Genomic DNA, 72,089 nt, shown 5'->3' with positions numbered 1-72,089 from the left:
CTAAAGGAGGGGGGAGGTGATTCAAAAGGTGATAGCTGCGGGGGATGATCTGGTGGAGGTGGGGTACAGTTCTTAGGTGGAGGTGGGGTAGGCTTCCCTGAAGAAGTGAGTTTTCAAAGATCGCCTAAAGCAGCGGTTCTCAACCTGGGGGTCGAACGACCATTTCCCAGGGGTCGCCTAAGACCATCGGAAAACACATATTTCCGATGGTCTTAGGAACCGAGACACCGCTCCTCTGACTCAGTCGATGTGTGGGCGGGATGACACGCTGCCCTGTCACCTGGCCACACCTTCGGGATCCCTCAACAACTCCGCCTCCTCGCCGCTGATTGGCCACCGGAACTGTAGCTCAGGAGAGGCACACAGGCGGCCAATCACTGGCGAGGAGGTGGAGCTTGGAGAGGAGGAGCCGAGCGGCAGCGCGCGTAGATCTAAGAAGATCGAGGGAACTGCCGGAGTAAGTGAAGAGGAGAGCGGCCAGAGAAGGAAGACAGCTGACAGGTAAGTGAGAGAGCGAGCCCAGGCTGGAGCAGGGGTCAGCAAGGTAAGTATCATTGGTGTCAGTGGGAGGAATAGTGCCCCATCATTTGTGTGACTAATACCAACAATGGGGCACTATTTCTCCCACTGACACCAATGATGGGGCACTATTTCCTCCCCCCCCCCGCACTGACACCAATGATGGGGCACTATTCCTCCCCCGCACTGACACCAATGATGGGGCACTATTCCTCCCCCCCACTGACACCAACGATGGGGCACTATTCCTCCCCCCCCACTGACACCAACGATGGGGCACTATTCCTCCCCCCACCGACACCAAGAATGGGGCACTATTCCTCCCCCCACCGACACCAACGATGGGGCACTATTCCCCCCCCTGACCCCAAAGATGGGGCACTATTTCCCCCTCCACCACACTGACATCAATGATGGGGCACTATTCCTCCCACTGACACCAATGATGGGGCACTATTGCTCCCACTGACACCAATGATGGGGCACTATTCCCCCCACCGACACCAACGATGGGGCACTATTCCTCTCCCCACCGACACCAACGATGGGGCACTATTCCCCCCCCTGACCCCAAAGATGGGGCACTATTTCCCCCTCCACCACACTGACACCAATGATGGGGCACTATTCCTCCCACTGACACCAATGATGGGGCACTATTCCCCCCACTGACACCAATGATGGGGCACTATTCCCCCCACTGACACCAATGATGGGGCACTATTCCCCCCACTGACACCAATGATGGGGCACTATTCCCCCCACTGACACCAATGATGGGGCACTATTCCCCCCACTGACACCAACGATGGGGCACTATTCCTCCCACTGACACCAACGATGGGGCACTATTCCTCCCACTGACACCAACGATGGGGCACTATTCCTCCCACTGACACCAACGATGGGGCACTATTCCTCCCACTGACACCAACGATGGGGCACTATTCCCCCCACTGACACCAACGATGGGGCACTATTCCCCCACTGACACCAACGATGGGGCACTATTCCCCCCACTGACACCAACGATGGGGCTCTATTCCCCCCACTGACACCAACGTTGGGGCTCTATTCCCCCCACTGACACCAACGATGGGGCACTATTCCCCCCCACTGACACCAACGATGGGGCACTATTCCCCCCACTGACACCAACGATGGGGCACTATTCCCCCCACTGACACCAACGATGGGGCACTATTCCCCCCACTGACACCAACGATGGGGCACTATTCCCCCCACTGACACCAACGATGGGGCACTATTCCCCCCACTGACACCAACGATGGGGCACTATTCCCCCCACTGACACCAACGATGGGGCACTATTCCCCCCACTGACACCAACGATGGGGCACTATTCCCCCCACTGACACCAACGATGGGGCACTATTCCCCCCACTGACACCAACGATGGGGCACTATTCCCCCCACTGACACCAACGATGGGGCACTATTCATCCCACTGACATCAGTGATGGGGCACTACTCCTTCCACTGACACCAATGATGTGGCACTAGTCCTCCCACTGCAAAATTACAGTTATGAAGTAGCAACAAAAATAATTTTATGGTTGGGGGTCACCACAACATGAGGAACTGTATTAAGGGGTCGCGGCATTAGAAAGGTTGAGAACCACTGGCCTAAAGGCAAACAGGGTGGGGGCTGACCGGACATGCTGTGGTTGGCAGTTCTAGAGGATGGGAGAGGCTCTGGAGAAGTCCTGGAGGCGAGCGTGGGAGGAGGTGATGAGGGAGCTAGAGAGGAAGATATCATGGGAGGAGTGGAGTGGGCGATTTGGCCGGTATCTGTGGATGAGGTTGGTGATGTAGCTAGGGGCAGTGTTGTGGATGGCTTTGTAAGCTGTGGTTAGTATTTTGAATTTTATATGTTGGGTTAGTGGAAGCCAGTGAAGGGATTGGCAGAGAGGGGCAGCAGTCGCTGATCGGTTTGTAAGGTGTATGAGCCTAGCAGCAGCATTCATAATAGACTGAAGGGGGGATAGCCTTTGTATGGGTAGACCAGTGAGGAGGGAGTTGCAGTAATCGAGGCGGGATATAACCAAGGCGTGGATAAGTTGTTTTGTGGTGTCATTGGTCAGGAAGGGGCGGATTTTGGAAATGTTCTGGAGGTTGAGGCGGCAGGATTTAGCCAGTGAGTGGATGTGGGGCCCGAAGGAGAGATCAGAGTCTAGGATTTTGCCTAGCACCCTGGCATGAGGGGAAGGACCAATGGTTGTGCTGTTGATCTTTATGGTAAAGTTGTGAGTGGGGGACCCGTGGAGGAGGAAATATTACAAGCTCAGTTTTTGAAAGATTGAGTTTAAGGTGACATCCATACTGATATGTTGCGTAGTAGATTTGTGATACGTAAGGAGATTGAGGGGGTGAGCTGGGGAGTGGAGAGATAGATCTGGGTGTCATCAGCAGAGGTGGTATTGGAAGCCATGGGAGGTTATCAGTTGGCCCAGGGAGGAGGTATAGAGAGAGAAAAGGAGGGGCCCAAGAACAGAACCTTGGGGTACCCCAACAAAAAGAGGAAGAGGAGCGGAGGAGGAGGAGTTGTATGTGACACTGAAAGTGCACTGAGAAAGGTAAGAGGAGAACCAGGAGAGAGCAGAGTCACAGAGGCCGATGGAGTGGAGTTTACTGAGGAGGAGCGGGTGGTCGACTGTGTCAAAGGCAGCGGAAAGGTCAAGGAGTATGAGTATGGAGTAATGGCCGTTGGTTTTAGCAGTTAGTAGGTCATTAGTGAGTTTTAGTAGGGCAGTTTCTGTGGAATGTTGTGGGCGGAAGCCAGACTGTCAGGTATCAAGAAGGTTGTTGTCAGTGAGGTAGCAGTTCATACGGTTGTGAACAAGGCGCCCGAGAAGCTTGGAGGCAAATGGGAGCAGGGAGATGGGTCTTAAGGTATTCAAACAGGTGGGGTCCAGCAAGGGTTTTTTGAGAATGGGGGTAACCAGTGCATGTTTGAGTGTGGAGGGAAAGGTGCCCATGGAGAGTGAGAGGTTGAAGATGTGGGTTAGAGAGTTTAGGATAGAGCAGGAAGGAGGCTGTAACAGTCGTGAGGGGACAGGATCCAGGGGACAGGTGATGAAGTGGGCCTTGGAAAGGTGTTCGGTAACTTCCTTGGTGGTAACAGGGTCGAAGGAGGAGAGTGTTGAGTTTGGTGTTGGGGCTGGTATATTGGTTAGAAGAGGAAGCTTGCCACTGGAGATCTCATCACGAATTGTGTCGATCTTCTGGAAGTGACTGGCAATCTCCTGTGCAGTAAGTAAGTTGGTGGGTGGAGGCGGTGGGGGGGTGGAGTAAGGAATTAATGGTAGAGAAGAGTTGACGAGGATTGGATGAGAGGGTCTTGATGAGAGTGTTATAGTAGGTTTGCTTAGCAGCGTGGTGGCTGGAGTTGTATTTGAGAAGAGTGGATTTGTAGAGGGTAAAGTCTTTTAGAGATTTACTTTTATGCCATGCTCGCTCAAGAGACTCTTGAGACTTCTGGTGTCATCTGTTTGCCAGGGTTGAGACAGGCGAGGCCTGGTTCTGCGTGTAGAAAGAGGAGCAAGAGCGTCCAGGGAGGATGATAGATAGTTGTTGTAGGCAGATGTGGCCAGCTCTGGGCAGGACAGGGGTGCAATTTCATCATAGAGTAGTGGAGTGAAGAAGGTCAGGGCTGAGCTGATGGAGGTTTCTACAGGTAACGGTTTGCTGGTTGGAGGCATGGGAGGTAGGAGGCAGGGAGAGTGTGAAGCTGATAAAGTTGTGATCAGAGAGGAAAAGGGGTGTAAGGTTACAGGGAGTGCATAGGTGGGTGAATACAAGGAATATATATATATATATATATATATATATATATACATACACACACACACATATATATATTGTGACAGGAGGTCAGAAAAAAAAATAAGGGATGTGTCCAGGTTGGGAGGTATATTTGTCCCAGGTTCATGCTCTACACAGACTGTTTCTCCTGCTGTGCTGTGTAGTGAGCTTGTTTGGCTCACTGATTATTTCATTAGCTCAGCTGTAGTGAGTTAAGGGCTCTGGGCTCTATGAAACTCCAAGGCTGCTTAGAGAGAATGCTCCAACCTGGAACCAGTTTGCTGTGCAGGACAGACTGGGGAGCAACCAAACAATATTGTGGTGAGAGAAAATCTGTGTGATTTTGATCTGGGAGATGCTCTGTGTAAATACCCTGTGTCTGAGCAGCGATAGGCTGTCTCCAGATGGGTAGATAGGAACCTGTGTTTGTAGTTAGATGCCCAGTGCGGCAAGGCTTTATTTTCGCTGTTTTGAATATATGCACCATGTGTTCACCAGACTTGTAAATAAACCACCACTTTATTCACCAAGATCCTGCTGTTGTGCTGAGCCTCTTTAACCGTGCTCTGACTCATCCAGGGGGTCAAGCACAACCCGCTATTGGGCTAATCCCTCACAATATATATACACACAGTGGATATAAAAAGTCTACACACCCCTGTTAACATTTCAGGTTTCTGTGATGTACAAAAATGAGACAAAGTTAAATCACTTCAGAACTTTTTCCACCTTTAATGTGACCTATAAACTGTACAACTCAAAAACAAACTGAAATCTTTTAGGGGGGGGGAGACTAAAATACTGTGTTTGTATAAGTGTGCACACCCTCTTATAACTAGGGATGTAGCTGTGTTCAGAATTAAGCGATCACATTCAAATTCATGTTAAATAGGAGTCAGTACACACCTGCCATAATTTAAAGTGCTTCTGATTAACCACAAATAAAGTTCAGCTGTTCTAGTAGGTCTTTCCTGACATTGTCTTAGTCGCATCCTACAGCAAAAGCCATGGTCCGCAGAGAGCTTCCAAAGCATCAGAGGGATTTCATTGTTAAAAGGTATCAGTCAGGAGAAGGTACAAAAGAATTTCCAAGGCATTAGATATACCATAGAACACAGTGAAGACGTTCATCATCAAGTGGAGAAAATATGGCGCAACAGTAACATTACCAAGAACTGGACGTCTCTCCAAAATTGATGAAAAGACAAGAAGAAAAGTGGTCTGAGAGGCTGCCAAGAGGCTTACAGCAACATTAAATGAACAGCAGGAATATCTGGAAAGTACTGGCTGTGTGGTACATGTGGCAACAATCTCCCGTATTCTTCATATGTCTGAGCTATGGGGTAGAGTGGCAAGACAGAAGCCTTTTCTTACGAAGAAAAACATCCAAATTTTGCAAAAACACATCTGTAGTCTCCCAAAAGCATGTGGGAAAATGTGTTCTGGTCTGATGAAACCAAGGTTGGACTTTTTGGCCATAATTCCAAAAGATATGTTTGGCCCAAAAACAACACTGCACATTACCAAAAGAACACCATACCCACAGTGAAGCATGATGGTGGCAGCATCATGCTTTGGGGCTGTTTTTCTTCAGCTGGAACTGGGGCCTTAGTCAAGGTAGTGTGAATTATGAACAGTTCCAAATACCAGTCAATATTGGCGCAAAACCATCAGGCTTCTGCTAGAAATCTGAACATGAAGAGGAACTTCATCTTTTAGCATGACAACGACCCAAAGCATACATCCAAATCAACAAAGGAATGGCTTCACCGGAAGAAGATGAAAGTTTTGGAATGGCCCAGCCAGAGCCCAGACCTGAATCTGATCAAAGATCTGTGGGGTCATCTGAAGAGGGCTGTGCAAAGGAGATGCCCTCGCAATCTGACAGATTTGGAATGTTTTTGTGAGGAAGAGTGGGCAAGTATCGCCAAGTCAAGATGTGCCATGCTGATAGACTCATACCCAAAAAGACTGAGTGCTGTAATAAAATCAAACGGTGCTTCAACAAAGTATTAGTTTAAGGGTGTGCACACTTATGCAACCATATTATTTTTTATTTTTACTTCCCTCCACCTAAAAGATTTCAGTTTGTTGTTCAACTGAGTTGTATAGTTTACAGGTAACATTAACCACTAGCCTACCGGCACTTATACCCACTTCCTGCCCAGGCCAATTTTCAGCTTTTAGCACTGTTGAACTTTGAATGACAATTGCGTGGTCATGCGACACTGTACCCACTTGAAATTTGTATAATTTTTTTCACACTAATAGAGCTTTCTTTTGGTGGTATTTAATTGCTGCTGGGTGTTTTATTTTTTGCACTATAAACAAACAAAGATAACAAATTTGATAATTGCCGGTTATCGGCAGTACTTTCTTCACGCTGTGACAGTGTGATCAGCTGTGTTCGTAGGACACAGCAATCACCAGTGGCGCTGGGTGCGTGCCGCTGGGGGGCGCATTCTGGAATGACGTTCATGGACGTCGTCCTAGAACCAGACAACCGCGCTGTAGCCATCCTTCGGCGCGGTAGGGAACTGGTTAAAGGTGGAAAAAGTTCTGAAATTATTTATCTTTGTCTAATTTTTTTTACATCACAGAAACCTAACATGAGCCAGGAGACTGCTTAAAACATTGGCATGATACAGGAGACTGCTGAAGACCGCAGGCATGTTACTGGAGATTGTTAAAGGCTGATAACATGATACATGAGACTAGTTATGACCATTGGTATGATACAGAAGACTACAGGAGACAACTGAAATAAGAAATATCAATCTGCGCAATTATCATGGTCACATCAGGGAGCAAGCTAGCCCTTGTTATAACGTGATAACTCTCTACCTCAATGTGTACCAACAAAATATGCAGTATATCGCTACCCTCATTAAACTCAATTCACAGAAATAGCTTTCAATAATCAAGTGAAAAATAAGGGAGAAAAAGCTGTAAATATTACTAACAAAACGACACTGAAAACTAAGGCAAAATCATAAATCGAAGAAGTGTATAAGTATGCAAAACACATCTCAAAGTTCACATATAAAGTGTTAGATAACCACAATACTGTGAAAAATGCACAAATGTATGTGCACAACGAAATAATAAAGTCCCAATCCAGGTGAGTCTACAAGGTGTGCATACTCCTTTAAATTACACGCTGTGGAATGCAGTCCGATTACCATGCTTGTATCCCCACAGGGATGAAATACTGCTCAGTCATCCAGATCAAGAGTTGTTTTTAGGTCTTCCAGAGCAAAAAATTCCTCAGCATAATACTCATCACCACATATGCATCCATATGAAAGAGAAAAAAAAACTCTCATAGTTCTCTCTGAAGTATAATTTAGCAATAACAAGGATTACAAAACATTTACAAATAGGGTACTAAAAGCACTTATTAAACTGATCCAATATATTGTATGAGAATTAAACAGATGGCACCCATTGCCCAGCTCGCCACTTTCTCATTGCACTGAATATTAGATGTGGCTTAAAGGGGCATGGTTAGAATTTGAGTTGACTTCCATAGTATGGAATGAGACCTTGTTGAACAGGGAATGTACAGCTTGGTATCTGTGGAGGTACATTGGTGGGCCATGGCCCAAAATTAGACTTTAGGGCACCTGTTTAGGGGTCAGTAGAAAGCAACTTACTCCTGACACCTGAAGTCTCTGTCACTTTCTACTGACCTCTGAACTCTACCTCACTTACTATAGAGTTCAGGGATCAGAAGTTAGTGACACTGAGTCCAGAGGTCAGTAGTGCTGCAAAGTGCAGTAGTAAGTGACCCTCTGCTTCAGCGTATGTTCAAACAGCCCTCTTCTGCATAGATTACCACTGTTCTACCGTGGACTCATCACAGTACTCTCTGCATTACTGGTTCTCTTCCTCCTAACCCCTGGTCCACTAGTTGGAGCCTACTATCCTCAAACCACTTCCCCAATCCCCCCCCCCCCTTCCCAGGCCGGAATTCAGCTCCCCTCTGTCCCCTGGTATAAACTAACACAGACTAGACCAGAACACTGCTGCTGATTCATGTAACAAGTGCAGCTGCAGCTGAGAAATAAAAAGGGGGGGCTAAATGGTGTTTCCCCACACTTCTTGATGAAGCAATGTGTGAGGGCACAGTCACCACCACTCCTCTTGGGATCTGTGTGCCCAGCACATGTTGCACCCATGGAGTATGCTCCACTGCCACAGAGGCATAGGTATGCAGACTAACTTGGGGCTTTAAATGGATGATGTAGAAATCCAGGGATAGAGCTAAAATACGGAAATATCTCACAGCATTTAGGATGGTTTAGGATGAGGGGATGTCAGTCACACGAATGAGTAAGGCATTTACCAGGATTAACAAATTACATCATTAATTTAAAAAAATGGTTCCTCTTTCTCACTATGTATAAGGTACCACCAATGAAATGATGGCATCAGTTTTATCCTTCAATATTACTATGTATCACTACCCTCTTGAGGGCCGCTGAATTTGTTTTGGGTCCTCCCTAAACTCTGCATAGTCAGGCAACACGAATTTTCCACACCTGCACACTTGTAGTCAATAAACAGTCCTTGAGCTGGTTTTTAGTTTTTTTTTATTAAGGGGTTAACAACTTGGATGGGGTCTAGGGTATATGGGATCCCCAAGGAACTGTAGAACTTGAGGACAAACTTCTTAGCAATGTGTACAAAAATGTGGACTAGCAGGAACAAAAGAGTACAGCACTGTCCCTTTTTCATGGTGGTGTACCTCCTCAGACCCTGGATGAATCCTCTTCCTCACCCAGCTGTACTGAGGGTATCCCTAAGCAAGGGGGTTCCAATTGAGCAGTCGCAGATGAAGACTAGTTGGGTATTACATTTGACTGCCCTCTCCCCTTATCCGGCCTAGGGGGTGTAGGAGTACTCACACTGTCTTTGCCTGCTAGTGTGGTGGGTTGGTGGTGGTCTTCAGGCCTTATGCTTGGCTGGCTCCTTCCCTGCTATCAGGCTGTCCTCCCCAGGAGACGTTGAGGCAGTAGAGATCCTCCCGTCCAGCAACCAGCCTTTAGGTAGGCTTCCCGCTCTGAGGCCCCCTTCCAAGCTCTACACTGCAGGCTTCCTCTCAGACTTCACTGCTAGCATGGCTCTCTCATATTTATGGGCTAGTCTACCACACTATCAGGGCCTCATAGCCAGGGATTGGTCAGACTTCCATGAATATGCAGATTGAGGACTCCACCCTTCCGCCTACTGCCTTCTGGAAGCTTCCATGGATCTCCAAAACCAGGTGGAGGCAATAGTCCCAACCTGCTGAGTCATCCAGCCTTACCTCACACTGAAACCACAGTAATTGAGGTTCACACTCTACCAGGAGCCAAAAATAAATTTACTTTACACTAACCCCACCAAGTGAGTGCTACACTCATTTTAGTAGTTAGTTAGACATAATTCATAGCGAATTTACATACCTAAATGCTGTAGGCAGCTGAGATGTTTCCATTAAGATAATAGGCGTGGTAAAGTACCATTACCTGCAGCACTACTCGACAGGAAAGACAACATTACTGCAAGTAACATAAAAAATGCAGTACTTCACCCTTTTTCTGCAGTTTAGCTGAGATCCATTTTTTTTCTCATTCCCAGAGATTCACCCAAATGACCCTTCTGAACATTCTGTACAGTTTGGTTTTGCACAAGCTTCAATGTCTGGAAATAGTGAGATGAGTAAAGTACACATTAAGTTGCAGATCCAGTTGAGCAATTCCTTTATTCTGAATCATGTCCATACATTCCCATGGTCTCTCCTATTTGATGCATTCTATTTTTACATATCTGAAGCTGCTCAGAGAGCATGGTGCGGTTAAACGCACACGGAGCTCTCCTTTTCCACACCGCTTTCTAGTATGAACTGGTCCTTAAAACTCAACCCCAGGAAACCTGAAAATTATCCCTTGCAGTGGGGCTGCAACCACACTAAAAGGCTTTTACTTACCTGATCCTCATTTCCTCTGGCGGATGCTGCTCCTCCAAGCTGTGGCGGTGGACTGTCCCTCGTGTCATCGAGGGACAGGGTATGGGAGGTGTTTTCAGGTCCAGGACAGACACTCTGATTGGGTATTAAAGCCATCAATACTTGGTGGATGTGCTCTTCCGACCAGTTTCGGAGGTTCCGATCACCATAATTAACTCCCATTGGCCATTTTCCTCCTTGTACCAGTAGGCTGCAGTGGCAGGATCCATGTTCGCTCGTTGTCTTTGCTTATTGCGTGCAGAAATGGGCTGCTGGTGATGATGAGTCCTCTGCTTTACCACAACTCTCTTAACTGCTAACTCCTCACTAATAAACATGTGGTTACACAGACTTAAAAGTGATATAAAGGGTGCAATGAGCTATTACCCACTAGCTGGCACTAAGGTTATAGCAACACTAAATTAACCTACAACAGGGTAACTAGAGCCTCTAAACAACCTCAACCAGTACCTTGTGCATAAAACCCCAACAGCAGGCATGTGTACATGTTTCTAATATGGGGGTACCCCTGGAGGTGGTATAAAGTACCTGGTGCCTAGTAGTTAATGTTTACAAGCTTTTGGTGGGGCCCTTCTTTAGGTGGCCCACTGTCAATTAAGAGTGTGGTAGGATGATAGGAGATAGGTTGCTAGGTAGGGCAGTCACTATTCGGAATAACAGTGTGTGGTGAGAATTTAGGATGTGTAGTTAGGCTCAACACTTGCAGTCTCTCTCTCTCTCTCTCTCTCTCTCCCCCCCCCCCAACCCCACAGCAACCGAAAAACACATTCCGCTCTAAGACACAGCCTGCCAGCAACACTAAGTTGGGGGGGGGGGGGAGCAGCTGCAAGAGTGCACAGAGCTAGCTTAACTGGGTACAGTATTATCTACAGATAGCTGTAGGAAACAGATTAATTTACTGTAAACTTATTACTTACTTTTTTATTTTATACACATCTAATGTGAGTTGTCTATACCGCAGGACATTTTCTACATTGCTTCAAAAAGACTGGTACAATAATTGCCTATTCCACCTTGTATCCCTGGTAATATTTTATGTTTTTTCTCAGGTTTATCTGCTTTATATGGAAAGTAGTAATGTTGAAATAAAGTATAAACCTGCTAGGAATTAGACAAAAGATATGAAACAGTACATCAATTCTGCACACTGAATGAAGGTTACGTTTGCTCAGATTTCTTCCTCTTTACAGTAAACAAGGCTACTAATATTGCGCATTGTTTGTACGGAAGAGGATTTGCTTTGACTTCTGGATAGTTCAGCACAAATATGTATGGAAATCCTTTCTCTACTATGCAAATGTAACAAGATGTAACAAATGGTATTCCTTTTACAAAAGCATTAATTTGTTAACTGTATGTAGGCAATACATATAATAAAGCAAACTTCAGATGCTGCTCCTTTTGTTGTTGTTATTATTAATCTTGTTATTTTTGCTTGGTTGGTTGAAGGGAATGTATTGTAGTTTTGCACTTATGGTTTTTCCTTTATTTATTATGGTCAGGACTAAAAAATAAATGCGAAATCTTGCATTTTTAGGTAGGTAAATTAAATGTGACATATAAAAATGGTGTTTCTACTTGTGCAGTCAGCAGGTAGGATTATCTGCCCCTTTTCATATTTTTCTATGTTTTTGTTATTTGTACCTTTCCTGTTTGTTTTTTTTGTTTTTTTTTTTAAGTCATTATTTAGGTTAACTTTTCAGTTTTTTTTACAGTGTTAGTACCTCAAGATAACATATACACACACATAGTGAAGAGTCAGAGTAGTGACCCCTCCCCTTTTCTCTCTCTCCATCCGTACATCTGTGCAGGTTTAGAAACAATGTGCTGAGCTCTGTCTAAAAAAAAAAAAAAAAAAAAAAGTAACGTAGTGCTCTGGGAATCCTTTGTCATGGTATTACCATGTATTAAATGTTTATTTATAGAACAAAGCATATTTATCAGTTTATATATTTTTAGATATTATGTACATTTAATTTATTTTGGTTTTCCTGTAACTTTCAAGTGAGATAACTTTGTATCAGGGAATAAGTGAACCATTTTACTCAGTATGATAGCTGATAGGTTGCATAGAAAATTTATATAAGATATTCTATAATCAGTTTGCAGATTGTGGAGTATTTAACTTCCATAGATGTGACTGTTATCAAGTGTTCATTTTCCTAATTTAGATTGAGCGCTCTTCTACTTGATTTTTCATATCAAGTTTTTTTTGTTTACATGTTTATCTAAAGACACTGAAAATACATGCATTCCATTTAAAGTGGACCATTCAAGTGGTATTAAACCCAAAAGCAAACATTTATTGTATTGTAGTACAGTGTTTCCCCTCCTAGCACAAATTCTCTCAAAAAGGAGTAGTGACAGTAGCAAAGAGGAGGAGAGAGCTGGGAGAAGGTGTGGGCTGTGCTCTCTACCTCCTAACCCTCTCCAGCTCCTCTCCCTCCTATCTGTATACAGCTGTTTAAATGTTGGTAGGTGAGTGCTGCCCTATTACATCATCATAAACATAATATTATTATACAGGATTTATTATATACAACATAAATGAATCTATGCAATAACACCATTAATAGTCCATAAAACTTGTGCAAAAGTGCAGTCTCTTAAAGTGGAGGCCCAGTCAAAAATAAAAAAAATCAAAGGCAGAAGATTCAAAAACTGTAGCTGCTGACTTTTAAAAAACAGTCACTCACCTGTCCCTCGATCCCACAGTGTCCTCACACCAGCCAATCTGTGCCCCCGATGCCAACATCTTCAGTGACAGCTTGCGGGTTCACAGCTGGGTGCCCACTGCACATGCGCAAGTAGCGCTATGCTTTGTGAATGGTCCCTATTCTTCCGGGACCTGTCACGAGTCCCAGAAGACTACAGGGAGGGGAGGACAACGTCCGCTTTGGAGTGGAGGATGAAGCCTTAAAGCGGAGAACTTTTGGGTGGCGCTCCACTTTAATCTGTGCCAGTGTGCTACCTTTCCTAATAAAAGTGCCAATTCAAATGTTCTCCCCGCCAGTGATCTCACACACTCACTGACTACAGTGGACTCTTAAAACTAAGTAAGTCTATTGTGCTTAGTTGAAAGATTTCTGGTTTTGCTGGAGCTTGTAGTTCTTCTCGGTATGGATGTGCTCCTCACATAACAGGATATCCCAATTCAGTGGTCACAGGATATAGCCACTCAAGTATAGAAAGTAAAGGAATTGGGCCACATAGGGTTATCCCACGTCGGTGAGTCACTTCCGGTCCGGCATTTTTTGCATTGGAATAGTTTTATTAATGCGTGTAACCTATACTGTTAGTTTTTCTTTAATAAATGGAATCACACTATGTGGCCCCTATACGTTCAGATGTGTAAGCAATCCTGTGTTAACTCCCCTATACAGAGAGGAGGGAGAGAGCACAACCTGCACCTCCTCCCAGCTCTCTCCTCCTCCCTACTCCTATCTCTACTAAAGTCAGCAACCTGGAAAACTGTGCTGGTCGCCCAACATGTCCTTTGCAACCAATGACGTCATCGGTTGGTATGATGCAGGTGGGCAGCCTGCACAGCTTTCCAGATTGCCAACTTTAGTACAGATAGCAGCAGAGAGGAGGAGAGAGCCGGAAGGAGATGTAGGCTGTGCTCTGTTTGTCCTCTCTGTATAGGGGAAGGATCACTCAGATTGAACTATATAGGGTTGGGAAAGGTTTTTTTTTTTTTTTCCTTTTGCTGTAGCACCCCTGAGGACTCTTCGTGGCACCCCAGTTGAGAAACACTGTTGTAGTTTACTAATTCTCAGAAATTATGGCTATGTTAGTTTTCTCAGGCTTTCTTTCTTCTATTCATCAATGTGTTGCAGGCAGGAAGAAGCATTTTCTCTTCATTAGTGATCAGACTGCAACATTGTAACTTTGCAGCAAGTCACAAGATGAGAAGCTGCAGCAGGGGTGATCTATGTCGGGCATTTGTGAACACAGCCAGGATGTGCATGGGCACCAGGATTTGCATGATTGCGTCATTTCTGAGCTGGCATCTCAGTCCAGGAATAGTTGGTCACCCTGGATGATGCCTGAACAAAGATGGGCCATCCTTCTGGAGAGAAAATTAAGGCTTTATTGGGTGGAGAACTGTGATCTCTGAGAGAGGTCATAAGTATTTGCAAGTGTTAAAGCCGCACATTATTTGGAAATGAAGTATCATTTGTTTGGCCTACTTTATACACTTAACCACACAGAAATGTAATTGCATGCTACTGTGGGATTTATTTTTGACATCACATTTACAGTATTATGAAATTATGTAATTTAAATTGTCCATGTTAAAAGGACAAGTTGAGACCTGTGGCAGTTTATGAGACTGTTAAGCATTGTTTAGGTGGATAGGAGTAGACTACCTATACATGAGATAGATGTCAATCCAGGTGCTGCCACCAACAATAAGAGAAAAAAGAAACAATTCACAGACTATGTACAGTCCATTTCTGGATTACATTCCACTGTGTTCCTGTTATATTCACAGTACACTTTAACCAACCTTGCCATTCAGGAGCCCCATTCACAGTTGTGGTGCCAATATTTAAAAAGAGGTCAAAATCTTTACCAAGTAATTATAGACCTGTTAGTTTAACTTCTGTAGTTGGCAAGATACTTGAGAGTTTAATAAAATACCACATAGATGAGTTCTTGCTGGAAAAAATATTTTAAGCAACAGACAGCATGGATTCATGAAAGACAGAAGTTGTCAAATCTGATTTCTTTTTATGAGGAGGTGAGCAAAACCTTGAACAGAGGGGTAGTGGTGGACATGATATACTTGGATTTTGCAAAAGCGTTTGACACAGTTCCCCACACACAGCTAATGTGTAAGGTAAAGTCTATGGGCTTGAAAAAATCTGTATGTAAATGGATAGAAAACTGGCTAATAGATCATATTCAAAGAGTAGGGGTTAATGATTCATACTCTGAATGGTCTAGGGTTGTCAGTGGTGTACCCCAAGGTTCAGTGTTGGGACCCTTACTTTTTAATATATTTATAAACGATATAGGGTCTGGGATTATAAATACCATTTCAGTCTTTGCAGATGACACCAAACTGTACAGTGGAATAACATTCTTACAGGATGTCTCCAATTTACAAGCCGACCTCAATGCTCTGTGTAATTGGGCAACTATGTGGCAAATGAGGTTTAATGTTGATAAATGTAAGGTTATGCACTTGAGGGCTAAGAATATGCATGCATCATACATATTAGGGGGGTTACAACTGGGGGAATCAATGGTGGAGAAGGATCTGGGAGTTCTGGTAGATCACAAGCTTAATAATGGCATGCAATGCCAAGCTGCAGTTTCTAACATGAGCAAAATCCTCTCTTGTATTAAAAGAGTTATAGACCGCAGAGAGAGATATCATATTACCCCGGTACAAATCATTAGTAAGACCTCATCTGGAATATGCAGTTCAGTTTTGGGCACCAATTCACAAAAAGAACATTGGGGAACTGGAGAAAGTACAGAGAAGGACAACCAAACTGATAAGAGGAATGGAGGAGAACAGCTATGAGGAAAGATTAGAGGAACTGAATTTATTCTCTCTTGAGAAGAGGAGATTAAGGGGGGATATGATCTCCATGTATAATACATAAGGGGGGATATGATCAACATGTATTAATACATCAGTGGTTCATATAGTGAACTTGGTGTAGAGTTATTCACCCTGAGGTCATCACAGAGGACAAGGGGGCACTCTTTACGTCTGGAGGAAAAGAAATATATTCTCCAAACACGGAAAGGTTTCTTCACAGAAACTGTGAAAATGTGGAACAGACTCCTTCAAGAGTTGGTTCTTTCCAGCTCAGTGGTTTGCTTTAAAAAAGTCCTGGATTCTTTCCTAGATACACAGAATATAACTGGATACTAACATTTATAGGTAAAGTTGATCCAGGGAATATCCAATTGCCTCTCGGGGGATCAGGAAGTAATTTTTTTCCCTGCAGGAGCAAATTGGATCATGCTTTGCTGTTTTTTTTGCCTTCCTCTGGATCAACTGTGGGTATAGGATTATAACTTTTTTTTTCTTTAATGGTTGAACTGGATGGACTATTGTTTTTTTTCAGTCAGACTAACTATGTAACTATGTAACTCGTGTGTTGCAGCAATTTGAAATAAAATGCATGTTTATGGCTTAGTATGCATTGCTATTGATTGTTAATAGCACCACAATGAACTGAAGAGTTGTAGCCGGCACATTGCATATGTCGTGAGCTGAGGTGCCCCACGTTCTAAAAAAGGGTAATGTGTTTTTTTATCATTGTGGTACATTGTCAGTCTATTTATAAGGCATGTTAATTAGTAATGTAACTCACCTTACTGCTCCATAATGGAACCCTCAAATATAAATTTCCTCTTCTTAAACCTAAATTAGTGAGAGTGACAAGTAAGTCATAACAATCTCTCAATTCCTGCACTGATTTGCAAACTTTTATGGGTATGAGAAATGGCTGGTGAGCAGTTGATGTCTTGGTATTTGTATGACCTATACCATGCAAATATTTTGTCAGCCCTGCACATAAAGTAACCTGTAAACAAACATGAGCATCACAATAGCTTAGTGGTTAGCAATCCTGCCATGCAGTACTCAGGTCCTCCGTTCCAATCCCAATTAATACACCAATCATGGAGCTTGCATGTTCTTTGTATTGCTCTGCAAAGCAGCTTGTCTACATTAGTAAAATACACAGCACACTGTAAACCCAGATGTTAACCCCTTCCTGCCCAGTGTCATTAGTACAGTGACAGTGCTTTTTATTAGTACTGATCACTGTATTCCTGGCACTGGGATGTCAGTGGCAGTTAGTCAGTTCCCACCTGCCGCAGTCCTGTCATAAGTCGCTGATCCCTACCATTACTAGTAAAGAAAACAAATTCCAGTATATATACCACCATTTGTAGACACTATAAAACTTTCATGCAAACTAATTAATTTACAGATATTGGATTTTATTAGTAGCAAAGACATGCAGCAGAATACATTTTGGCCTGAATTTATGAAGAAATTCTATTTTTAACTTTTTTTACTGGATATGTTTTATAGCAAAAAGTCAAAATTATTGTTGTTTTTTTTCAAAATTGTCAAAACAAAATTTTTTTGTTTATAGTGCAACAAATAAAAACTGCACAGGTGATCAAATACCACCGAAAAAGAGCTCTATTTGTGGGGAAAAAAAAGGACATAAAGTTTATCTAGGTGCAGCGTTGCATGACCGCGCTTAACTTTCATTGTCAGTTAAAATAATGCAGCACAGTATCACAAAAAATGGCCTGGTTGGGAGGGGAAGGGGGTTAAATCCTCTAGAGAGCAAGTGGTTAATAGGTGCCAGAGAATGACTACAAGCTTAAAAATACACCAATGGGCACCAGACAATTTATTATTATTATACGGGATTTATATAGCGTCAAAAGTTTGCGTAGCGTTTTGCAAAATGTAGGTAGACATTACAGTTACAACACAATTTGGTGCAAGAGGAAACAGAGGGCCCTGCTCGTTAGAGCTTACAATTTAGGAGAAAGGGTTAAGTGATACAAAAGGTAATAGCTGTGGGGGGATGAGCTGATGGAGGAAATAAATGGCAGTTTACTGGGTAGAAGCAGGATAGGCTTCTTTAAAGAGAAAGGTTTTCAGGGGTTGTCTAAAGGTGGACAGATTAGGAGATAGCAGGACAGATTGGGGTAGGGAGTTCCGTAGGATTGGAGAAGCTCGGAAAAAGTCCTGGAGGCGAGCATGGGAGGAGGTGACATGGGAACTAGAGAGCAGAAGGTATTGGGAGGATCAAAGAGACAAGTTTGGTTGATATTTTGAGACCAGGCTGGTGATGTAGCTGGGGGCAGAGTTGTGGATGGCTTTGTAAGTTGTTAGTATTTTGAATTTTATTCGTTGGGCGAGTGGAAGCCAGTGGAGGGATTGACAGAGGGGTGTCAGACACTGAATGGTTGGTAAGGTGGATGATGGACTGGAGGGGGATAGCCTATATACAGATAAACAAATGGGGAGGGAGTTACAGTAGTCGACGTGAGAGATAACCATGGAGAGAATTAGGAGCTTTGTGGTATCATTGGTTAAAAAGGGGCGTATTCTGGAGATGTTGCGGAGGTTGAGGCAGCATGATTTGGCTAGGGATTGGATGTGGGCCTGAAAGGGTAATTCAGAATCCAGGGTTACCCCTAGCACCCTGGCATGTAGGGATGGGTTGATAGTGGTGCTGTTGATCCTGACCGAGAAATCAGGGGAAAAGGCACTTTATGAATTATGAGCTCAGTTTTGGAAAGATTGAGTTTTAGGAAATGGTGTGACATCCAGTCTGATATTTGTTAGTATGAGGAGTAGAGAGATAGATTTGTGTGTCATCAGCATATAAAAGGTATTGGAAACCATGGGAAGCTATCAGCTGACCCAAGAAAGTGTAGATCAAGAATAGGAGAGTAGGAGAGGAGGAAGTAGAATTGTAAGTGACAGTGAAGGTGCGGTGAGATAAGTAAGATTCAAACAAACGGAGAACACAATCACAGAGACCAAGTAAATAGAGTTTTGTAAGGAGGAGGGGGTGGTCAACTGTGTCAAAGTCAGCGTAGAGGTCCAAGAGTAAAAGTACGGAATAGTGACCATTGGTTTTAGTGGTTAGTAAGTCGTTTGTGAGTTTTAGGAGAGCAGTTTCTGTGGAGTGTTGTGGGCGAAATCCAGAAAGAAGGGGATCAAGAAGGTTATTCTCAATAAGGTGGCAACTGAGCCAGTTGTAGACTAGACGTTCAAGGAGTTTGGAGGCAAAAGGGAGTAAGGAGATGGGTCTTAGATTGCTAAGACTGGTGGGGTCCAGTGAGGCCTTTTTAAGTATGGGGGTGACTAGCGCATGTTTTAGAGAGTTGGAGAAGATGCCAGTAGAAAGGGAGAGATTGAAGATATGAGTTAAAGAGTGAAAGATAGAGCCAGAGGGTGACCATAGTTGTCAGGAATGGATTCACCACTGGTGGTGGGACTCACCTGTCGTGTGGGCTGCAGTACCAGGGCTGGCCTGCAGGTGCTCTCAGCAACCAGAAGCTCACTCCTGCAGTCAGCCATCACCTGAGGCTGATTGCAGGAGGTGTATTTAAGGAATGGCCAGACCTGCAGTCAGTGCCTTGGTGTATGTTTCCCATGAGCCCCTGTACCTTGTATCCTGTGTTCTTGTGCCTATCTGATTTGTTGCTGACCCTGGCTGATCCTGACCTCTGCCGACTTCTCCTGCTTGATCCCTGGCTCGTTTGACTACTCTCCTGGACATCCCTAATCTGATCTGAACTCCTGTTACCGACCCCGGTGAGTGACCTGACTACTCTTCTGCCTGCTGCCTAGTACCACGCTGACCCGCTGTTACCGACCCAGCCAGCCTGACCACGCTAACTACTCTGCCATCCATCCATCCTGCACGGATCCAGCCATCCCTGCTCACACCTTCTGCCTCTTCACATCAGGCTTTCTACCTGCATATACGTCTGGCGGATCCCTCTACCGCGAGCAGGTGTACTCAGGGGCTGCGACCTGGTTCCTGTCTGCTCCAAGTCCATCCCCACCATCAGGGGCCCTGGTGAATAAGCAGACTGGGACTTAGACTCCGCACCCTGGGGAAGCCTGTCCTGAGGACTGCTAGAGGTACCACCAGACGGTCATTAACAGAACCATACGGCCGGCCCAACCATTCCACCTCTCCAGCCCTGACTACGCCTGTGTTCCTGCACATACTAAGATTAGTGGAAGGTTGGTTTGTTTACTGTGCGTTGTATATTTGGGTGGCTAATAATAAAGTATATTGTTGTTATATCATTCCTGAAGCCTGTTACTTCCCTGTGTCAGTCCACACATTTCTGGTCATACCCGGATCCTTGACAATAGTATTTGCGAGGGAAAATGGTCCAGGAGGCAGGTAGTTAGGTGGGATTTAGAAAAAAGTTTACCAACCTCCTCTATAGTAGCTGGGTTAAACAAGGGAAACATAGATTGTGCAGGTGGACAAGGAATGTAGGGTGAGGGAGATATCTGTACAGTGGAGATCTCGTCACGAATTGTATTTAACTCTGATGCTCTTTAGAAAACCCAGGTATATATTGTGTTTAGTAGTAGTGAGCATATATGTCTGTGGTTTCTAAGGCTAGGTTCACACTAGCCAGCACTGTGCATTCTGGTTGCGGGAGTTGCATCAATTCCTGCACGAGCAAACACCCACAGCTGAATCACACTGCTCTTACGAGATGTGTAGGGCTGCCATTCATCCTAAATGGCACCCACGCACATCTCAGCTCGCAGCATGACCATGGGCGCAGGACCCTCGGGGAAACCGCATGGTCACAAAGACCATGTAGTTTGCCTGCGGGTGTGTTTTTGAAAAGGTGCATGCGCCTTTTTTTTGTGCGGGGTATGCGGCCCACACTAGTGTGAACCAGGCCTAAAGGAGCATCAGAATTAATATAGGATCCAAATACAGGTTTCTCTGGTTTTTGATTTGATGTTTGAATCCTTTTCAAGTCTTTATATCTCTGTCCTAAGCCCTGATGAAGAGGACGTTTGTTATCTCCAAGAAACGTTGCCTGTCTATTTTTTTTGTTATTTCAAATTGTTTACTACAAGGCCTGGTTCACACCAATGTAGTTTGCTGCTGGTTCATTTTTGCAATGCTTTTTGCATCTTGGTTTGAGTTTTTACACATGCGTTTTTGCTGTGTTTTTATCACGTTTTGCGTTTTTTCAGCTTTTGTTTTTGCTGGTGGGCAGACTATAAATGCAAAATGCTGCAAAAACGTACTACATGCATTTCAACAGCGTCTCCATTTAAAAATGCTGCCTTTTGAGTTTCAAAAAGTCCCTAACCCTTTTCAAAAAACGCAGCGGCTAACAAAAAACAAAACAAAAAACCGCATGGATGTGAACATGTCCCGTAGGAAATCATATTAAATGGACTGTACTGCATTTCTGCAAAAAGCAATAAAAACACATTGCTGTGAACCAGGCCTTAAAATCTTCTTGGAATCTTTTATGTAATTAGCTGCCCCCCTTATGTTTACATCAGAATAAAGTCACATGTCTTTGCACATTAGGACTACATGCTCCATCATGCCTTTCGTCTTGTATGCAAAGTGCATGCATGCCCATCCAATTCTGAATTTTGTGCTGCCTGTTGGTGTCAAGAGAGCTAGCATATAGGAATATTGTACTGGATGGCAGCAAGCACATATGGGCTCCAAGGGTCCCTGCAAGGCAATGTAGACACCCTATAGATGGAAATAAAAGGGGAGAAATTGTTTTTAATGCTGAGCTTGAAGAATGGATAAGCTGCAATGGAAAACTGAACTAAAAGGAATATAGTAGAAGGGGTGAGTTACAATAATTCTTGAGGGTGAGGAAGGAGGGTTTAATAACACTGTAAAGGGATAACGTGAAGTACAATTGGTAAGTATATACTATAGCATGGCGTGTATCTGTGGGAACGCCTGTGTACAAAGTGTTACAACATCTTTTAGGTTTTTATTGCCTGTGTCCCCATTTTAGAGATTTCACCTTACTTCCTGGTATATCCCAGAAAGACAGCAAGTGATAGGACAGCTCTCTAAAGAGAAAATAGTAACAAAAATACATTTTCTCGTAGAGCAGGCGAGGGTTACCTTTACTCATGGAAGGGGAAGCCTTACTAAGCATCTGTGATACCTCTCATGCTCGTTATTTTTTGTACCTGTATCACAGTAACAGGGAGTGAAGGCAGATCTCTAAATATGAAGTCACCAAAATAGTTTTAGCTGGTTTTCAATAAAACTCCATCAATATGCAAGGGAGAAACCCCAAGTATCTGTTCAGGAATGTCTATACTCTTTTTTCCTAGCCTGTACATATAAAGCTCAGATTCTAAGGATAGGAGCGTAATTTTATGTCCATTTATGAAGACTCTGCAGCTGCTTGATGTGCAGCCTTCATTTCTAAGCCCAGAACTGGGGCCAGTAAAACAAACTTGACGTTCAAGTTTCGCATGGTCTAGGGATGGGCCCAGGAAAACATGATAAAGAAAAAGAAGAAACTGGTCAGGTGGAGGCAATTGCTGCAACACAGACAGAACTGGTTTTATCGCACCTATGTCATTGTGTGCAAAGGTCGACCAGGAACACACACCTCCCAGCCTGCACTGGGATGAGGTGTGTGTAGAGCGAGTGCACCTGTTCCACATCTCCATGCTCACAGCCCAGGAGACAGCAGACAGGTGAGAGCTGAAACCTTATCACATTCATTCCAGGGGTTCCTGCTGACTTCCTTCACACTAACACCTCCATTTATTGCCCCAACAAAACTTACTGAAAGTTTACATTGACTTGTAAACTTTGGGTAAATTGGTATGGTGCTGCAAGAGGATAAGGAATTGAAAGTGGTAGTTTGTATAGCTTGATTCCTTATACTAGGAGTTGATGTTTATAGTAGAGGGATTGACATTTTTTGGATTAGCAAATATAAAAGACCACTATACCTCCCCCACCCCCAAAATGACGTTATTTGATTTTGGTGGAAAAGTTCTATTCACAGCTGTGTGAACATACCATAATCTGTTTTGCCTCTTCTTTTTTTTTTTCTCTTTCTCTCTCTTCTTCCCCCCCCCCCCTTTTTTTCCCCTTCTCCCCCTCCCCTTTTTTGTTTTTGTAGTTTTTTTTTATTGTATACCAGGGAGCACCTATGTGGATTATTACACAGGATAATTACACAGACATGTATTGTTTGTTTTTTTTAGTTTCTTTATATTCTCTGTAAGTTGGGCGGAACATGACAGTACACTTTCCAAGACACAGTCCGTGCTGGGTGGAGAAAGACTTTCCTTTTTTGTCCTCTTATTTACTGTCTCCCTTCTGCTGCCTTCTCACGAACATAAAAAAAGATAAAGCATGAAACCTATAAAAGAGCCACACTTTTCAACATTTATCTGAAGCTCCGCTTCAGACGCAAAAAAGTTCATGCAAATATATTTTTCAATAGCCACAAAAGAATCTAAATCCACCATGTCTTTGCAAACTAATATATTGCCTTGTAAAAGCAGCAGTAACATCACTACTGTGCTGTACATAGCATGTGGAGAGAGCAGAACTGTGGGAGGGGCCCAATAGGCTCCACCCACTACAGGTTGCCTGCTGAAAACAGCAGGAAGGTGCGGAGACCAGACCAGTCACCCTGCACAAGAGAGAGCTGTAGTGACCGATCTTTATTGCAGGAAGCTCCTGTGCAGAGGCAAAGTTGCACAGATCTGGAGGAAATTCATATAGCATACCAAGATTCAAGTAGGGATACACATGGCTCTTATATTTAGACAAAATTTGCTTCTCTTGGAGTTCAGATTTAATAAGACCCTGTCCGTGTTAGGCCCATAGCCACCAATCAAATTCAATCTGTCTTTGTGTTTCCTGGTTTGAATCCTATTGGTTCCTTGTCAGGACCCAATAGGGAAAGAAATAGTAATGTTTGAGTGATTGTCATGATTTGCCTTGCAGTCCTGCACATGGGGTTAATTTCCCACCAGGAACTGTAGGCACTGCGATCACGAAAACAGAGTCTTCATCTAGTGTAAGGCCTCATGTACACATGAACTCCCCTAGATGTTTAGCTGTCCTTGCCGCAGAAAATGCTAAATGTGGCAAAAATGCATGTAAACGTGGTGCTGTGTTTTGCGCTTGGATGTTTATTTATTTGATTGGCCAGAGTGTTTTCCATTGACATGAACAAATGCCCAAGCACTAAACAAGGCTAGCGTTTAGACGCATTTACATGTTTTTGCCACGTTTAGCGGTTTTTGGATGAACGTTTACCTGCCCCTAAACTCTGGTAAAAACCTATGTGTACATGTGGACACATAGGCTTTTGTCAAGTTGTGTTCAGGGGCTTTGGCAAAAAAACACCAAAAGCTCCTAAACTTATGTTTAGGAGCAGCAGTGTACATGAGGCCTTACAAATGGTGTAGTGACTTTATTCCTGCATCCACTCAACACAAAGCCAGTTTTGGGTGGGGTGAGCTCAAGCCATGCAGTTTCTGGGAGTGAGGCTTGCATTGTTAATGACAATAGTCTATTATTACCCATCCACAAAATAAGTGCTCTGAAGGATGAGCGGTCCAGGGCTTGAAATTGGAGGTGGTTTTGTTGCCATTGTATCTGATGCTGTGTTTGTGTATAGTAACTGAAAACATGCTCCTGTCACCATCCCTTGGTGACAGCCTCAGGAGTCTAGAAATAAAAGGCTTGAAAAACCAGATTGTGTTATGAAAATATAGAAGGATGTCAGATCAGATACATTTTCACGTGTTTCTGTAACTTGTGCTCTTCATTTTCATCTGTGACTTTTCTGCGGTGTAGTGGATGATCAGAATCACTCTGGGCCAATCCACACTTAAAGGATAAGTTCACCTTTTGGACAAAAATAATAAATGCACATTTTTTTGCAGGTAAAAAAAATGTGCATTTATTATTTTTGTCCAAAGGAGCCTGGAAAGTATGGCACCAGCAATCAGTAGATCACTGATGCCATGCAGGTCTCCTGCAGATCTGTCAGAATATATGCTTGCTGTACGGGATGTATGAGCAAGCAGATATACGGACAGCAAGCTTCAATGAACTACCACGGCCCGCCACAGCGCCATGGTAGTTCATTTAAAACTACAACCTTGTAGGCACTCATTCACAAAAAACTGAATGAGTGACGCTGTTTTCAAACATGACAGTACGGGGAAAGTTCTCCCCGTACCGAGGGAGGGCGGTGGCGGGCGTGGCTTCGGCTAAAAACTGGTGGAACATCTAACATGTTCCACAAGTGAACTCATCCTTTAATTAAGCAATTGTTGTTAAAGCAGCTTATTCATGAGCTGCAGTTGCACCACAAGAGAAGAAAACAAGCACACCTGATGTTTGTTTGTTTTTTTTCTCAATACAGTTCACCACAACACATGGTATGTGTGTTGTGATGCACAGCAGTATGTATTGGATTGCACTCTACTGCAAAGTGCGTTGTGTTCCTATTCATGATGAATGCAACTGCGCTGCACATACAGCAGGTGTGGTGCCATACTTTTTAGCAGTGCCCATTAATGTTTGCTTCGAAACAATGCACAAGTTTGAATGGGCCTCTGAATTTTCCAGTTTGACAACAAACTCCACCTTTTTTTATAAACAAAGTTTTTTTGCATTGAGTGTCATTAAGGAGACTCTGTTGCTATTTTAAATTTCAAAGCTAAAGCCATGCCTGCAAAGAAAAGGGTAATACTAACTCCCAGAAGTGTTAGATGCAAAGGATATTTACACCTCGATCACATCAAAGCTGACCTATGGATTTCATTGCAATTTGCAAGACATCTGACACAGATGTCTATGCAAATCACAACAAAAGTAGTGCATGTACTGCTTTAGAAATCGGTGCGGCTCCAACCAAGTCGGAACCGCACCAAAATGACCACTCTAATAGCGGACAATAGGGTGAGACTTGGCATACGATTTGCAAGTAGCAGGGCATGCAAGTTGCACCCAATATGACCGGGAACTTATGGCAGAGTGGCTTCTAAAGACAGTGGAGATCAATGATGGGAGGGGTATATACTACCTCCCCCTTTTTTTTTTTTTTTGTTTGCAAGCATGACTTGGTATTTGTAAAGCCATTGGATTGGAAAGAGTTAGTCTCTGTCATGTATTTATTGCTATATATGTTTCCGTGGTGGGAAGATTCACCATCTGTTTGCTTTGGTAATCACTGATGGGGCGTCCAAATTTTTCCAGTTGTTACCAGAACAAAACTTGTGGGGAAATCTTCCAATATAGACACCTGTTCTGGTGACAAAAGAGGGGAATTCCCCTCATTTTCACTAGATTTCCTCTAATTACCAGTAGGGACAGGAAGTGAAGTCTCCCATGTAGGGTGCAGACAGCCAAAAATTGCCATGTGCTGATTCATACATGTGCAGATTGAAGCTCAGGTTTCACAGCCAACTGATACAGTAGTTGGTCAGGTTTACATCAGGTTCAGGACAGGATTTTATCCTGTTCACAACTGATAACATGTGCGGTTTAGAAACGGTGCCCATAGAAGTTAATAGCCTGTAATCCAGACTGCACTGCTCACAAATCGTACAGGACTCTTTTTCAAGTGCCTTGAATCTGCACTGCCAGTGCACCGGACATATGTGAATAGGAAGCAATGTTATTTCACCTGTCATGTGGATTGGATGTGGTTCAAACCACATCCAATCTGTATATATTCTGCATATTTTCACCTTTCCATACTCCATCCAAAGGTAAAAAAATTACTGAATATACAGTATATCTGTGCTTTCCTTTTCATGTTTTGACAAGCCTTGGGTTAGGGTAGCTCATTTACTTTGAGTGGGCCCTTATAGTGTACAATATCCGGCCACTTTATTAGGCAAACATTGCTGGTACCAGGTTGGACCCCGTTTTGCCTTCAGAACTGCCTTAGTTCCTCATGGGATAGATTGAACAAGGTGTTGAATTGCAGCGATTTTGTCCCATATTGACATAATAGCATGACGCAGTTGCTGGCTGTAGATTTGTTGGCTGCACAGCCATGATGCAAATCTCCCATTCCACCACATCCCAAAAGTGCTCTTTTGGATTGAAATCTGGTGACTGTGGAGGCCATTGGAGTACAGTGAACTCATTGTCATGTTCCAAAAACCAGTTTGACATGATTTGAGCTTTGTGACATGGTGCATTATACTGCTAGAAGTATCCATCAGAAGATGGGTACACTGTAGTCATAAAGGGATGGACATGGTCAGCAACAATACTCAGGTAGTTTGGTGTTTAAACAATGCTCAATTGGTACTAAGGGGTCTAAAGTGTGCCAAGAAAATATCCCCCACACCATTACACCACACCAAATTCTGACCCTACCATCTGAATCTCACAGCTGAAATCGAGACTCCTCAGACCAGGCAACGTTTTTGCAATCTTCTATTGTCCAGTTTTGGTGAGCCTGTGCGAACTGTAACCTCCGTTTCCTGTTAGATGACAGGAGTGGTACCTGGTGTGGTCTTCTGCTGCTGTAGCCCACCTGCTTCAAGGTTCAGAGATGGTATTATGCATACCTTGGTTTTAATGAGTGGTTATTTGAGTTACTGTTGCCTATCTATCATCTTTAACCAGTCTGCCCATTCTCCTGTGACCCTATTTCCATAATAGAGAGAATTGTATCTTACATTTTGTGGGATTTTTAAGGCAGCCTTAGAATGTATACAAAACAATCAATTATTTAAAAGATTGATATTTTGACACATTGATACATATCGAATAAACAACACGTTTCACCAATAAAATATAGCAATTCTTGATAACATATTTGCTTCACAGCATTTGTAGTTATTACAATAAATGACTAATGGTATCCTTTAAAGCTGATTTCCATCTTGCAACCACAGTTTTTTGATTACAAAGGTCTGCGACTAAAAAGCTGTTTGATTATTTTCATCTAATTTCCATGTATTTTGGTGTGCTGAAAACAAATAAAATATTGAAAAAACTCCTAGACATCATGATTTGCCACAAAATGCAAAATAGTCTTCAAATTTATCAATTTTTTTTATTTTTTGGTATTTTTTTTATATTATGGGTTTTTAACCAAATTTAAAGTCCAAATTACTATTAATTCACATAAGTGCATTTAAGATATAAAATGCCAAAAAACCTTAAAGGGGTTGTCCAAGTTATATAAAAAAAAATATAGCACTGTAAATCTGATGGTTAGCAATATATACATAGGCTAAGCAAGTTTTAGGGAAAAAAAATTCTATTTCCTCATTTCCCTAGTTCTCTTCTGGCCCTTTGTTGTTATTTGCAGGTAAACAATCTCTGCCCCTCCCCCCTGCAAAGGGGGCGAATACAAGTGCTCCTCTGAGTGACATGTCTGACTACTATCGATGTCGAAAGTCTGATGGGTCAATTTTAAAATCCAATATGATTCAGAGCAATGGTGTCTTTTTATAGATTCTTCAAAAAGAAGTCTCAAAGCAGTTTTACTCCACAACGGTGGTTTTTACGCTTCCATACCTTTTGGTCATTCCGTAGACTTGAAGGAAACCTACGAGAACTTGGGATTGGTTCTTCGTAAACTTAAATATGAAGACCATGGTTGGCAAGTGTGTGGAGACTTGAAGGTCTTGTGCATGCTGCTCAGGCAACAAGCTGGGTATACCAAATACCCTTGTTTTCCTTGTCTATAGGACAGTCGAGACCGACAAAATCACTGGACCAAGAAGAGTTGGCAGCCGAGGGTGCGAACAGTTGGTGAAAAAAATGTCCTCCGAGAAACTTTGGTACCTTCCCATAAAGTTCTTCTACCACGTCTCCACATAAAATTGGGATTGATGAAGCAATTCATAAAATCACTTCAAAGAGATGGAGAATGCTTCAAATACTTGGTCACCAAGTTTCCAGGCCTGTTGGAGGCAAAATTGAAGGAAGGTGTGTTCGTCGGACCAGACATTAGAAGGCTTATAGTTGATCAGGAGTTTGTCAATACCATGACGGATCCTCAAAAAGAAGGGTGGATTGCATTTAAAGAAGTCGTACAGAAATTTTTAGGCAATAACAAAGATCCTCACTACAAAAAGATCGTCAGATGAATGCTGAAAGCATTTCAAGCTTTAAGTTGCCGGATGAGTTTGAAAGTGCATTTCCTCCAGTCCCACCTTGACTACTTTCCTGAAAATTTGGGAGCTGTGAGTGAAGAACAAGGTGATGATTCCACCAAGACATTAAAGAGATTGAAAGGAGATACCAGGGAAAATGGAGCATTACAATGGTGGCAGACTACTGTTGGATGCTTCAGAGAGACCTTCCAGATGCTACTCACAAGCGTAAATGCACCAAGAGGAGCCTCACAGGGAAGAAGAATCGATTTTAGTGTGTGTAGGTGAGCAGTGGTGTATTTTTGGTTTTGTGCTGCCCTAGGCAAGACTAAAATCGGCACCCCCCCCTCCGCATCTAAATTTGTCCCACCCTTTCATCTGCAAACTCCACCCCTTCCTCTTTAGGCCCCACCTCTTCCTATTAGAGCTCCGCCCACTGACACCGATGGGGCGCTATTCCTCCCACTGGCACTAATGATGGGGCACTATTCCTCCCACTGACACCAGTGATGGGGCACTATTCCTCCCACTGACACCAGTGATGGGGCACTATTCCTCCCACTGACACCAGTGATGGGGCACTATTCCTCCCACTGACACCAATGATGGTGCCCCATGATTAGTGTCAGTGTGTGAGGAATAGTGCCCCATCATTGGTATCAGTGGGAGGAATCGTACAGGAGGGGGAAGTGGAACAGGTGTGGGGGCAGGGTGACATGTGGGGGCAGGGGGCAGTGTGATGGATGGGGGGCAATGGGACGGGGGAGGGAAGTAGAACAGGTGGGGGGGCAGTGTATTAGGGGACAGTGAGACAGGACCGAGGGAGCACCAGTCCTCCAAGCACTTACCTGTCCAGCAGCGGCTCCTCCAGATGGTGTCAGGATCATTCCTGTGCCTGTGTCTCTTCTCTCCCTCGATCTCCGGCGGTGGCTGCAAAGGAGTGGGCCGGCGCCACCCCCCTGACCATGTCCTCTTCTGCTTCCTCCTTCCTCTGGCCTTCCTGCAGATAGTCTTCACATCTTCATGGGGGGACTCATCTTGCCGCTACACCGGCACACCGACAGTGCTCCGAGCACACCCCGTCCCTTTCCCACGAAAGTATCCCTTCTGTGGGAAAGGGGGGGCGGCACTGCCGCCGTGCTGCCCCATGAAACGTGCCGCCCTAGGCAAATGCCTAGTTTGCCTCGTGGCAAATACGCCCCTATAGGTGAGCTAATTTCAGTTCAAAAAAGGATTTTCATGAAAAAATTGTAATAAAACTTTAATTTTATAAGTCTATTTCCATTTATTTTGAGGTATTGCCTTATTTAACATAGTTACCTAAATTGTCAGGAAACGCAATGTCCTATGACAAAATGGAGGTCATTTTCAGATTCAGCGCACCAAAAAAACATAAAGATTACGTGGAATAACCAAAACAGCTCTTGAAAAAAAATTTTTTGCAGACCTGTGCTACAAGTCTATTCAGCCTAAAATCAACGCGTTTCGAATACCTTAGTACAGATTCTTCTTCAGGGAAAGGATACCACTCTAAAACAATCATTGTCAGTAATTAATCCTTTATACATATTTTTTATAGTTGAAAAACCGAAAGGCCAACCATATAAGATGTGAGTTGTATACCTCCACAATTATTCAAAAGAAGATACTTTGTGTTTGGAAAATAAGTCTCCACCAGAGGATGAGGTCATAGTTTGACATGCAGGAACCAGGTCCCACTTCACAGACACTGGTATAACAAAGCATATATCAATTAATATAATATCATGTATATTGATGTCTTGACAACATAACAAGGCATCAAGCGTATCTCGGAAAGGTCTTTTCCTTTTTATAAATCTGCTTTGTCTGATATTGATAGGGACAGAAGATTCTTGAATCCTCTTAATGTACATCTTATTAACCGATCTATAAATTACAAATGGATACTTGGTTAATTTCAATGTCCCTCCATAATTAAAGATACACTCTCAGCAGCAACAGAAAGGGATAATAAATTGAATATCTAAACTGCATTAATTCAAAAACTCATTATTGGACTGGGGGAGCCTTTCCGTGCCGGGCATGCCAACACAAAACCGCTGCATCCCAAGGGGCAGACACAAACTCCAACACAGGAAGCATGTACAATGATCTTAAATATAACAAAAAAGAACCAAATAATCTGGACAGTATAATAAACATTTATCTAAAAGAGAAGAGATGCAATAAAGTAGCAACATAATCAAAACAACCCTGCAGCACATATAAGATGGGGAAAATCTCCCCTGGTGAGGAGAATCAGTTGGATGACTTGATAAGAGGATTCATTAAAGATATTTCAGTCTGTCTTATCAGAGGTAAAGCCCTCTAAAAAGGGTCTGTAACTTTCAGATTCAGTTAGACCAGGATGGCGAGTGGCATCCAGGCACCTAATCCAGCGCATTTTTTGCTGGAGTAGTGCTTTGTTGCAGTCGCCTCCCCTGGTGGGAATGTGTATCCTATCTAGAGCTGAAAAAATAACTTTAGGCATTCTATATTTATGGACTTTAGCAACATGTCTGCCCAAGGGTAGGTAAAGATTCCCTGTTCTCATAGCATGAATGTGTTTATAAATACGTTGCCAAAATTCTTAACGTGTTTTACCTACATGAAAAGATTCACATGACATAAGATACACTACTCCTTTCGCCTGGCAATTAACAAAATGTTTGGAAATGCATTTGTCTCCATTTGGAAGAGTACATTTTTTTTTAAATATTATTTAGTGAATAACAGTATGCGCACTTTCCACAGGGGAAAGTGCGAATATATTTACATGGATCACATCTCTGAGTGCCTTTTTGTATTCACTTTGTCCAAAAGAATGTTTGAAGGATCCTGCCCTTCTGTATGTAATAAAAGGGTTTTCACTAACCAGTGATTTTGTAATATTTTCCTTATTTTGACATGTTCATTGGAATATTTTAAGATGACCCTAATCTCATCTTTATCAGCCTGTTTGTGTGTTTTAGAATTAAATAGACTATGCCTATCCAAATTTTTCACACAATTAAAGGCCTTCTTAAGGCATGTTTTTGTATAGCCTCGTGCTAACAATTGTTTGGTGAGCTTATTCTGCCTTATTCTGAAATACAACATCATTAGTGCAGTTTTGTTTGATACATAAATATTGACTGTATGGAAAGGATCTCTTTAATGGCTCTGGATGAAAACTGTCTGCATGCAAAATAGTATTTCAGCCAGTTTCTTTCCTAAAAAGACTACTTTCCAAACATCCTCCTGTTGTCTTGGAGATACATATGTCCCAAAAAGTTAATCTTTTCTCTGTCATAAGTCATAGTAAAGAAGAGATTCGAATAATTTTGATTCATCACCTCAAGTCATCCTTTTTTTTTTTTTTTTTTTTTTGCAGTGTTTCAGGACCATTCCAAACAAAGAATATATCATCTATATATCGTTGCCAGATGATAATGTGTTGTGTGTAAACAGACAGACTCATTTGACAAATCTTGCTCACACACTCCAGGTACAGATTGGCGTAGGAGGGAGCGCAACAGGTCCCCATAGCTACGCCCAGTACCTGTAGGTAGTGGCAGCCTTTAAACAAAAAAGTGTTATGACTTAATATGTATTCAAGCATAGTTAGAATGAATTAGTTGAATCTCCATTCATGCACTCCATGTTGTTGCAGAATGGATTTGATCGCTGCAATACATTTTGTTGTATGGAATACAATTGTAGAGAGACTCCTCATCCACTGTAACTAGATAGGCAGATTGAGGTATATCTAGATTTTCAATGATTTTTAAAAAATGGATAGAATCTTTTACATAAGATGCTAGACTCATAACGTGGGGTCTAAGATGGTGATCTATCACTTGACTGATGCCTTCTGAAATGCAACCATTTTCTGAAATGATAGGTCTGCCAGGAGGATTATTTATATCTTTGTGAATTTTGAGAAGTGCATAGAATGTTGGCATCCTAGGATGCCTAATTCTAATATATTCCCATAGATCTTTTTGAATGACTCCATTTCTATGCGCTGAATCCACTAAATCATCGAACTGTAAATTACATTTGTTAATCAATGCAACAGAAATTTTTAGGCACATGTTTTTCATACATACAGGAGTCCATCAGGACAATATTTCCTCTTTTGTCGGAAAGGTTTTATGGTTATATTAGTGTTTTGTCGATAATGACCTAACTGCAGTTTTTTCAGCTATACTCAAATTGTGAAGGGTGTTATCCAATTTAAGTGATTCAATATCTTTGGTAACCTGTTGTACAAATAGAGAAATAGCTGGGTTTTGATTCAATGATGGAAAGATATGAGATTTCTTACGAAAGCTCATATTCTGTACCTGCGTATCCTCATCCATTTGTTCAAACACACTTTCAATGTTCCAACCATCAATCTGATCATTCGATTCACTTTCCTCCAATAGTAATGTTAAATCTCTAAGTGCTTTGAAGTCTGCCGCTGTCAAATTAGACTCAATATTTTCAGTTTGATTGGTATGTTTAACATACAGAATTCTAAAGAACAATTTTTGTGCAAAGAGATTGATGTCTTTTATTGTTTCAAACTTATCCATTCTTTTATTGTGACAAAGTCCCAAAGTTAATACTCCTTCCTCTTCTCTTGATAATGTATAGGATGAGAGATTGATGATATTCAGTCTCCCTTCTCTGTCATCTTTAAATCTAAACTCACATTGTCTAATGTTGGAAAGATTTGGACTAAGTCCAATTGGATTGATATTTTCCTGAATATATCGCTCAAAAGTTTTGTTTTTTTTTAACATTCTTTAACAGATTTTTTAGAGTACAAATGTATACAAAAATAAGACACATAAGTGGATGCCAGCAGAAAAAACAATGAACCAGGTGCAGTCCAATTACATAGAGAAGCAAATTATTGGTTTCAAAAACAGCAAAGTATAGAACACTGGTCCTGAAGGTAGTACAAACAGAGCAGTCTATTGACATAAACAAAATAGCAGTGGCATCCAGGACCAGGAAAAAGGGTAAGAAGAGGGAGAGGGGGGGGGGGGAAGAAGGAAAAGGAGAGGTGTAAAAGGAGAACGACGGAGGGACAGCAAGCCACTTATCGCAGCAAGGCAGCATAATCATTTGAGCAAGTAAAGCAAGGCCAATTAATCCATTTCTGGTGAAACTGGGCCTCCTGACCTTGGACTGCCGTCATGGATAACCACATAGAAATAGAGGGGGGAGCCTCCTGTTTCCAGAGAGCAGGAATACAGGCTCAAGCAGCATTGAGCAAGTGCACCAACAAGGAGCGCTTGAAACATTTCCTACAGAGATCAAAGTGGAGCAACAGATAACCAGCGGGGTCATCCCCCAGGTTAAACCCAGTCAGGCGCCAAATCAGAGCCTTCACCTGTGCCAAAAAGGCAGCCAATTTCCTACATGACCAAAAAATATGTAAAAGCGAGCCGTCCTCCTCATTACAGCGACAACAAACCTTCAACAAGCCTCAGGAAAGATCATATGTAGGAGCACCGTAACCCTATACCACCGGGTAAGCATTGTATACCTCAATTCCTGATATTTACCGGATACAGAGGAACAGTGGGCAAAATACAAGATGTGGTCTCTGTTCGGACGAAAATGTCCTGTGCAACTTCTCCTCCCATTTTGAGAAGAAATGGTGGGACAAACATGTCATCTGGACGGCTGAGCAACTTGTAAGCCAACGAGACAGCATGTGAGGTAGGCTCGGGAGTAACACAGAAATCCTCAAGGAAGACAAGAAATGAACGAGTTGTTGTAACCTCCAACTATGAAAGGGAGGAACAAACATTTGCCCTATTTCCATCGGAGACTTTAGCCGGGGCCAGGTCATAAAATCACAAAGACGGAAAGAGCCACCCCCCAATAGAGACCAAAATCTCCCGTCCGAAATCCCTGGTGCAAAACGAGGGTTATCCAGAACTGGATACAGGCGGGAGATCGCGGAGCGGACAAGTTGGCCCCTCGCACAACCACGTGCAACCCCCAAGGATGTGCTCAACAAAGGATGGGACTTGACGGCCGGGAGTTTGTGGGATTCCAGCCATGGGAGACACTGAAGAGGAGCATCCACTGCACACTGCTCCATCTCCACCCATTGCCGAAGACCCCCCATCCCTACACCAGGAAAGAATTCTAGCCAAATGAATGGCTTGATAGTACCTAACAGCCTGGGAAAGCCATCCCTTCATGGCCCTTAGACAACGACAAATAGGAATTAGAAATTTGCGGGGGAGATTTAGCCCATATGAAACGCAGAAATACACCACTCACCTTCCTCAGAAACGGCAAGGGGAGCGCAATTGGGAGCGTCTGGAAGAGATATAAGATTTTTAAGGCAACCTGGGGGGTACCTTTTCACTTTGAGCGCCCTCATCAATGCCTAGGATCAGGTGGAGACTGTGTTCACGTGAGAATCAAACATTATGGTGGTTCCTTGACTTAGAGATGAGTCATACACTGTGTGCAGTAATTAATTACTCAAAGTGCCTAAGTAAAAGTACTGTCCTATGTCGCTAAACACTTTTAGCTAGATGCAAGTTGCATTTTGGAGGGACACAGCTGAGCCTGTGCCCTTTCCACCAGTCCAGTGTACCTCCTGTCCCCTCACTCCTGAGAACACAATGGGGTCCCGCCGTGCACCTCATGCGTGCACTTATTAACTTCTGTACCCCTTTAAATTAAACTTGACCAGGCTTGGCACAGTTGATGCAACTTTACTTGAACATTCTGCAACACAGTTCAATGCAACATTCCCTGACTAACTCAACTAAGCTGCCCGGAGTACCTCAGCAAGGTGATGGTCCATAAATGGTGTTTCCTAAGACTTGGAGGTTTTCCGGGCTCCTGGTGCCTTCCAATGGACTGATGGGTACAGCAGTCACTCTTTTGGTGCTTCACAGCATAAGCTCTGCAACTCAGCCGTCCTCCTGATTTATATCAAAGGGCAGGTAGGCTGGGTCCAAAAGGTTCAGGAACAGAGGTGCAGCACATTAACCCCTTCTCTAGTCTGGGCTAGCCAGCTTCCTAATTAACAAACTGCTGGCAACCTACCTACAGCCTGAACTCATCTCTAGTTGTTATCATCAAGAAAAACACCCTGAGAAATGCCATGCAACCATCACTGATGTACAGGTGGACAGCAAGTATCTGCAAAGAGGTTACAGGAGATCAGCAGCACTAAGATGTAAAAAAGGAGGAATAAAGATAAAAATAAAGATGTTTTTAAATAGGCAGTTATTTGATGCACAAAGCAAACTAAATGTCTTTCAGTTTGGTTTACATCTACTTTAAAGCTTACCTTGTGCCTAGAGGTAAGACTACACTGTTTAGGAGATATTTATATGCGTAGCAGCTGGTGATGTCACTGGCGCATGCATACTGCACTCTCAATGAACGGCATGCCGTTTATTGAGAATACAGTGCCTCGACCCTGACTTCCACATGCATGTGCAGGAGTGACCTCAGCATGGCTTGGCCATTCATATGGCTGGAGCCCACGAACCCAGAAGGAAGACAAGGGGAAGCCTGATCTGTGGTGACAACGCACCACTGTAGGGATCCATTATTTTAAGGCAAGTCTGTCATAATGTGCTAGCATGCGGTGTATACTAGCATATTGTGATATGAGCCTGCAAAGAGACCATTTTTTTTTAATTACAGTTTACTACAGCTTTAAAGCAGCTGCCTATATAATATAAGATTTGGTGGGATGTCCATGTACAGCACATGTCATCCTTGGGTGATTTTAGAAATTGATCAGTCAGGGATTTGCATAGATATGGACCCGCAAAGCAACTGACAAATACCAAAAGGCAGAACTCATCTATGGGCTACATGATCAACCCATTATTTCACAGAATACAAACACCACAGGGTAATGCTAATGCCTTTCAGCGAAAGAAGACCTTAGTTGTAGACCACTAAATATCAAGTTACTAACATTATTTAACATTCCACCTACAGGTACCAGGCGAACACTAAAAGGTAGGCTCATTATAAATCCTGCAAAAACAGAGCTAAAATATGTCTCAAAAATTCACAAACACCACATAAAAAATAAAAATGAAATAACAATCCATATACATTAGTCATACAAAGATATAAAAAAAGGTATACAGGAGCAGAATTGAAGGGATTTAAAATACTACAAATAAACTGTATGTGGGGTTATGAAATAAATGGGATAATAATCATATTCATTTACATAGATAAGGACACCTGTAGGTGTGAGGTATAATTAATAACATCTATGCAGCAGGGATGATTAGTTTTCCCTGCAGTCTCCTGTTTCCCATGGCGTGTGAAGCTCTGCAGTGACAGCAGCACCTGTGTGAATGGTACGCTATTACCAGTGACTGTCGCCTGTCTTCAGAGACTTCAGCCACCCGTCCCTGCTTGTCCCAGCCACAATTAAACATTTTATGTATTCGCAGGTAGCTGTTAGCTCTGAGGAAAAGCAGGATTGTTACCGGGTGCTGTTTGTGTCCATAGCACTAAGCAGCTCAGTTAGGTCATATCTGGCAGTGTACATGGGGGGGGGTGCAATTTGAAGTGCATAAAGGACTTTCACAGTGTGCAGCAAACAGAAATTGTGATTTGCTATATATTTATATTTTTAAGCACGTAGCATTTTGTTGCATCAGAAGGAACCTAACACTCTTCTGCCCCACCGCAGTAATGCATGTCAACTCATTATAAATGAGTAAAACCCCTTTCAGACGACCGTTCTGATCAGGCACACCTGTCAGTTTTTTAGGCAGACCTGATCAGAAGGTTCGTTCATCCCTTTGGACAGGCGAGTGTAAATGGACTTGTGTCCGTTTACACCCACCTAGCACTGAGTCCGATCGGGTCCACTAGGAGGAGTGGATTAGGAGGGTAGTCAGTTGTAAACCAACAGAGGAATCTCTTTACTCTAGGCCGCCCATACAGCAGAGCTGGCTCTGCCAAACTGAGCAGATATGGATGTGTCATTCGCCATTATGCTCTGATCAGCAGGGCATCTGTGAACTGATCCCCTGCTGAACGGAACAGAATCTGCCCCATGTTAAAGTGCCTAGGGCCTAACAGAACCAAGTCCGTTTACACTCGGAGGGATGAATGGACATCCATGTGAAAGGGGTCTTAGTGCATTGGGATGGCATTCAAAATAGCACTGCAATGCACTAAGACAATGCAGCTTCAATGTCAATGCTCTTCAATCCACCACAACTTGCAGCAATGCATTACCGTGATTTGTGGTGTGTTGCGTTGTCAAATTTGTGTATTCACTTTCTTTGGTGTGATTTGATACACTGCCAACCCAGTCATTTGTATGAGCTGCCATAATGCAAAGCACATTATTGTACAAAGAAGGGCAGTGCACCAGGACGCCAAGGTCTGAATGGGCCCTAAAAAAGTATTTATGTAGCATCAACCCTACAGTAAGTAACTGGGGAATAACATGTAAGAGGACAAGTGAAGGGGTGGCATTCATTTTGACTCTGTATGCACCTACACTCACAGGACACTTTATTGCGTACATCTGTTCAATTGCTTGGTAACAAATTGCTAATCGGCCAATCACATGGCAGCAACTCAATGCATTTAGGCATGAAGATGTGGTGAAGACAACTTGCTGAAGTTCAAACCGAGCATCAGAATGGGGAAGAAAGGAGATTTAAGTGACTTTAAACATGGCATGGTTGTTGGTGCCAGACAGGCTGGTATGGGTATTTCAAAAACTGCTGATCTACTGGGAGTTTCATGCACAACTATCTCTAAGGTTTACAGAGACGTATAAAGAATCCACCTATGGGACTTTAATGCAGCAACTATGTCATTACACATATACTCAAAGGAACTTTTTTTAAAACATATGCTTTTATTACATAGATATACTTGTGAAAGATACATAATCTTTTTAAAAAAAGATATATTAGCTCTGATAGCAAAGATACTTCCTTTTTTAGAATAGCAAAGATACTTCCTTTTTTAGAATAACAAAATTCCCAAAAAGTTACTCCGACGCGTTTCGATCATTCCACTTTTTTGATCTTTAGGGGGCATAAATACAAAGATTTCTAGATAAACACATAGGAATGAGTGATAATTTATACACAGAAAGCTAGTCAATGACATTGATAATATTACCATTATGGTACCTACAAGGGAATTAAGCAATCAATATTAATCAGAGCCATCAAAATATCCAAGATGAGGCTGCATGGTCCAAAGTTTTAGTGGCGTGAACCATTGGAACAACAAAGGTGGTCAGATATCCATCTCATAGTGCTGACCGCAACAAGAGAGCATCAAATGACCCTCTATCTCTCTATAATCACATAGAATTAATATTTCCAATATTTTGGTTAGTATTAAGAGACGCCAACCATATTGGAGACATGGCCAATGAGCAAGATGAACCAAAATATCCCTTGTTTTTATAGTGAAGATAACACAGGTCCCTCGGGACCAAAGATTATTTATATAATGGTTTGATCTTTTACAAAATTCAAAAAATTATAAAACCGCTATCAGTAGTAGTACAAAAATACCAACACTATTGCAACTCACTGCAGTGCTTACTGAACTGTAAGAGTATGGAGATGTTCCAGATCCCCAGGGAACAAGAAGGTATACCACCTTCCAGGGCATGATCAATCCGCTCATAAAAATCAAGAATAAATTTTTCAAACAAGGTTACAGGGATGGAACGATCAGTGGTGTATTTTGGTTTTGTGCTGCCCTAGGCAAGACTAAAATCGGGCACCCCTCTCGCATCTAAATTTTTCCCACCCCTTCCTGTTTGATCTACCCCTTCATCTGTAAACCTCACCCTTCCTATTTAGGCCCCACCTCTTCCTATTAGAGCTCCGCCCACTGACAACGATGGGGCTCTATTCCTCCCACTGACACCAACAATGGGGCACTATTCCTCCCACGGACACCAATGATGGGGTACTATTACTTCCACACTGACACCAATGATGGGGCACTATTCCTCCCACTGATACCAATGATGGGACACTATTCCTCCCACACTGGCACCAATGATGGGGCACTTCCTCCCACACTGGCACCAATGATGGGGCACTATTCCTCCCACACTGGCACCAATGATGGGGCACTATTCCTCCCACACTGACACCAATGATGGGGCACTATTCCTCCCACTAATACCAATGATGGGACACTATTCCTCCCACACTGGCACCAATGATGGGGCACTTCCTCCCACACTGGCACCAATGATGGGGCACTTCCTCCCACACTGGCACCAATGATGGGGCACTTCCTCCCACACTGGCACCAATGATGGGGCACTTCCTCCCACACTGGCACCAATGATGGGGCACTTCCTCCCACACTGGCACCAATGATGGGGCACTATTCCTCCCACTGACACCAGTGATGGGGCACTATTCCTCCCACTGACACCAATGATGGGGCACTATTCCTCCCACACTGGCACTAATGATGGGGCACTATTCCTCCCACACTGGCACTAATGATGGGGCACTATTCCTCCCACACTGGCACTAATGATGGGGCACTATTCCTCCCACACTGGCACTAATGATGGGGCACTATTCCTCCCACACTGGCACTAATGATGGGGCACTATTCTTCCCACCGACACCAATCAGAGGAGGGAGGGAGCGAGAGAGGGGATAGAGAGAGGAGAAAGAGAAGAGAGGAGGGAGATAGAAAGAGGAGGGGGGGGGAGAGAGCAGAGAGAGGAGGGGGGAGAGAGAGCAGAGAGAGGGGGGAGGGAGGGAGAGAGAGGAGAGAAAGAGAGAAGGGAGAGAATAGAGGGGGGCAGAGGGAGGAAGAGAGGGAGGGGAAGAGAGAGAGGGGGGCAAGAGAGGAGAGAGAGAGGGGGGGAAGAGGGAGAGAGGGGGGGAAGAGGGAGAGAGGGGGGAAGAGAGGGAGGGGGAGGAAGAGAGGGAGGGGGAGGAAGAGAGGGAGGGGGGAGGAGGATGTTAACAAACAATGATGAGATTTCAGAATGTGGATTTCCATACTGTTGGCAATGGGCGGCGTATGCTTGCTGACTACGTCAAGTTGTGGGTGGAGCCTACTCACCCCGCACGTGGGGAATACCTTTCACATGGCCACACACTCATCAATGCCCGGGACCAGGCGGGGACCATGTTCATGTGAGAGTCAAACATTGTGCCGCTTCCCCAGCTTAGAAATGAGCCATACACTGTGTGCAGTAGTTAAATGTACAGAGTTCCTCTGTGAAACATACTGTCCTGTATCACTACACACCTTCTTCATAGTATGTTGCATTAAGAAGGGACACTGCTGAGTCCATACCTTACCCACCTGTGCAGCATACCTGGATCTTTCCACACCCTCCACACCATGAGGCTAGGCAGTGGGTGTCATTAACACAGGTTCGGTCCCAATATTTCGGGGAACCGACTGCTGGGAAGGAAGCCAGATCACCGCTCCCCCACCTGCCCAACCCCACTACCGAAGAATGTTCCGCCATGTCGGGTACCATGCTTTATGACAGGCTGTTGTACACTCTCCACCAGTCTTTGGTTACCTGTAGCAACTGTTCACATCCTCCATCTTCTGCCCAGTCAACCCTCTGTAGTGACCTTGATTCTGTACCCCATGTGTGCTTTACAGGCCCTGTTCTGCTATGCAATGTACCACCATGCGCCCCTTTCAATTACTTCAGACCAGTTTTAAAACCGTTAAAAGCTTTACTTAAGATTCTGCAACACAGTTCACGCAGCATAGTTCAACACCACTCTGTACACGAAACAGTCCAGCCCTAAATAATGTAGGCTGCCAAGTTCATACCTTCCAGAGAAGCAAAGTCCTTTCAGCAAGAGTTCAGAGTGTTCTGTACATAGCCTGAAAAGTGAAAACAAATGCAGCCATCTCATCTAAGTGCCCAACACTCGGGATCGCCTCTAATCAACACGTATCAGCTAATGTCTGGTATACCACCAGAGTACTTGTTTTTTTATTATTTTGAAGATAGGAGCACTTTAATGATTCAGCATAATTTAAATTTTTCACAGTTAGATTCCTGTTTTAAAAGGAATTTTGTTTTCCATCCGTCCTCAGTGACTGAAACTATTGATTTGTCTCTAATCTTCCTCTCTGAGCCATTAATTGTGTTGGCGCGATAAAGTGCATATCACATTACTCTGCCAGGATGATGAACCTAACACACCCTGTGTCCAGTTGGGTGGCACCTCCATCTGTCTGTGATTTCTAACCAGGCAATCAGTTCACCAAGCTTTTCCTAATTTCTCTTCCAGGGACATAAATGGCAAACTTCAAGGGCCATGCCCTGCCGGGCAGCTTCTTCTTGGTCTTCGGCCTGTGGTGGTCCGTGAAATACCCACTCAAGTACTTGAGCAACAGAGGGAAAGAGAACTGCCGCCCCAGCAAGTGCTACCAGCGCCTGGAGCTCATTGAGGGCATAATGAAAGCTGTGTTTTCTCTCATAGGTAAGATCGGGAGGTGGGCAGCAGAGCAGACAAGGCTGGGTACAGCAAATTCTCTATCATACTGGGTCAAATACATTGCATTGTTTGAAATATTTCCATTGACTTAATTTAAAGGGGGTTCCTGCATGTACAGTTGTGTCCAAAATTATTCAACCCCCACTGAAATTGAGTGTTTTGGCCAGTTTGACATTGCTTTTGATCATTCAGTCATCTTGCTTACATTTACATTAAAGAGGCACTTGTAGGTCAGACAAATATAACATAACAGTTATAATGAAATAACCACAAATGTCTTTTCTGTGCTCACAGCATTATCAGTTTTATTCAACCCCCAAGTGACATTCAATCTTAGTACTTAGTACAGCATCCTTTTACAGTTATAACAGCTTTTAAACGTGAAGCATAGCTTGACACAAGTGTCTTGCAGCGATCTACGGGTATCTTCGCCCATTCTTCATGGGCAAAGGCCTCCAGTTCAGTCACATTCTTAGGCTTGCGCACTGCAACTGCTTTCTTTAAGTCCCACCAGAGGTTCTCAATCGGATTTAAGTCTGGTGACTGCGATGGCCACTCCAAAATGTTCCAGCCTTTCCTCTGCAACCATGCTCTAGTGGACTTGGAGGTATGCTTGGGATCATTGTCCTGTTGAAAGGTCCAACGTCTCCCAAGCCTCAGGTGTGTGACGGACTGCATCACGTTTCCATCCAATATCTCCTGGTACTGAAGAGAATTCATGGTACCTTGCACACGCTGAAGCTTCCCTGTACCTGCAGAAGCAAAACAGCCCCAAAGCATGATTGACCCTCCACCATGCTTCACAGTAGGCAAGGTGTTCTTTTCATCATAGGCCTTGTTCTTCCTCCTCCAAACATAGCGTTGATCCATGGGCCCAAACAGTTCTAATTTTGTTTCATCAGTCCACAGAACACTATCCCACAACTTTTGTGGTTTGTCCACATGGCTTTTGGCATACTGCAGTCGACTCTTCTTATTCTTTGGAGACAGCAAGGGGGTACGCCTGGGAGTTCTGGCACGGAGGCCTTCATTACGCAGTGTGCGTCTTATTGTCTGGGCTGAAACTTCTGTACCCACATCTGACAAATCTTTTCTCAGTTCCTCAGCAGTCACACGGGGACTTCTCTCCACTCTACGCTTCAGGTAGCGCACAGCAGTCGAAGTCAGCATCTTCTTTCTGCCACGACCAGGTAGCGTTTCAACAGTGCCCTTTGCCTTGAATTTGCGAATGATGCTTCCTAAGGTGTCTCTTGGTATGTTTAACATCTTTGCAATCTTCTTATAGCCATTGCCCTTCCTGTGAAGAGAAATCACCTCTTCTCTTGTCTTCCTGGACCATTCTCTTGCCTTCACCATGTTTGTAACCACACCAGTAAATGTCTAGAAGGAGCTGAGTATCACAGTCATTTTAAAGCTGCCTAATTGGTGCTTATTATGCTTGATTGCTGCTCGGTGACATCCACAGGTGTTTTCAATACCTGATGGAAAGCACCTGTATGAACCTCTGTTCTTCAGAGTGGTAGTCTTTAAGGGGTTGAATAATTGTGGCAATGAAGAAACCACATAAGAACCATTTACTACTGTATTACATAAACAATTGATGTCATTTTAGTTGCATTTGGGTAGTTACAACGTCCTTGTAGGATTTGATTCTGAATACAATTCCAAATGTACACTATAGTCCCTAAACCCCTTTACAGCATTGGGGGTTGAATAATTTTGGACACAACTGTATTCTATCTTATCCAAACAGAAGAAAATGCCATTCTTATAATTTTGTAGTATATATTGTGTTAAAACACTTGCTTGTTAAACATTTTCAGTAAAACCTTTCCATTTTCATTACATACCTTAATTTATACTCGGAGATTTAATCACTGGGTGTCTGTGCTTCTCTATGTAATTATTTATTTATTACAGGTACTTATAAAAACACCATAAATTTATGTAGTGCTTTACATATATATTGCACACTCACATCAGTCCCTGCCCTCAAGCAGCTCACAACCTAAGGTCCCTAACTCACATTCATTCATACATACACATAGTAGGGTCAAATTAGACAGGAGCCAATAGATCTACCAGCATGTCTATGCAATGCAGGCAGATCATGGCAGATGGGGGAGGGAGGTAGCGGCCCACAGCCCAGTGGGATGCTGTACCTGGTTTCCTGAAAACCTTATGACACTGCCTCAGTACTTCTCTCGAGTGCTCTTCAAGAATCGACCCACTGCTTGCATAAGGGCAAAGAGTTCTGCAAATGCCACAATGCCTTTCTAGGTAGGTGTTGGTCTAAAGGAGTGGGTGTTACGAAGTAGGCTGTATTTGCATGCAGACCACCCGAGGTAAATCCCCCATTTGATTTTGAGCTTTCATGATTGAAGGATCTGAAATCCAATGAATGAAAGAGGTGAGCCAGGGATAGTCGGGCTGAGAAGGAAGGTTCTAGATCACATGTGTCAAACACAAGGCCCATGGACCGAACCTGGCCAGTCCATTGCATGTGGCTCTTGCACTGAGGGCTTTATTTTTAAAGGCGGAATGTGGCAGGACTCCATTCCACCCCCTCTGGCTCTTGCCCTCTGCTTCCCACTCACCACTGTTGCTTGTAAACACAGGACAGCTTCCCTCTCAGGCGGCTCTCGCAGATCCCTGCCTGTCCTGCATGAGCCCATGGCAGGGACATTGTTGACCAATCTCCCTGCAAGTGAGATAGAGAAGCAGAGCTGTCTACACTGCGTGGAAGTACTAGAGCCAGGCCGGGTAGGTGAGGTGAAAGGAAGCTTTTGGTGGGGGTGTAAAGATGAGGGCTGCGGAAGAAGATGTGTGCAGAGGTGGGGGATAGGAGAGGGTGAGATGGAGACTTGGAAGTGATATATGAAGGCTGTGAAAGAAAGCTGAACCCTGCACTCTGTGCATAGCACACCCCTAAACCCTATGCTCTGTATATAGCGCACTCCTCAACCCTGCACTTTGTACACCTCTGAACCTCTCAGACCTCTGAACTCTGTACACTGCATATTCCTAAACTCTGCATGTAGCTCACTCCTGAACTCTGCATGCTGCATACTCCTGAACCCTGCACTCTGTACATAGCACACCCCTAAACCCTGTATGTACATAGCATGCTTGTGTACTCTGTAATCTGTACATAACACACTCTTGAACTCTGCACACCCTGCACTCTTGAACTCAGCACACATAGTCCTACAGATCCATATTAAAAAAAATAAAGGGTTTTAAACATACTGTAAGCTGAACTCCAACCTTCCATTTGGTCTTGCCAGTTGTACAGGCTCCTCTCCTGTACTGAAATGGCTTACTCCGATTTCACTGCACTGTGAGCTTCTGTCAATTGTGCATTAGAAGTTGCAATAAGACAGACAGAGCCCACCTCATTTCCTGGCTGGAGGATGTCCAGCATCATCTAGAGCAGTGGTTTGAACCCTCTATCAGGTTTTTATTACTGTCCATGTCTAGATTAGGGAGATCCACACTCTCTCGGGGGAGAAAGAAATGGAAAATACAAGACTTTTAATTGACACCAGACCCAAATCAATGGAAAATCTTCCTATGGGGACTTTCTGTTGACTGTCTAAGAGGGGATTTTCCTCAAATGGAAGAAATTTTCCTTTATCTTACTGTTGTGTTTTTATGTGAGGGGGAAGAAATCTCCCCAATAGGACACTGATGTGTTTTTTTTTCCCTCAACCCAAAATGAAAAGTTTTTTTTTAACTTTTAGATACACTTTGTTGCTGAAATTGTTCTAAATCTTGTTTGTGATTTTGTATATCTTAAGGGCTGAAAGGTTTTATGTAAAGGTAGTGACTATTCATGCCATAGTAATTATTTAAAGCTGTCCACAACCAACCTTCTTGCAAGTGCAGTATCAGCTACAATAGCAATTCATACATTCATTAAAGTAGTAATAAAGTCCAAACATTTTTTATTGTATTCTCTGAATTAAAGTAAAAAATGCCTCACTATCTGTCTTAACCTCCTCGGTCCCTTAACACTTACCTGGCTCCATGTCACCACTCTAGTCCTGTTTCTAGCTCCAGCAACGCTCCCTTCGCTTCTTGCTTTCACAGGAGAAACTGAGGGCAGCCGAGCCCTAAACTCTTGTTACCATTGGTCAGACTTCTGTGAGGAGGGAGTGAGGACATGGCTTAGTGGTATGTAGGCAGGTGCAGTCTGCTCCTCCACTGTAGGTGGCACCTGAGCAGAGCGGAATTACAGCCTGGAGAGGAAGTCAAGGAAAAGCATGGTTTCTCTGTGGTTTCTTGGTGCCTGGATACAGCATTCTGGTTGGCTGCATTGGATCCATGTGATCCTTGGTGGCCATCTTGGGTCAGCAGAGTCTTTAATTCCCTGCTCCCCAGTTTTTGGCATGCAGTTGCATGTGAGTAGTGTAGGGACAGGTGGTACCACATCTTTCACAGACAGTATTAGTAACAGGAAAAGATTCCAGATGAGGAGGGAAAGCGTAGGGTTCACAACTTCTTCCCGCTTGGGTATGAGATGGCCAGGCCACATTCTGCCCCTCCTAACAGGTGCTGTGAGCTTTTTTACATGCTGTTGGAATCTGCGAGTCTTCTCAGTTGAGCTGTCCTCCCACAGGATGTGTTGTGAACTGTCTTTGCTCTACTTCAATACAAGTTTCTTTAAATTGCACCCGGACTGTGTTGTTGCTACTTCATCCACTTATATTTGGCGGCAGTTGGCAGGATATGTCCCTTACAGTGGGTGCGGAAGGAATATTGGGCTCCTGTATGGCTCAACTAGGACTGGACTTAGCTCTAATACTGAAGTTAAATGGCTCTAACATTGCCATGGCAGAATAGGAGAGACTAGAAAGTGGTGTGTACGTGTGCCAGGTTCTGGCCTAGCTGGTGGCTGGGCCGGAACCTGGTACAGGTGCACAGCACTTTCCAACCATAGAGGATGATGCCCACCACACGATGATGGCGTTCCTAGAAGAGGAGCGAGCTACTCTAGAACATATTGTGTCACACTTGGAGAGCCTGTTTGGGGACAAGATACCACTTCTGAAGCTGTGGTGAAGGTTCTTCTTAAGGAAACAGCAGGAGGACAAGAACCTCAGCCATTATGCTGTGGACATGCAGGACCTCTGGAGGCTCCTGGGAAAAGAGGAATGTGTGCGGCAGTGCTGACATCACTGATTCAGACAATATACTAAGAACAATTCACAGCTGGCGCATAGGCCAACCTGCCACCTCCTTCCACAATGCAGTGATGGATCCAGTTGCGTGGGAACAAGAAGAGACAGATGCAACAGTGGCAGTGACCAAGAAATTTGAACCTGCATATCTCGAGCAGGAGGCCCTGGCACCTTCACCCGTCAACCATGCAAACCACGCTGACAAAGCTAGCTCAAGATATGGCTCTCTTGAAACAGGAGGTAGCCTCCTCTAAACCCACTGTGCAGGGACCCGAGGAGGATCAGAAATACTGGTGGTACAACCATTATGGAAACATATCCAGGTACTGTGGGCGGTCTGGATTTTCAAACCTTTTCAGGCTGTAGTTTAGAGGTCATGGTTGCACCAAGTCCAATAGTATCAGCCCTTGTCAATGGGATAGAAGTCCCATGCCTGATTGACACTGGGTCAGAGGTCACAGTCATGGAGGATTTCTATGTGCAGAGATTTTGGAGCACAAGAACAGCTGGACCCCTTCTGGTTGTCCCTCAGAGCGGCAAATAATCTACCTATCCTGATCGAAGGCATCACCTGGGTGAGGATTCAATCGAAGACCAGGTGGTGGAGTGAGTTGGGGTGCTGGTGCCCAGTCAACCCAGTTGTGTCTGTTGTACTGAGCGTGAATGTTTTGAAAAACCTGGACTTGACACCACCTGTTAGCCAAATATGAACATTCGGGCCAGCAGCCACACAGCTGCAGCTTGCAAGTGGTGTGGCTCAGAGTGCTCCAGGCCTACAAGGCCTAGTGCAAGACAATCATGAAGCAACTTGAACAAGTAGGAGTGGTCCCTACACCACCAAGCAAGTACTACTCGGGGGCACCCCTGCAAGGGGTGGTCTGGTCACTCTGTCGGAGCCCACCAGAAGTTACAGGGGGCCACCATTAGGATAGAACCCAGCAATGACCCTGTGACACCAAGAGTGTTTAATCTCTACAGAGTGCCTCGCCACTGTATCTTTGAGGCCCAACCTGGGGTGGAAGCGGTATGCGCCCCTCTACAGGCAGCAATGGCCTCCTGGAATGAGACTCAATACAGGTTGCTACTGGAGCAGCAAAACAAATCCCCTTTTCCTACCTCAGCTTCATCAGCTGCTGGAAAAACCAGTCTGGAGGATCACATGTTCACCTTATCCATCGACCACCCCATACATATGGGGGACGCACCGCCCATCCGGGATTGGCACCATCACAATACCCCAATGTTGTGCCAAGAGGTCAAGGAGTTACTCCACAATATGCTACAGAGTGGATTGATCAAAGAAAGCTGCAGTCCATGGGCTGCTTCTGTTGTCCTGGTGCGAAAGAAGGATGGTAGTCTATAGTTCTATGTGGACTACCGTAAACTCAATCCATGCAACCAATGAGATGCCTAACCACTTTCTCGGGTTGAGGAATCCCTAATGGCCCTTGGACAAGCCAAGTTCTTTTGCACCTTAGATCTAGCCAGCGGCCTGTCAGTTCGGCTGAAACCTTCTTCTCTGCACGCTGTTGGAATCTGTCTGTTTCCGGTTGGGCTGTCCTCCTACTGGGCTTGTTGTGAACTGTCTTTGCTCTACTTCAACACAAGTTCTTTACATTTACACCCGGACTGTGTGTTATTGCCACACACCACTCTACATCCACTTATATGCAGTGTGTGTGTGTGTGGACACACACAGCCTAGTTTGGGAACGTGCGTACACGAGTGCCTCCTTAGCTCCTGGCTTGCTACGGGGGCATCAGAAAGAGGGAGAAGTGGACCACACTGGTTGGGACTGCTAGAAGAGGAGAAAAGCTACCGTTCTGTGCAATATAGTTACACAGAGCAGGTAAGTATAACCTCAAACATTACTTCAACTTAGGCAGCTTGTCTACAGCTAAGAAAGGGGAAAAAAATCCTAGTCTGGGTATAACTACTTAGAGTAACCAAAATCTTTTATTCTCATGGGAATAAACCTTGCATCCAGATCCCCATAGCAGGATTTTTTGTAAAAGCTGCCTCCACACAGTCTCTCTTTGCAGAGCAACATGCTCTCGATTTCCCAAAGTTTGAATTTAGGAGACCCCTATAAAAAGCATCTGCCTCCTCTGTCTAGAACAATCACAGTGGTGGCATTATTTCTATTGATCGTTTCATGTTTTTAGGTACATGCAGCACCCTGTGCTCTCCATACTGGATTTCCCCATCACAATATCTACACGGCGGCAGCCATATTTTCTCACTATATTTGAAGGCTCTACCTCTGCTTAGGAGAACATTAGTTAATGTTTACTCTGCCCGTTTCTCTTTACGTATCTATAGGTCAGGCCGAAATGATTGAAAGCAATGAACTTGCTAACTGTCAAGGTCCTACCTTTTCCCTGAGGTTATGTTACTCCATGTGCTGGCGTCCATCTTGGATTCTGCTGTGCATGATGGGAATCCTTTTTATGCCTTCAGGTCCCTGAGGTCCACCCCCCAGAGGGGCGTGGCTGATGACATATAAGCCTATGGCCCGCACATGCTCTTTGCACTTGTGTCTTGTGTCACTATTACTATGTTCTGACTCTCGTGACTCTCCTGGTATTCTGATTCGGCTTGTGACTTGACTATTCTTTGTATTCTCCTTTGATCTGACCCTCTGTTGCTGAACCCGGCTTGTGACCTGTGATTCTCGTCTGCTGTCCTGTACTGTTTTGTCCTGTTGTTGTTGACCCCGGCTTGTCTGACTACTCTTTTGTTTCTTCCACCAGCTACACGCCATTGGCGGCGGCCATTACCGCAGCTGAGGTGTCTCGGGGGCCGCGACCTGGTTCCTGGCTGCGTCAAGTCCATCCCCACCATCAGGGGCCCTGGTGAAGGGCAGCCTGGGACTTAGACTCCGCGCCCTGAGGGACTTCGGTCTGTGGGTGGTGGTTGTCGTCAGCCAGTGCGTTACATTGTTAGGCCTGCCTGTCTGTTCCTCGGCTCCTGCCCTGACACTAACCAAGCATTTTTACAACATTGGCTAAGCAGGAATGCTAATCACATTCCATAAACTACACATGGCCAACAGAAACCTGTGCAAAATAAAATAAAACATGGAACAGGAATCGGGCAAAATGGGCAAGGCACATCAAGAATTATTTTAAATACTGAACTACTAAAAACAGATTTTATGGGGCTCTTAAAATGGCATTACAACTCAGCAGCAGAACATTATGAAAGGACAGTGACAGCAGCTTATTCTTGTGTTCTGTGTGTCCTCTTCCTCACTCTCACACTTGGCGTATAAGCCTGAGCAGAAAACCATCTAATAACCCACGGTGCATCCAGATCCCCATAGCTATGATGTAGTCTGTGAGCTGCACTTTGTGAGATTGGTTACTAAAGATCTACGCTGCATTGTAAAAATGGAGGTAAACAGAGAATTTAGGTGTATTTAATAAGGAAAAAAGTCTAACACAGTTACACAGTTGGTAAGCGTAAACAAAGACACCAGTCCATCCAATTCAACCTGTATGAGTGTGTGTACGTATTTGTCTTTACACTTCTCATGTCCCTGTATATGGTGTTATCTAATATACCCAACTAAGTTTTCTGAAATTATGGACACTTCTTGCTGAAACCACTGATTGCAGAAGGGAGCTCCACATCCGTACTGCTCAAAAAGTTAAGAAAAAAAAATCCTATGCAATTTAATGTTAAAACGCTTTTCGTACAACTTTTATTTGTCATCGACCTGAGACTGAATAGTTTGCTAGAATGTTATGCTAGAATCACTGTTTAGATACACTCATCGACCACTTTATTAAGTACACCTGTTAAATTGCTTAGTACCACAAATTGCTAATCAGCCAATCAACAACTCAATGCATTTACGCATCTAGACATGGTGCAGACTACTTGCTGAAGTTCAAATCGAGCATCAGAATGGGGAAGAAAGGGGATTTAAGTGACTTTGAATGTGGCATGGTTGTTGGTGCCAGATGGGCTGGTCTGAATATTTAAACTGCTGATCTACTGGGATTTTCATGCATAAACACCTCTAGGGTTTACAGAGAATGGTCCGAAAAAGAGAAAATATCAAGTAAGAGGCAGTTGTATGGATGAAAATGCCTTGTTGATGTCAGAGGAGAATGGGCAGACTGGTTAGAGATGATAGGCAACAGTAACTCATGTCAATATGGACCAAAATTTCTGAGGAATCTTTCCAAACCTTGTTGAATTTATGCCACGAAGAATTAAGGCAGTTTTGAAGGCAAAAGGGGGTCCAGCTTGGTACTAGCAAGGTGTAACTAATAAAGTGGCTGGTGAGTGTATTTGTATATTGCGATCATGCCTCCTCTTGAGCAACTCTTCTCCAGGGAAAATAAGTTTTAATGTATGTAGTTTTTCCTCATAACTGAGATCCTACAGCCCCTTTAACTTTCTTGCTTTTCTCTGGACTCTCTCCAGTTCCCTGAGACAGGAGACTAGAACTGGACGGCATACTAAAATGCAGCCGAACCAGAGTTTTGTAAAGTGGTAGAATTTTGTTTTATCTCTTGAGTAAATACCCTTGCATGCATGCTAATAGTATACTGGCCTTGCATGCTTCAGCTTGGCATTGTATGCTATTGCTGAGTCTGTCATCTACTAGGATCCCAAATCCTTTTCCATCCTTGATTTCCCCCCCAAAGGATCTCCCCTAGCGCATAATTTTGCATTCACATTTTTAGCCCCTAGGTGCATTACTTTACATTTTCCTACATTGAACCTCGTTTGTCATGTAGTTGCCCACCCCCCCTATTCTATCGAGGTCTCGAGTTGCTATATCCTGTTGTGAAGTTGTTTATTATCCTGTTTTTAGCTTTGTATCGTTGGCAAACACTGCGGTTGAACTAATTATACCAATTGCTATGTCGTTTATGAACAAGTTAAACAGGATTGGCCCCAAGACAGTACCTCACTATCCGCTCCAAACCATTAAAAAAATACACTAATTATTACCACCCGTTGGATTGAAAACTGGCTACAAGTGCGCTTCCAAGTACATACACAGAGAAGAAAAGAGCAATCTAGTCAACTGCACATCTAGAATTTACTTTTATTGGAAATCTTCAATAAAAGCAGACTATCCAATGGCAGAATACAACTAATGCATTTTGCACTTATTCATTGCTAAAAATGCATATACAAAGCCAGACAACTCATTCCCATAGACCACCCACTAACCTTGCTGGAAAAGTAGCTGTGGGGAAGTTACCTATCCAATTTAGGTGCCCTCCATGCAGGGCCAGTGCTGGACTACTTTGCACCCACCCCCCCCCCCCTCAAAAAAAAAAAAAAAAAAAAAAAAACATTTTTAGAAACAGTAGAAAATATATTAAATCAACAAAACATGAAACGACCATCTCAGTGATGACAGGCAACCTCCTAGCACTACACAGCTTCCCTCTCATACACATTGGGCCTCGATCATCCTACTGACATAGGGTTAATGCTGCAAACAGAGCACACCCCTGCCTATTGTTTGTTTCCCAGCTGTGTAGAAGAAGGCTGAGCCAGCGCTGCATACACCCATTTGGTTATTAGATGGCTCCCTGCTACAGCTGAAGGACTGTGCTGGTCAGGGGCGGACTGACCATTCGGACATTGCCTAAGGGCTGGGGGTCAGTAGGGGGCCCTTGAGAGGTCCGGTGATAGTGTGGGGAACAGAGGAGGAGGTGGAAGTCTCCCCTTTTGAGTGAGTCGGGGTCCCGGGCAGTGGTAGTGTCTTGCTACACGCTGCTAGTGATGGGCAGTGGAAAGTTTGAGGCATATCATCGATTGGTGCAGGGGGTTCACCGCACATAGTCTGCACCAATGGATGACATGTATCACAGGAGCAAAGTCAGAGATGATCGGTGCAGCAGAGGGACAGTGACAACCACCGTTCTCCCTTTTTGTGAAACAGCTGGAAGTTGCTTCTCCTCCTCTCCCTCCCGCGGCTTCCAGCTGCTTCACTAAAAGGGAGACCGGTGCTTGTCACTGTTCCTCCGCTGCACCAATCATCTCCGACTGTGTCTAATTTCCCCCTGTATGCTCCTCAGCATCCTCCCCAAGTCTCTGATGCCTCGTCTTCTCTGACAGTGTCCAGCTCCTCCCCCCCCTCCCCTCCCCCCATCCTCCACACCAATGGAAAAGCAGAGGAGAGAGCACATATCTGCTCTGCCTCTCCTGTCCCCGCCTCTCCCTGTCTCCACCCACACTCCTGTCCTAAGAGGATGTGTGGGGAAATTGTGTCCAGCGTGCAGCTCTGTGAAGCTTGTTAATGTGCCAGGAACCTTCCACATGGGGGTATCTATCTATATCTATCTCGTATACACACACAATAGACAGGTAGTCACACAGGTACATTTAACCAGCATTTACACCATTAATTATTCAAAGCAAGTGAAAGACCCTCTACCAAATGAACACCTGCCCTGGTACATCATAGCATTCGCTCGGCACTCCAAGAAATAACAAAATTCAACTGCAATATTCTTGCACTGTCAAAACCTCCACTTTTATTATCACACAACACACAGGAGGATATATCTTATAGTCATCACAATCTGCATAATAACACACACCAATAATAATGTGAACATTACAGCATGAAATAGACACATCTTCTGACAGCGTTGCAGCATAGAATTAATGCATTACAAAAGCTATGGAAAGACGGGAAGGCACAGACCCCATCGGAACCATACTGCACAGGGGGTCATGGGAAGCCGTAAATGCGACAATCCGATGAACCCATATAGCCTTGGCAACGGTCTCAGCATCAGAACGTCCTCTTCTGCTAGGAAAGCTCCCAACTGATCCCGTTTAAACCCTTTTCCTGAAGTGGGCGGGTGCCACACCCACTCTAGGAAGAGCTAGCTGAAAGGTTCCGTGAAGATAAGAGTCATGTTCAACCACTATATTGAATCAACAACATTATCTAAGGATGTCACAGTTTTTGCTTCAGATCAGCTTCTTATCTACCCTAAACGGAAAGATTTCTAACTTCTCAAGCAAGTAGACATCTTTAATTGCACAAACAAGTTCTTATCTCCTAATGTAACATTTCTAGTTGTCATAAACACATTCAATCCTACAAACAAGTTCTTATCTGCTTTAAGCAGTCTAATATCTTGTGACTCTGTTCCTTTAGCCTAGAGAAATGACATCAGTCACTTCTCATGCTCCTAACATTTGGGCAACAATGCTTTACTGTAAAAATTACCCAAGAAAGAAAGGGTCCAAGGCCAACACATTTCATAGGCATTACTCTCTCTCTCTCTCTCTCTACCATCCACTGCCCTACTCACACCATCCTGCACATTCTACCCACTGCCATACACTCTGCACTCCTCTCCCTGTACGTACTACCAACCGTCATACACTCCGCACTCCTCTCCCTGTACATACTTCCAACTGCCATACACTCCGCACTTCTCTCCCTGCCATACACTCCCTATTTAACATTAACACATTCTGCATTATGTAAGTCATCTCAGACACTATTTATCCACACCCCTTTTAAGCCACGCCCAATTTTTAGCACAATTGAAAACACACCCCTCTCTCACTCCTTCCTCTCTTTCACTCCTTCCTCTCTCTCACCCCTTCTTCTCTCTCACCCCCCACATGGCAGCCATCTTTAAACCTGGAAGTGCCCAGTGGCTGCTACGGGAAGAAGCCGGGAACATTCATGCAGTATTTGCTGCAGTAAATATTTAAATGCCCCTTCCATGCAGCTGAACTACAATATGTAGGTGGGGTTTTGTGTGGTTTGTGTAGGCGGGGTTATTGCCCGGGGGCCCCATGAGTTGTCAGTCTGCCTCTTGTGCCGGTGTGTGTACCGGAGATGTATGTATCGATCCTCTGATCATAGACTGCTGATCTCCCGGGGTCCTGGGCTAATGCCATCACTTCCCATCCTAGGGGGAGCCGACACTTCACTGGTGTGTGTGTGTCAAAAAATTAAAGGAACGGTTTGTAAATACATCAGATCTCAATGGGGGAAAAATATCATGCTGGATATCTATACTGATATGGACTGGGTAACGTGTTAGGAACGTAAGGATGCCCCATCATTTGAATTCAGTCCTCTGTAGGTTGATATTTTTCATCAAGGACACCCCGAAAATCATAGTGAAAAAATTATGCAGTAGGCTAGTGCATTTTGCTGAAATTTCATTGCAGCAACTCAAAATGGTACTTAGTAGTTTGTATGGCCCCCCACGTGCTTCTATGCATGCCTGACAATGTTGGGGCATGCTCCTAATGAGACGGCGGATGGTGTCCTTGGGTATTTCCTTCCAGACCAGGGCATCACTGAGCTCCTGGACAGTCTGAGGTGCAACTTAGTGGCGTCGGATGGACCGAAACAGTGTTTCCCAGAGGTGTTCTATTGGATTTAGGACAGGTGAGCGTGAGGGCCATTCAATGATATCAATGAGGCCGGGCATTGCCATGCGCCAGGAAGAAACCAGGACCCACTGCACCAGTGTAGGGGTCTGACAGTGGGTCCAAGGATTTCATCTCAATACCTAATGGCAGTCAGGGTGCCATTGTCTAGCCTGTAGAGGTCTGTGTGTCCCTCGCATGGATATGGCCTCCCCAGACCATCACTGATCCACCACTAAACTGGTCATGCTGAACGATGTTACAGGCAGCATAAAGTTCTCCACAGCTTCTCCAGACCCTTTCACATCTGTCGTGCTCAGGGTGAACCTGATCTCCTTTGTGAAAAGCACAGGCGCCAGTGACAGACCTGGCAATTCTGGTGTTCAATGGCAAATGCCAATTGAGCTTTATAGTACCGGGCAGTGAGCATAGGGCCCATTAGAGAACATCGGGTCCTCAGGCCCCCCCTCATGAAGTCTGTTTCTCATTGTTTGGTCGGAGACTTTCACACCAGTGGCCTGCTGGAGGTCATTTTGTAGGACTCTGGCAGTACTCACCCTGTTCCTCCTTGAACAAAGGAGCAGATACGGGCCCTGCTGATGGGTTAGGTACCTTCTATGGCCCTGCCCAGCTCTCCTAGAGTAACTGCCTGTCTCCTGGAATCTCCTCCATGCTCTTGAGACTGATGAGAGACACAGCAAACATTCTGGTAATTTGTATTTGGCATTTTGTATTCAGCCCTCTTTTCTCTGATACCCCCTAACTAAAATCTAGTGGAACCAATTGCCTTCAGAAATCACCTAATTAGTAAATAGAGTCCACCAGTGTGTAATTTAATCTCAGTATACATACAGCTGTTCTGTGAAGCCCTCAGAGGTTTGTTAGAGAACATTAGTGAACAAACCGCATCATGAAGGCCAAGGAACATATCAGATAGGTCAGGGATAAAATTTGTGGTTCATAGGCCACACAGAATACAGGTCTGTGCTGCGCCAAGGCACCCCTAGGTGGCAGTGCACCCCAGGTGTCTGCCTGGTTTGCTTGGTGGAAGCATCCGCCATGCCTCCATGGCACCACTTTTAATGCCCTGCACTAGAATCTATAAGTTGGATCATTGAACTACACAGGTAAAGAACGTTCTAATATCACCCAAATCTTAAATTCTGCACTGTATGGGGTGGAAAAAAACCCAGCAGATTACTATCACGAGAAACTCAGACTTTATCAGCTAAAAGCTGACCTCATTGTTAATTTCCAGCTATATGTAGGGCGCTACTTAAAAATTATGGTTAATAGCCCCTCTGTTTTAAAACAGACCCATAGTAATTCAGCTTCCCTATTGAAATCACTATCATTGAGTATTCTTTTGGAGCTCTAAAAAGTGACCCATGAGAACACCCTTGATGGTATAATTGGGATGCCCTGAGTCCGCTCTAAACAGTGTGCTTACTAGTTGATGGCTTTCTATATAAATTAGGGATCACACATCCATCACTTCTGGTAAGGTTTACTTACATCAAGACATGAGATGTTGGATGGTTTGATTTATTGAAGATTTCCAACAAAGGTGAATTTCAACTTTCCTCTGTGAAGACCGCTACGAGCAGAGCCTACACCTAATTAGTGTAATAGCAGCGGAGTGCAATAGAAGACCCACCTTGAGCCTTGCTTCCCTTGTTGCAAGTACATACACTGTTGGCAATGCCAACAGACCTCAATTTGTAAATTAAGTGTTTATGGGGCACCGCATAAAATGCGTTGGCAAAAATCTAGATACACAACATTCACAGGCCTTCCTTTATCCAGATTACAGCTTACTTCCTCATAGAATGTAATAGGTTAGCCTGGCAAGAACAAACCTTTATAAACCTAAGCTGGTTACCACTAATGATACTATTTTCATCAGCAAATTCTTGGATATAGTCCCTTATCATCCCCTCCAATCGTGTACAAACTAACTTCAGCCCAAAACATTTTTTGGACATTTGTACTGTAAAAACAGCATGGAAACCAAGGGAGTTGGACATCCCATTAGCTTATTTCCAGTTCATTTTAACACCCAGTTCCAATTTTTTATTTTACATTTTCTACCTTCCACCCTCTCCTCCTTTTTACTCCTTTTCAGTCCAATCCTCCTCCTATTTTTTCCCTCCTCTCTGTTCCCTCATCCTTCTCTTTTTAATTTTCTATCCTGTTCTTGCCTAAACGTTTCCTAGGACCCTCTTTGAGGACCACCAAGAGAATCGCTTACATGCACATGGAACCTGCTAACATGAGGGTATGAGAACAGCAAAATTGACAATTAAAGGCACTAAAGCTTAGCACGTTACTGTAAAATAATTTATTAACAATTCAAAGAGCAGAAAACACTCATCAGCACTTTGGTTTATCACTATATATGCTTTCAGCCTTGTGGTAATTTTATGTTTTTTTTTGCTCTTTGGCTTATTAATATATTATTTAAGGTAATGCTCTAGGCCAGTGGTGGGCAACCTTTTTTTTCAACTGAGCCAAATCTCGCCAAAACCATGATTGAAATTTATTTTGAGAGCCACATTTTTAAAACTGAAAATACATCTCCCATATAGTAATTCATCCCCCATAGTAATTCATCCCCCATATAGTAATTCATCCCCCATAGTGTAATTCATCCCCCATAGTAATTCATCCCCCATAGTAATTCATCCCCCATATAGTAATTCATCCCCCATATAGTAATTCATCCCCCATAGTAATTCATCCCCCATATAGTAATTCATCCCCCATAGCAATTCATCCCCCGTATAGTATTTCATCCCCCGTATAGTATTTCATCCCCCGTATAGTATTTCATCCCTCATATAGTATTTCATCCCCCATATAGTATTTCATCCCCCATATAGTAATTCATCCCTCATATAGTATTTCATCCCCCCATATAGTATTTCATCCCTCATATAGTAATTCATCCCTCATATAGTATTTCATCCCCCCATATAGTAATTCATCCCTCATATAGTATTTCATCCCTCATATAGTAATTCATCCCTCATATAGTATTTCATCCCTCATATAGTATTTCATCCCTCATATAGTAATTCATCCCCCCATATAGTATTTCATCCCCCCATATAGTATTTCATCCCCCCATATAGTATTTCATCCCCCCATATAGTATTTCATCCCCCCATATAGTATTTCATCCCCCCATATAGTATTTCATCCCCCCATATAGTAATTCATCCCTCATATAGTATTTCATCCCTCATATAGTATTTCATCCCTCATATAGTATTTCATCCCCCATATAGTAATTCATCCCCCATATAGTATTTCATCCCCCATATAGTAATTCATCCCCCATATAGTATTTCATCCCTCATATAGTATTTCATCCCTCATATAGTATTTCATCCCCCACAGTACTATTCCCCCCCTTCTAGTAAGCCAAGTCCCCCGTGTCAATTCACTTACCTTTTGCGTTCCTCTCGCTGTCTTCCCGCGCCGTTCGGGTCTTCAGGGCGGACTGTGAGAGGAGCCTAGCTCCCCTCCCCTCACGTTCGGCACGCTGCCCCGCCTACACACATCCTGACAGCCACATCCGCGGGCCGGATTAAAAGGTCCGCGCGGACTTTTGGGGCTGCCAACCGAGAGGAGGCAGGGGAGCGGCCGACCGAGAGGAGGGAGGGGAGCAGGCGCCCGGCACACAGAAGAGCCGCATTAGAGTGGGTAAAGAGCCGCATGTGGCTCGCGAGCCGCGGCTTGCCGACCACTGCTCTAGGCTTTTGAGCCTTTTTTTGTTCTGTCGCCTTAACAGAAAGATTCCCTCAGATTGGAAAAGGGCAGCATTACCTACTGTACAAGTGAAGGATCATGATGGTATTGACCCAGGTTTCGACTCTGAGGTGGCTTTTGTTCTCTGCATGTGTCATCAACTTTGTTTTTGTATCTATATGAGATGACCGCAAATAAAGGTCACGGCATAAATAGATGGAAACAATGAGTGCGCTATTAGTGTATACTGCTGCATTTGGAAAAAAAACTTGACTTTCATTTAGTTCAGTAAGTGGCGAACATCCAGTGGTGAGTCTCCCAGTTTTGGCTTGGAGTACCCAGATCACAGTGGGTTGCTGGCTCAGCACTTCATTTAAGAAAATTTTCTATATTTTCACACCACATTCTGTGATTGGGCAAGGGAAGATTGCAATGAACCTCCTCAACTCACAGGACACCTTGCATTTGTGAAAAGAATGCAAACTGTTTTCTCAATGGACGAGGTGTTGAGCAAACAAACTAGGATGATCTGTGTACTCCAGCTGGAACTGTGTGTGTCAGCAGCTACTGTTTAGTTTGTTACTGTAAAAAATGAAGGTAAAAGTTTTCCCAAATGCAGCTCTACACACAAATGGCACACATTTCATTGGTGTATATATTATATATATTTTTTTTATTATTATTTTTTTTATTAACAGTTCAAAATTAATTTTTGGCCAGATTAGGCTTTAATAATTAGATACCATAGTTGGTAATGGTCAACACATACATTCCTTGTATAAATCCTATTTTGAAGCTGCCATATAAGTTTGGGATAGGTTATATCCTTTCAGGTTACTGTTACAGACTCTGAAAACTCTGAAAGGGGGGGGTTGCTGACAGAACATGTCACATGATTAGCAGATGGGAAGTCTGTGCTGTTTTATCAGTTCAGCATTGAGACATGCTAAACTGCATTCAGCAAATAAAGAGTGTGGCAGAACTTTTTTTTTTTTTTTTTTTTAATACCTGAATGGGCAATCAAACAAGATCTCCTGAATGACACACTTTGTTTTGCAGAAATTTCCGGATTGTGATATATGTGGTAAAACATTACTAACCAGATATTACAGTGACATTTTATTATCAATATTTGTTGTTCAGGTATACTGGCAGAGCAGTTTGTACCAGATGGCCCTCATATGCACCTAATTAATGGTGAGGATCAAAGCTGGGTGAAGCTTATGAATTGGCAACATTCTACCATGTACTTCTTCTATGGCCTCTCTGGAGTGGTGGACATCCTTGCCTATTTTCCTCTGAATGTTCCACGGGGGCTGGATCGCCTCTCACTGGCGCTGGCTGTTTTCATTGAGGGTAAGAAGGCTAATTTTTTTTTAAGGTCTTGCTTAAAGTATATATCTAAAGGCTATATTTTTGGTTACTTGTTTTAATTTCGGATAGATTAGCAAATGTTGTTTTTTGTGTATCTGAAAGAAAGTACCATCATTGATATTTTTCACCAGAACTGGTGTCCTCGGTGTTGATTTTTCTGTTGATAAAAATGGCTGCACATTTGTTTATGTACCGTGAACCATATTTATCAGTCTGAAAAAGAAATCTTTGTTGACCACAGCAACAAATCTGATTGTCTTTCATATTCCCATGCAGCATATGAGATAATGTAGGAAGACTTCTTAATGGTTCTTATGGGCGCACACATTGTTGGGCTAAGTAAAGTCAATTTGATTTAGTCAGTTATTTTAGCTTTTTTCTTATGCCTGTTAGTCTCCATTCCCACTTTGGCATCTGAACAGATATTGTTTTCACCTTTTTAATGACTACCTCATCTGATTACATATGTTTGAAGCTGAGACTCTAGCAATTAATAAAATGTTTAAAGTAGTCTTTGATATGGTCCCTTTCCCAGGCGGTCAATGTAGAATCCTGGAGAAGGGCCCCTCCTGCATGCATCTGTGTTGTTTTGTTATAAATAAATAAACTACTATTCCTTCTTTTACCTCATAACCCCACCACCCTTCTCTTGACAGGTCTCCTATTCTATTACCATGTCCACAATCGACCCCCTCTGGATCAGCACATCCATGCCCTGTTGCTAATAGCGGTCTTTGGTGGCTCTGTCAGTATTATGATTGAAGTGTTTCTGAGAGACAACATTATCCTGGAATTATTCCGCTCAAGTTTAACGATCCTCCAGGGAACTTGGTTCTGGCAGGTAGGTGCCCACCCACGAGGGCATCATGTTTGGTTTAGCACATACTGAATAAAGTACATACAAGTAAAGTTATAGTATATTTAACTCCAAAACATTTTAATTTTAGTTATAGATACAGTAAGGAATGGCATTTTTATTTCCTGACAGATTTCCTTACCCTTCCTGTTCCAGAGACACAACAGGAGGCGAGAGGAAATGCCTGTGTACTTAACTTGATCAGTAGTGGCAGTCCCTGCATTCAAAGGCAGGGGCAGCACCAGGTGGGTGCTTTGGGGGTGCTGAAGCACTCCCAAAATTCAGATGCCGCTACTTGCATATATCAGTGTGTTGGGTTTTTATTTTATTTCAATGTACCTGCAGATCCTCCTATTTTTGCCAGAAGGCTGGGGATTCTTTTTTTTCTTGTGGAGGGATACAGCTGTTCCAGGCTCACAAAGCGATGAATTTTAGTGAGTCTCGGCAGGCTGATTTCAGAGGCAGATTGATATACAGCCCCTCTGCTGGCTCCTCAGCCAATCAGAAAGCATTGTACCCGCCCACTTCCCCAGCCCACCTGACTTGACTTCTAAGCTTTAACAGGAGGAGTTGCCAGCAGCTGCACAGGAGGGGGAGAGGAGTGGAGAGAACACAGCCTGCAATGGATAATGGACTACAAGAGGCAGATTCTCCAGTCTGCAGTGATAAGTTATTTTCCTACACTTGCCAGCATGGAGAGAGCAGGCTTGTTTTTACAGTGTGGGATACACTGACTCTTCCATCCATCCCTCCCTCCCTCCTTCAATCCATCCAAAACCATCCCTCCCTCCCTCCTTCAATCCAACCAAAACCATCTCTCCCTCCCATTCATCCATTCCTCCATTCCTCCCTGTATCCCCCCTTCCTTCCCTCTGTTTGCATTATCTTTAAGATAAACATTGCTAGTGTCACAATAAAGTCCTGTTTCCCACACTCTATAAACTGTCCAGGGCTCTTGCACACCAACTGCCTAAGTCCATTCACGATGCACTCTGTACATAGCTCACTCCTGACTTCTGCACTTTGTATGTAGCGCACTCCTGAACCCTGCACTGTGTACGTAGGGCACCCCTGAACCCTGCACTGTGTATGTAGGGCACCCCTGAACCCTGCACTGTGTACGTAGGGCACCCCTGAACCCTGCACTGTGTACGTAGGGCACCCCTGAACCCTGCACTGTGTACGTAGGGCACCCCTGAACCCTGCACTGTGTACGTAGGGCACCCCTGAACCCTGCACTGTGTATGTAGGGCACCCCTGAACCCTGCACTGTGTATGTAGGGCACCCCTGAACCCTGCGCTGTGTATGTAGGGCACCCCTGAACCCTGCGCTGTGTACGTAGGGCACACCCAAACACTGAAACATGCACTGTGCATGTAGCACTCTCCTCAACCCTTCGCTCTGTGTGTATTGCAGTCCCAGTATTTACCAATGCCCACTGTTAGTACAGTTTGGCCAGAGCAACCATTTGATGTGGCATGCTCTCCTTTTTTTTGGGGGGGGGGGGGAGAGGGGGTCATTTGTATTGTGGTGCGAGCATGGTTGGATACTGCACTAATTCTTTGAGAAAAAAGCCCTGACCACCAGTATGCAGGGGACACCAAATCAAACAACTACCATGCAACCAAAAGAATCTCAAACGCAATAACCCTAGAGTCTTTTTAGCTGGTTGCTGCTAGCATTGATATGTGTTCCCACCTTCAACATAAAGGAATAAAAAGCAAAAATGCAGCACAATTCCACACTCTCTTTATAAAATAGTACAAATATACTTATAAGTGCAATGGTAAAACCTATATATGAATATACAGTACAAATCAACCAATGTATTGCAATATAGTAGTGATGGTGTCATCCTTTCTGCAAAAAATATTTTGAGAATTTTCAGAGCTGCAATGTGCAAACAATGGTGAAACCCCAACATATAATAATAGAAGGTGTTCATTAACCAGTGTATGAGAACATAGTAGTGATGGTATCGCCCTTTCTGCAAATGTTAAGAAATGTTGTAGAGCTGCAATGTGCAAATAGTGCTGAACTCCCTACATATAATAATGGTAATAATAATAATAAATGTAATTGATGCACACATCTATTTTTTTTTTTCTCCTTTTCCACTATTATTTGCACATTGCAGCTCTGCAATATTTCTTACCATTTGCAGAGAGCAAATGGGCAGCACAGTGGCTAAATGGTTAGCACTTCCACCTGGCAGTACTACGGTTGTTGGTTCAAATCCCAACCACGGCACCACCTGCCTGGAGTTTGCATGTTCTCCCTGTGCTTACGTGGATTTCCTCTAGGTACTCTAGTTTCCTTCCACATTCCAAAGACATGCTGGTAGGTGAATTGGTACCTGTCTAAATTTGGCCGTAGTATGTGTATGTATGAATGTAAGTTAGGGAACTTAGATTGTACGCCCCTTGAGGGTTAGGGACTGATGTGAATGTACAATATACATGTAAAGCGCTGCGTAAATTGACGGCGCTATAGAAGTACCTGTAATAAATAAAATAGAGGGTGAAACCATCTGTCAGGGATCTGGGTAAGACCAGAAATGTGTGGACTGACACATGGAAGTAACAGGCTTCAGAAATGATGTAATAACAATATAATTTATTATTAGCCGCCCAAATATACAAAACGCACAGTAAACAAAACCAACCTTCCACTAATATCATTATGTGCGGGAACACAGGCTTAATCAGGGCTGGAGAGGTGGAATGGTCAGGCAGGCCTTATGGTTCCGTCAGCGGCCGACTGGCGGTAGCCTCTAGTGGCCCACTGGCCGGAGTCCCTCAGGGCGCGGAGTTTAAGCCTCAGTCTGCTGGTTCACCAGAGCCCCTGATGGTGGGGATGGACTTGAAGCAGCCTGGACACCAGGTCGCGACCCCCGAGGAACACCAGCTGTGGTAGAGGCAGGTGCCAATGGCGTAGAGCAGGTAAGAGCCAGATGTGAAGAGATATGCGTGGTCAGACAGGCCAGGTCGGTAACAGCGGAGCAGACAGTACAGAGTGGCAGGCAAAGAATAACAGGTCACAGGCCGGGTTCGGTAACAGGAGGTCAGGCAATGGGAGCAGGCAGAGAATGGTCAGGACGAGCCAAGGGTCAGAGCAGGAGAGGACAGCAGTATCAGGATCAGGCTGGGTCGGCAACAAGGCAATCAGGAGTACAGGACAATCAGGAACAAGATACAGGGGCTCATGGGACAACACCAAGGCACTAATTGCAGGCCTGGTGCTGCTTAAATATACCTCCTGCAATCAGCTTCAGGTGATGGCTTGATTGCAGGAGTGAGATCCTGGCTGCTGAAAGCACCCGCTGGCAAGCACCGGTGCTGCAGCCCACACGGCAGGTGAGCCCATTCCTGACACACCCGCTGGCAAGCACCGGTACTGCAACCCACACAGCAGGTGAGCCCATTCCTGACACCATCACTACTATGTTCTAATACACTGGTTGATTTGCACCTCTTCTATTATTATTGTAGGTAGGGGGTTTCACCATTCTTTACAACAATATTTTGAGAAAATTCAGAGCTGAAATGTGCAGAGAGGATGACACTATCACTACTATATTTCAATACATTGCTTGATTTGCACTGGATTATCCATCATGTATAGGTTTTACCATTGCAGATAGTCCATTTATACTATGGTATAGAGGAAGTGTAGGATTGCCCTGAATTATTTATAGATATACAGAGGACATACTGATCACCTTTTTGTACAGAGGACACGCTAACCATCATTGTGCAGATACACATTGACCACTAATATAAGGTATTCTGAAGACTGTGGGTTAATTATTATCTGGGAGTTATTTATTATGCTGTGCTGGGGTTTATTGCTAAACTTAACACAAGCTGGGGGTTATATTTTCTGGCTGGGCTTATTTTAATACCACAGTCTCTTCGATTTACCCCCAGGTTTTATTTGGCCTACACAAAGGGAAAAAAGTGTTACACTACAAGCCATAGACCATGACGAAACACCCACTTGATGGCCTTGTCCACGCCCACAGGTGCACAGTAGCTGGCACACTTAGCACGCCACATTAGCACCCCCACTCATACTTCCAGCATAGCACCCCCAAAAAATGTTGTTTGGAGCTGCCCCTGTTCAAAGGAATGTTATTCCACAACAATCTTTATATAGCTTGAATGTATACTGAAGATTCCTGGAAAATTAACGTTTCAGGAATCTGTTTCCTTCATCTGGGCTAATAAACATTTTTGATTTTACAATCCGTTGCAACCCTAAAAACTATTCACAAAATATGGATGAGCATTTCTTCCCAAATAAAATTTGAGAGCGATGTATAAAAAAAAAATGCTTCTAAATACCTTTTAGTCATTGAATTTGTCCCAGATCACGTGACCCTCCCTTGCTCCTTCTTCAATTCAAATTGCTTGGCTGATGGGTGGGACCAGTCTGCCATGATGTGAGTTGCAATGATGGGAGGAGCCACTGTCAACCAAACACTCTTACCTGGCCTGTCTGATAGTGCTGTTGGTGGCAGCTAGGAGGCTAATGGGCACTGCAAGCAATAGACACTGCTTGTTTATTATTTTCCAGATGCTGCACCCCCCCCCCCAGTTTAGCTAGGGGGAGCTAGACCCTAATGGTTAGTAAGGAGCTGGTTAGCAGCTTAGGTGAGTCAGTCAGTCAGTTCAGGTAAAATTCTGGTCAGGACAGAGACTCTGCAGGCCAGTCCCTCTGAACATTTCCCCCTGTTCTGAGGCTTTCGAAGGAGGGCCTTGGAGGCAAGGGATGGATCTGAGGAGTGGTTTGTTGCACTCTTGACCTCAGACCTCAGCCAATCCTCAACAGAAGGCTTGACAAGGGGCTGAGACTCCCTTAAGTGTTAAGAGCCTGCTCAGTAGGAGAGTTATGGTGTTGGGAGAGGAGCCAGGTGGAGGAAGGCTGCCAGGAGGCCTAGTGTGATGGGGCCTGCCTTTGAGCCTAGAGCTAGAAAGGAGGAAAACTCGTGACTCACTGGCCCCCTGAGCGAGGACCACCTTATGGCAGGGAAGGAACAGCCCTTTTAATTAAAATAATAAAATATTAAAAAAAACCCGTATACACACTCCTGATGGAGTAAAGTGATTGCTCTTTTTTTTCACCTAAAAACCTGATGGGGGTTCTACTCCTTCACCAATCCATCCAAAACAAAAAACGTTTTATATTTTACATGTATTTCTCATGGTACTGTCATGCATGTTTAATAAAGCAGTGGGCAAATACAGTACAGGTGTGCAGTACATGCATACAGGATATACTGTCATTGTTTTTCTGCAGTGTCAGGTTTCACAATGCCTTCTTTGTTGATAGGTCTGTGAAGCAGGCTCCATTATTTCAAACAGCAGATTGGTGGGAAGGCTAGAAGTTCTGGATGTACAGTACAGCCTATAGGGTGCAGTGACAATAAAACACCTTAACCCATACCAGCCAATCAGATAGCTATGCTTTAAAAGATAACTGATTTTGTTTTTTTATGTGTTATCGTATACTGCTTTTTATTCTTATTCAGGGGCATCTATTATGAAAGAAATATGGGGTATCCCAATACATTCTGGAAATGCTGTTTGCTTGGCTGTCTTTCCCTTCAGCACTTTTAAAGTCCCTGACTTTTAAAAAGCTTCCTGCAAGTAAAATCACAGCCCCTACTCTACGTATTTGTTCTAGGATAGTAACTCAGGAAGCACCACAGCCAGGAAAGTGATATTTTCAGAGGGAGATCATCAATGGTAGCCATGTATTTATCTCACAATGGTTTTCTTTATATAAACTCAGTTGTCAACCTCACGCAAGGTTATCTAAATCTGAAGGCTTCAGTTGTGTTTTATACTCTTGCAGATTGGGTTTGTGCTGTATCCACCAGGAGGAGGTGCCGAGTGGGACCAGAAGGATCACGAGAATATTATGTTCATTACCATGTGCTTCTGTTGGCATTATGCTGTGGCTGTGCTGATCATGGGCGTCAACTATTTTCTGGTCTATTGGTAAGCAAAAAAAAAAGTGCTATCCAGATGAGGTCAGGGCCTTTGTGGGTGCCAGCACCGTGGGCTCCCCCATACTGTCAGTTTCATTATGCAGGCAGACACCACACTGTGACAGCTTGACAGAGTAGAGCATGGTAAAAGGGCAATTGGCCCCCAAGGGCCAGCCTTTTCTGTGTGGTGTCTGGCAATTAAATTGTCTCCTTCATACTAGGTCAATCTGGCAGAGATTGATGACTGCACAGATCACCTGTGTAACAATTTCATTGATGGCACTGGCCAACATAAATTTGCATTTTACACATTAAGCTGCATTTTTTTTCCTACAAATAAATGACTCTAGCTAGCCATAACTATCCTGCAGGAGCATAATGCTTCCAAACTATCAGGGCTGAGTTCTTTCAATGGTACCTTGTTAATACAAAAACATGACACTTCTGTTCAGGCATCATCTAGAATGCCCCCTCCCTGTCCTGCTTGAAATGTGTATGTAAACCTTTCTCAGTGTAGTGCCACATGCTATGGATATGGTACCCCCCCCCCCCCTTGACCATCACTAGCCAACACTTTTCACAACTGCTAGTTGTTAAACCTTTCTGTAATTGCTAGTTTGGGTGTCTTCACTAATGTTTGGGATCCTGTCAGAGTGGTTGCTGATCATGCTAACATTGTCTACTCTGATATATTGATCACAAGAAAACTGAAAGCTTCATTCAGAAACATTTCCGCTTACAGAGGCCTGTAACTGTCAGTGTCCCTTTGTTTAATACTGTAATTGCATGACACAAAACTTGTATGTTTTTATTTAAACAGTGTACTGAAATTCTTGTTAACAAAATGTTTAAACTGCAGTTCAGTCTGCTTATATTTTGCCTTTTCTGAAATCCAGTGAATGAAAGGGGTGGGTCAGGCTGGGGAGCAAGAGCTAGATAGTGCTGGATGTCCTTCAGCCAGGAAATGAGGCAGGCTGTATCTGACTTTTTACAACTTCTAATGCACATTGTGAGAAGCTCACAGTGTGCAGTGAAATCTGAGTACAACTGTGCAAGACTGAAGGGAAAGCTGGAGTTCAGCTTTAACTGATACATACTAGCAGTGATAAATTTGGTCTAGGTATCTGTGTCCAATGATTTCTGGGCACATCCCATGTGAGTGCAAAATTGTTTTTTTCATCATAGTGATTATTAAAGTATATGTGTATCGCAAGTCCACACACAAGAAATGTGTTTTTAAAAAGTTCAAGGAAGAATGTATTTGCAATGTTATTTAGAATTCTTATAAACAAGATCTCTCCGTCCTAACTTCTGATGGGGTGTTTTGGTGGAATTGGCCTTTATTATTGACCTTACAAAAGGATAAATCACAATACCAATATTTATTTATATTTCATTACAACTTTTTTTCCCATCCCAGCTGCTTGCGGAAGAGCAAAGTGATCTCTAGTGACAGCAGTATCGGCATTCGCAAGTTGAATTCTAACACTACGGGGGCAAAGGCGGCCCTGCTCGCTGCATCAGATGAGGAATAAATCCTGAAACACCATATCCAGAGAAGGACTATCAACCAAACTTCTGCATCTAAAAATATGATCATTAATGATGGAATTAGCAACATAATCTGCACTGCACAGCTCTGTATGGTACATTTCACTCCAGGATAAGTCGCTATGAGGTTTGTGTTTGGACATTGGTAATGGACAGTGAACAGAGTGAATTGTTCCCTATTCCTACCAAACTGCATCATAGTGCAGAAAATGGATGCCAGGAACCAATCAACACTCTGCCCTAAGAACTGTCATTTCTATACAGGTTCGCCACTCCCAAAAACATCATCTTTGATATGAACATTTTATAATTAACCCACTTTTATAGCTTGGTTTTTTTTTTGTTTTTATAACCGTGTAGCGTTTGGTGCAAAGTGAAAAATAATTTTATTTTTTTGTTTTAAGAAAAATATAAATGAAGTAAAATTAATCTGATTACTTGTTTTAATCTGTAATAATAAATATCAGCCTTATTACACGACTACATTCAGCAGTAAAGCAAATGGAAAAATGTGTGCCTAGTATGATTTTTATTGGTTTAGTACTGAGATTTTCCACAAGAGGGCAGTAAAACATCAGCTCAGACAACTACTCATAAAACAGCACAGTAGACAATCTGGTGCTCAATCCTATCCAGGGGCTGCATGTGGCCCTTATTGTATGGTTCTCTGGCTCCTGTTGATAATAGTCTTTTTTTTTTTTGTTCAATATGTTTGTTTTTAAAGCAGAAAATGAAAGAAAAAAGAACTCAGCAGCATAAAGCACCAGTAAGAGAATACATGGTCACATCTGCAGTGACGGGTACAAAACTGCACACAGCACAGTGTCTAATTGCATAAAACAAAACTTTTTTTTTTTCACCTATATTCTTGGGGCAGTAAAGGAAAATATTTTTAAACTGCCTTCTAGTAATGAGAAATCTGCAAGAAATATTAAATGTGGCACAATTCATTTTTAATTTTTTTTAGGGGTACACAAATGTTAAAGCATGGTAAAGGGGGTATAACGGTTACATATGATGGGTCCCCCCCCAAAACATGTCTTATTGCACTTATACAGTCCTTAACAGTTTTCAGCATTACATTTTCTGAATATTACGTGTGGCCCCTTGGTGATGTCAGTGACCGCATTTGAGGATCCCTGTATCGAGCGTTTGACTACCATTTCACTCATCACTTATGTTCTTTAATTCATTTTATTCTGTTATTTATTCAGCAACAACAAATTCTGGAAGTTCAAGGCATGATTTGGTGAACAAATTAAGCATTTGTTTGCTTATGTTCTGAAATTTTGTGCTCATTCAAATTGTATGCTCAACTTTGCTGCTCAGAACATTAAAAGTAATAATGACTTGTGTGGAACAAATTTTTAATTTCTGGAATCTTGCTCTTCTATGCTTTTTAAATGAGGTGTGTTTAGAAGGACTTTTATCTAGAAGTGTATATCTACTTCCTTCAGCCACTATACAGGGGCCTACATCTGTTGCCAGTGAGCCCTAAGATGGATATGCTCTCTTAGATCATTAAGAAAGCCACCTTTTTTAAAGCTGAATTCTAGGTATGGATGTCCTTACATAGTTGCATTGGTCCAGCTTGGACCAATGGAGCTTCGCATATACCCTACTTGTGGGATCCCTGTGGAAGCCAGAACTCAGTCGTATACACCACTACTACAGTCATCATTAGCTTCCAGATCCTGTGCTGAGCAGCTCCTCTGCTTGAATACTGAGCACAGAAAAGTTGCCTGCTCAACAGAGGTGCCATTCAGAAATCGCTCAATTTTCTAAATGAATGCAAAGTCTTCTATGACTAAATGAGGAGATTGTGACATCACTTCTCTACCTCGCCATCATGTCCAATCAGAGAATGCTTTGCATTCATGCAGAAAATACAAAGTGTTCTCTGAATGGTACCCATGCTGAGCAAGTGACCATCTGTGAATACAGTGCAGCAGGGCAACCGCTCGGCACAGGACACGGAAGCTAGTGGAGATTACTGTAGTAGTGGTGCCTACTACAGTGATTTACAGCTTCCACAGGGATCCCACAGGTATTTGTATATGCATAGTTACAGCTGTCCCAAGCTTGGACCAAGTATGTAAAAATGTCCACACCTAAAACTTACATAATCTGTTCTTATAAGACACCTGTGTGATTACATAAATTCACACAGTCCCTCTGAATGAATTGAAAAGGAATATACTTCAGTCATATTTTTAAGTTACATTTTCAGTCAAATCTGAAATATGTTTGTCACAGTTCACCAACACGCCACGCCCACAGCGACTAGCTAATCGAGGCACGCACGTGCAGCCGTGACTTGGGGTAAGAGGGAATAAGGGGGACTTCTAATATATAAAACTGGCCGTGATATACTTTCACAGCCCGCACTACCTCTTGGCCACCACTGGAGGGAGACTCTACTCCAATCCAGCCGGTCGACCACACACTGGCAGATACAAATCTTACATACAATCTGGTGCACT

The 72,089-nt window shown here is 43.6% G+C and overlaps 1 protein-coding gene across 1 annotated transcript; it reads left to right on the top strand.

The window, feature by feature from the left end:
• The first annotated feature begins 22,472 nt into the window (after positions 1 to 22,472).
• Positions 22,473 to 70,970, top strand: TMEM45B (transmembrane protein 45B). Its single transcript, XM_089660091.1, has 6 exons — positions 22,473 to 22,604; positions 42,302 to 42,493; positions 60,973 to 61,185; positions 61,860 to 62,044; positions 67,920 to 68,065; positions 69,476 to 70,970. The coding sequence occupies exons 2-6, from the start codon at positions 42,310 to 42,312 to the stop codon at positions 69,588 to 69,590; spliced, it is 843 nt and encodes a 280-aa protein (XP_089516217.1). The 5' UTR covers positions 22,473 to 22,604; positions 42,302 to 42,309; the 3' UTR covers positions 69,591 to 70,970.
• The last annotated feature ends 1,119 nt before the right edge of the window (positions 70,971 to 72,089 follow it).

The sequence above is a fragment of the Staurois parvus genome, unplaced genomic scaffold, assembly GCF_062004578.1.
Source record: "Staurois parvus isolate SC_StPar_1 unplaced genomic scaffold, SC_StPar_1.0 ptg001200l, whole genome shotgun sequence".
NCBI lineage: Eukaryota > Metazoa > Chordata > Amphibia > Anura > Ranidae > Staurois > Staurois parvus.
This window is presented reverse-complemented; position numbering and strand designations above follow the sequence as displayed.

Coding starts and splice junctions, on each gene's coding strand:
- TMEM45B (XM_089660091.1), top strand. CDS start 42,310: ATGGCAAACTTCAAGGGCCATGCCCTGCCGGGCAGCTTCTTCTTGGTC. Junction 42,494..60,972: donor AGCTGTGTTTTCTCTCATAG/GTAAGATCGGGA, acceptor TTTGTTGTTCAG/GTATACTGGCAGAGCAGTTT. Junction 62,045..67,919: donor AGGGAACTTGGTTCTGGCAG/GTAGGTGCCCAC, acceptor ATACTCTTGCAG/ATTGGGTTTGTGCTGTATCC.